The sequence below is a fragment of the Mixophyes fleayi genome, chromosome 3 (assembly GCF_038048845.1).
Source record: "Mixophyes fleayi isolate aMixFle1 chromosome 3, aMixFle1.hap1, whole genome shotgun sequence".
NCBI classification, from domain to species: Eukaryota; Metazoa; Chordata; class Amphibia; order Anura; family Limnodynastidae; genus Mixophyes; species Mixophyes fleayi.
The window spans coordinates 118368522-118440610 of record NC_134404.1 but is presented as its reverse complement, the minus strand read 5'-3'; the positions used below and the strand labels follow the sequence as shown (position 1 = coordinate 118440610).

At 39.2% G+C, this 72089-nt stretch overlaps 3 protein-coding genes and 1 long non-coding RNA gene across 5 annotated transcripts; 2 read left to right on the top strand and 2 right to left on the bottom strand.

Annotated features, from left to right (window-relative positions):
* Positions 1-8999: 8999 nt before the first annotated feature.
* PPP1R2 (protein phosphatase 1 regulatory inhibitor subunit 2) lies at positions 9000-20621 on the bottom strand. Its single transcript, XM_075202246.1, has 6 exons — positions 20403-20621; positions 19077-19184; positions 17405-17491; positions 15877-15968; positions 14713-14862; positions 9000-10046 (listed from the first exon to the last, which is right to left on the bottom strand). The coding sequence occupies exons 1-6, from the start codon at positions 20513-20515 to the stop codon at positions 9994-9996; spliced, it is 603 nt and encodes a 200-aa protein (XP_075058347.1). The 5' UTR covers positions 20516-20621; the 3' UTR covers positions 9000-9993.
* A 7716-nt stretch (positions 20622-28337) lies between these two features.
* LOC142143953 (uncharacterized) lies at positions 28338-35760 on the top strand. The gene is made up of 2 exons (XR_012689616.1): positions 28338-29074; positions 34249-35760. It is a non-coding gene; the product is annotated as an uncharacterized LOC142143953 (long non-coding RNA).
* Positions 35729-53635, bottom strand: LOC142143951 (D-beta-hydroxybutyrate dehydrogenase, mitochondrial-like). The gene is made up of 5 exons (XM_075202243.1): positions 53372-53635; positions 50141-50251; positions 47205-47346; positions 46119-46271; positions 35729-36684 (listed from the first exon to the last, which is right to left on the bottom strand). Exons 1-5 carry the CDS (start codon positions 53576-53578, stop codon positions 36215-36217), a joined length of 1083 nt encoding a protein of 360 aa, XP_075058344.1. The 5' UTR covers positions 53579-53635; the 3' UTR covers positions 35729-36214.
* A 15-nt stretch (positions 53636-53650) lies between these two features.
* On the top strand, positions 53651-62002 carry BDH1 (3-hydroxybutyrate dehydrogenase 1). Of its 2 annotated transcripts, none has more exons than XM_075202244.1 (7): positions 53651-53756; positions 54290-54396; positions 56291-56360; positions 58438-58545; positions 59041-59182; positions 59386-59538; positions 60761-62002. In XM_075202244.1, the coding sequence occupies exons 2-7, from the start codon at positions 54326-54328 to the stop codon at positions 61228-61230; spliced, it is 1014 nt and encodes a 337-aa protein (XP_075058345.1). In that variant the 5' UTR covers positions 53651-53756; positions 54290-54325; the 3' UTR covers positions 61231-62002. The 2 variants fall into 2 exon arrangements, with proteins under 2 accessions (XP_075058345.1, XP_075058346.1); XM_075202245.1 differs by having other exon boundaries at positions 53670-53767.
* The last annotated feature ends 10087 nt before the right edge of the window (positions 62003-72089 follow it).

Sequence of the window (72089 nt, the reverse complement as noted above, 5' to 3'; positions counted from 1 at the left end):
AGTTTGTACATGACTGTTCCAGTTCCACCTCCCTAGAGCGATTGAACTTTTTAGTATCTGCCACTTTCTTTATAAGTGTTCCGCTCAAAAAGGCCTTGAATGCATCCCATAGCAAAGCTGGATTAGCATAAGAATTAGAATTATCCCCAAAATAACCTTCCCAAAGTGCTATAAGATCAGCTCCGCCTGCCATCGGCTGCAGCCAGGCTGGATGCAATTTCCAGAAACAAGTTCCCTTATCTACCATAGTGTCCACCTGAACCAGAACAGGAGAATGGTGTGATATACCTCTCGGCAGATATTTAATCTTAGACACCAGAGGCAGCAGGATAGGAGATAGAAGGATAAGATCTATCCGGGAAAGTGTATTATATGTGGTGGAATGACAAGAAAATTGTCGCCCATCTGGATAATGGGTTCGCCAAACATCCACAAGCCCCATCCCCTGGAGGAGTTTAGAGAATGCCGGTGGACGTGAGGAGTTTAAGGGAGTTGTATTAGGAGTTTCTCTCCATCTGTCAAGCCTGGGATCAGGCATGTTATTAAAGTCCCCCATGCAGATAACAGGAGTATCTGGAAATTGGGATATAAAGAACGCTGCCTTTCCAAGCACCTCTGTACCATATGGAGGAGGAATATATATTGCAAGAATTATTACTGGAGAGGAATCAATTATTGCTCTTATAAAAACGTACCTACCATAAGGGTCTAATTGCAGACATTCCAGAGTAAAGTGCAGGTTTTTCTTTATTAAGAGAGAAACCCCCCTGGAACTTGCAGAGTGTATGCCCACCCCACCCATGGTTTTTTAAGTGCCAATACTTTACCACCATACAAATACGTTTCCACCAAGCAATGTCAGGTATATATCTTTTGAGCTGGAAAAGCACTAAATTACGCTTAACCCTGTCACTTAAGCCCCCTACATTCCAGGTGAGCAGGTGGAGCCCCCACACCGCATGGCTAACCCCTACCATAGCATATCAAGTTACATATATCTGAGGATAGCGGGACCACACTGGCGCAATCACCATACAGTTGAGGCATATCATGTACACGGCAAGTATACATCATCACGTTATGCACTTTGAACCTGCCCCACATTAATCCCACAGAGCACCTTTGTCAAAGCATAACAGAGATTTTCACGGCTGACATTCAAGAAAGAAAAAAACAAAATACATATATATTTAAAATGAGCAGAACAAACCATCCCTTCCCACCCCGCATACTCAGCAAAACATTAACAGCTAGAGTACACTTAGATCCCTAAACTATTAAAGATTACCCCTAAATAACCTGTCTATCTAAATGCAAACGTTGGGAGATTAGCTATTACTAGCAGGAGGTCTCCCGTATTTTAAATCCTCCAACCAATTCTGCCTTAATAAACCCTCTACCAAGAAACCAATTTGTGATTATAGTGAGAGAAACCAAGCAGTATTAGAAAACATCAAGTATTAAACAGAAAAAAGAGACTTGAAATTTAAGCCATCAGGTGTCCAAGTCCTCAGCCGGCAATCTGCGATTCAACCGGTCAACAACATCTTTAGCTGACGTGAAGAAGTGTTTTCTCCCATCTGTTGATACACGAAGCCTGGCTGGATATAACATGGCATATGGCAATTGTAGATCTCTCAATTTTCTTTTAACTTGAGCGAACTGGGATCTGGACTTTTGTACATCCAAGGCGAAATCAGGGAATACTGAAACAATATGGTTATTATGTTTAAGGGGGCCTTGTTGACGCACCAAACGGAGAACAGCATCCCTGTCCTTGAATTGTAAGATCTTTGCAATAAAGGTACGAGGCGAAGCTCCAGGCGGTGGAGCCTAGGGAGGGAGGCGGTGTGCCCTTTCGACAGAGAAGTGAGGGGATAAGGCTTCTTTCCCGAATTCATGAATCAGCCAACTCTCTAGAAATGCTTCAGGATTAGAACCCTCCGATTTTTCTGGGACACCCACAAATCTCAAGTTACTGTGATGCAGTCGCCCTTCCATATCTGAGAATTTTTGTTTACATAGATTAATCTGAGTCACTAAATCCGCCAGCTGACCCTTTACAGGAGCACCTGCATCTTCCAGTGAAGAGATTCTATGTTCTGCTTCTCCCACTCGTTCTCACATTTTTTGGAGGTCGTGTCGGATAAGGGAGAGTGACCTTTTTTTCACTAGTGGAGATTGCCTGAAGTATCTGCTTTAATGTTGGAGAGGTCTCAGCTGGCTGTAAACTTGGAGTGATTGGGTTATCTGGAGCTGTAGCTAGGTGCCCATCATCCCTAGGAGCTGTTGAAGCTGTTGAAGTGGATTGGGGGCGTAGCGCTCCAATTTAGACGCTGCAGCTGTTGCAGGATTATGTTTACCCATATCGCTGCAGCTGTAGTATAATAGAGAGTACAACAATAGACACCTAAGACTGAAATTCCTTTTTCTTTCCCCTTCACCCGAGACAATAATACAGAGTAAAGTTTAGATGTCACTGGCCCACATAGAGTATCCCACAGTGTCAGGCCGCAGGCCTTCTGAGGAGTATAATAGAGCAAACACTAACCGGTAATAGCACTACTGAACTAGCAGGTGCGGAGTCTAACGTACCCCTGGTGTTCGCCAGGGACCCACGCAAGGAGGTTTGGACTTCGCTGCACAGGGTACGCAGGTCGCGGTCCTACTAGCCAGTTTCCGGTGTAGTGTAGAAGAGTCAGACGGTCCGGGTCGAGCCAATTTCGCTTGTGTCCATACCAGGTGTGTCCCCAACGTAATGTGGCATCCTTACTGATGGTAATGGCGTGGATGTCATACAAGGTTGAAACATGCCGCCTTGTCCACCCATGGTCTGAAATGTGTATGCTTGTTGGTGTCTATGGTTAGTTGAGGAAAGACATGTGTCCGGCCACAAATCTTCAGTGGAAGCCCTACATATGACGTCGCACAGCAGCCGTTCCATTTCAGTTTGTATGCGCTTGCTACTACTTCTCATTTTGCTAATGTTGATGCGAGTAACTCAAATGTGTCCTGTTCCTTTCTTGGTGTTAGCAGACTGTTAGCGCAATCAAGCATCCTTTCTGCTAGTGCATCACTTTCTGCTACTTCATGTATTCTGCGTCTCTTCCGCTTCTGATTTATTTTTGCTGGTGTATCACCTTGGGTCGCATCTTGCCTGTCTGCAGTTAGCTGGCTTTCACGTGGAGTGGGATAAATTGTTGTAGCATCCGGGTCTTCAACTTCCAGCAGGAGCCCATCAGACAGTAGTGCAGGCTGAAAAAGAGCAAACGAATGAGGGGATGTAATTGCATGCATGTTCAAATGTAAACTATGTACACATCTTTATGTTTCAGTTTCCATCGAGCGAAGCAGACTGGAAAGTGATAGCGGAAGACTTTGAGAGACTATGGAATTTCCTAAATTGCGATGGTGCTATTGATGGCAAACATGTCCGAATCATGCCACCATCAAACAGTGCATCTTTCTACTACAACTACAAAGGGTTTTTCCAGCATTATTTTAATGGCCATCGTGGATGCGGACTATGAATTCCTATTTGTGGACATTGGGAAAAATGGAAGAGTCTCAGATGGTGGTGCATTGGAGCATACTGCCTTCCATAACAAACTAAAAAACAATGCCCTAAACCTTCCATTGCGGAGCAGCACTAAATATGGATTAAACTTTGTGTTTGTGGCAGATGACGCCTTTGCATTGCATGGGAATGTATTAAAACCATACCCGCAAAGAAATATGACCCATGAGAGGTGTATATTTAATTACAGACTGTCACGTGCTCGGAGTGTCATTGAAAATGCCTTTGGGATTCTAAGCAACAGGTTCAGAGTTTTTCAGTCGACAACCAACTTGCGTTTGTGTTCTGCATAACTTTCTGCGGCGTAAAAGCAATAGTGGCCGTACCATTCAGGTCAATGTGGAAAGTAATGGCGAGGACATGGAGGTAGGGGGCTTAACACCATTAGAGTGTGGCCACTCTAAAAACAGTTGTTCAGTGGCAAAATTAAATCGTGAGGCCTACCTTTCGTATTTCAACGGTGATGGTGCCGTGCCATGGCAAAATGATTGTATATGAATATTTATAAACATGTTATGCATTGTTATTGTGTTGTTGATTGTTTGAACATTAATAAATCTGTTACATTACAATATCATAATGTATTGTACTTACTGTGCTGCTTGCAGGTATATCATATGCTTGCTCTACCTCTGGGGATGAACTGCTGTCTGTGGGCATGCTGCTAATGGACGTACGTGGTGTTTCTTGGTCCTTCACGAAGTGTAACATATCAAAGTACCATAGCTTTGGCACATACACGTCTTCAGCTGCAGCTCCTGATTTTTTGGATGCTTCAACTTTAATTCTTTTTTATACACAGTCCTAAGGTTCTGGATCTTGCTTTTTGCCCATTCAACAGTTGCTCCAGGGAGATTTGGCAGACATGCTTTTACAAGCTCTTGCATCTCCATGTTTTGCATCATTCTGTTAGAATACTCCTTGGATTAGGCTTTCCGCAAACATGGGTGAGCCCTGTAGGTCTCAATAAAATCCTTCATTAGGTCAGCATTTCTTTCATATGTCATTATGATTATCTGTTTGGGTATAATAAAAAGGAACATAAGTCCCATCCGTGCTGTAAATTTCAACAATGCAAGTACACCTGTATGTATCAATCAGAAAGAACTTACCGTATATGTGAACGAATGTACAGCTCCGAAGAATCGTAAAATCCCTTTGTGTGTAATGGTCATGAACGGGTTACAGTTATAGAAAAAAAACACTGATACATGAGGTTATTATACACGAATAGTCTTCACCCACAATGCTCCATTCTCTAAACAAACGCCCATGTCAGAGTGTATAAAATTATAGAGGAGCCTGTCTGGCGCCGAGGAACGTGAGAAGATAGAGAATAAAGAGAAGGTGTTAGTGGGGGTGGAAGCAATGGAGACGGAGACGCAGGCACAAATTGTGCCGGAAGGGCCAACAAATGTAGGAAAAGTTACAGAGGGGGATGGAGATGCTCAAGAAGATTTTACTGCAGGTAAAAGAGCAAAGTCAATGAGCCCTAGAGAGATGGAGATGATGTTAAAAGTACTGGACCAGTCCGACTACGACTGTCAAAAGCGAAAGTACAGAAAAGTGAATAATAGAAAGGAATTGATAATGCAAAAACTACTGCGATTACTGAAGGAAAAACTTGGGAAAAAAAAGAAATAAATTCCAAGTCCAGAAGAGGTGGTCGGACCTTAAAAATAAAGAAGCTAGGAGACTGGAGCGAATCCGTAAAGACATAAAAAAAAGTGAGTAGCCCGTGTAGTCGTGTAATGTACCTGTATGAAGGACTTTATGTATTTCATTCTACTGTCACATGAACAATGCAAACGTATGATTATTGTTTTGTCAGAAGCAAGAATTAACGGTGACAAGGCCACTGTAGATACCACTGATGTAATTACACCTGTGATAAAACGCGAAAAAATAAATGTGCCCGAGGGACCACAACACAAAGTGATCTCGAGCAGTGTGCAAGGTGAGCACATGTCAGGTGTTGGAATAAAACTTGTAGTAACTTTAGTACAGAGATAGAAGCGAAATGGTAAAACATTTGTATTTTCTTGCTTCATAGATACCATCGTCATATCAGACGAAAGTTCGGAAGAGGGAAAAAATGTCGCCGAGCTCTACGATCATTTGAAAAAAATGAAAGACAATATTGTGAACATTAAGAGAAAAATCAAAATCCTTGATAATACTTTCCATGATATGTATATGCTGTTTGCAACTGTTGTGCCACAAACCAGTACCACCATTTCACTATAATACTACTTTTTGTTCACTTTTCATATTGTACTAGAGAAGTTGAACATTGCTATTGTTTTTACCAGCAATAAAAGTTTTGCGTTAACACTGTGTGGTTTATTTAGAGTATTTCAGACATATTGGGGCATATTCATTATGTAATAAAGGTTAATATGGCGGTATAACTTTAATAGTTTTGAAACTTTATAAAGGTTAAATGAGAAATGAATGCCAACATACATCCAAAGGGTAATAACCCACGTGCTTTCTATACGTGTAACGGTCTACAGTCAGACAGGTGCAATACACATCGATACAAAACACAGTGATGTGCGGATAAGACACCACGTGGAACTGTGATTGACATAAAAATTTATATACACACGCCCCCCAGGTCGAGGAAGTATCGGAGGATTGTTGTGGATCTGTCAGGAGTCTATACACACTACACAGCAGAAACGAGATTGGAACGAAAATATTAAACAGTACGACCAACCAAATGAGGAGACCATCGTGTAACTGTACACACTGACCCGACTTTTGAACGAGCGGTCGTATGTCGGCTGTTTCAGCCGATTATTGGAAGAAAACAGTGTAGTGTGTACCCAGCTTTACTAGGCGGTGCACGGTTCTTGTAGTGAAACACCATGTTTGCTTTTTGTCAAATATGGCATTGTGCATTTACACCAAACAACTCCACTTTGGCCTCATCTTTTCAGAGGATATTGTACCAAGAGTCTTGTTTCGTTGAGATGAACTTCATGACTAAATAATAAAGTGCACTACATGAGCATCACCTGGCACAAACTATCTTCTTTATCCACATGGAAGCAGAAAGGGTAGACTTACGTTTTCTTACATGACTTCATGTTGGCTTTATTTGTTAAATAATTAATGACAAACTAAAATCTGTTATGGGTTATTTGTCACATGAGATTAGACTTCTAAAATGTTAAGACTGGGCAAGGAATACATTGTTAAGTATGTGCAGATATGTATTAATAGAGTGATAAGATGGTGCACTTTCTCACATGACTATACATTTCACAGAACATTATGTGTGGCTGAGCCAAACCTATGAAGCCTATTCTCATGACTAACTTGCAACAACGCAGGTGCCTCACCATATGTCAGTAGTTTAAGAAAACTTAACCCCTTTTGATCTCATATATACAAGTGTTAATCATAAGCATTGACCACACATTCTTAGGAGCAGATTGGAGGTGCCAACTGCGCACATTGCTGGCCAATACAGTAAGGAATCCCTGCTCATTTTCTCTCTCTCTATGGGACGCAAGTATAGGTTTGAGTAAAAACATCCAGACGATGTGTCTCCACGGACTGTTATGGAGACACATCATGTCTATAAACTCGTGCATTGACGCGGATAGTCCAAAACATAATATACGTTTCTGACATGTTCTCTCTTCAGTGTGCATCAGTTTCACCGTTTCCTGCTGGGTTCTGCAGTGTTAATATAGCTCCGTAACATATAATAGAGTTGTAGGAGGAGCACAATCAGTAGTAGTTAGTAAGTAGATATTACACTATGATGCAGGCAGAGGAGGGCTGGCAAATTTTAGTTTGGGGGGGCAAGATTTGACACAGCACCCTATTAGGAATATTTTAAAGGAAATAAAATGCAGATGGGCCAGTGACCCAGCCCAAGGTAGCCCACTATGGGACCAGCCGCACCGACTTACCTGCCCCTGCGTGCAGGGAAGACTTCAGATGCATTATTGAACACACTTGTATTGGAAAAACTATCAAGTAGATATTACACTATGCTGCAGTTAAGGTTTCCGATGAATTAAGATGCTTCAAAGGCTCCATTATGGTGAGAACTAAATACAAGATTTTGTCTATGCTTTTTACTAAAATAGTTTTTCGACAATGTGCACATTCAATTATTTTGTTGCATTTTTCCATTAAGCTTTCTTAGTAAGCTACTAAACGTAAACAGATTACCAATGTGAAGATGTCAAGTTTCTCTTTTTCCATGTACCCAGAAAAGCAGACCAGTTTCATGTGTAAATGTAATGTCTTTGTAGGTAACATTTACCATACAGGCATAGGAACAAGGTAAATAAATACACATGTGATCAAACCTGTTTAGCATTATCACTTCTATTACTCAAAAAGAAGTGGCCTAAATGTTTTCGCAATACAAATGATTTACTATGAATTACCTTTAAAAACAAAACAGCAAATTTAGTTTACTGTACATTCATGATAGAAGATTTAAAAGGGGTTGTCCAAATTTACACCCCCCCCCCTTCATCTGCGGCCCCAGACAGCTGCTCCCTCTCTTTTTTTTTTTTTTTTGCATAAAAAGTGGAGAAGACTGAATGGGAGCAGCGGGCGTCCGTGACAAGGGACCTCCCCTATGTGCTCCAGGTAGCTCATGCACCACAGCTAGTAGGAGGAGGAACTAGTGCAATGCATTCTGCACTTCCTAATTCTATATGGGAAAGTCTGATGAGCACATGGGGAGTCCAAGTAGTATCTGGAGAAGATTGAAAGACATGTGGGGAAGACGACAGTCATGTCAGTGGAGTTTTAAAGTAGATGTGGGACTTGGGGGGCATTTTGTGAAAAGTGAAGATCTAAGGCATGTGGAGCAAGTGCCAGGTCTGAGTAGCATGTGGTGGAATTATGAAACAGGTGGGCATGAGTGCTGTTGTGTTGCTGAAGTTGTTTTGGGGCTGTTAGTTTAATTCTTGAAATGAAGAGACAGGTGCAGCTGTTTTGGAGGTTAGAGAACACCACATTCGGCCCTTGAAATATAAGAAGTTGCCCATCACTCTTATAAACACTTTTCATAAAACAATTTACTTTTTCTGACACTGGAAGCAGTCTCATGTGGCTCAGTAGTTCAAGCAGCATATGTTACACATTCCTTTGTAAGTCAGGTATTTGTAATACATGTCAGTTGTACAATGAGCAAATTGGATACATAAGTTGTGAAATATCTGACCATAGAAATAATGCACAGATCCATGCAGAAAATGTAGACAGTATTCCATATAAAACAAAGATAAAATAGGTTTGTTTCATTTTATGCCTATTGATGAGTAAAACAGTTATTTTGTAAATAAAACTTTACTACAGTGAATCGTACTCAACAAGGAACATTACTGGAGAGCGTTGTTTAACACAGATACCAGCATTACATACTGCACACATCATACCAGAATGCCTGAATTACTTATTTATTTCAGGATAGATTGTATATAGCTTAACACCCAAAACACAATTTGCAAAGTAATCAGTGCATCTTAATTACTTCCGTCTTGCTCATCTTAGATGGTACATTTATACAAAAGCTAACTGGTTAAAAGGCTTTGTAACAACATAGCCTATCTAGGACTGTTATGGATGTATTTTCTACAATCGTTCTGGACTGCATAAGCAGTAAATCATACATAAGTACTCAATGCAATGGAGTCTCTCAAATGTTTGATTATACGGTGCTCATCTCCATGACGTGGTCTTCTGACATCCCACGGCTACAGCAGCTGTTACAGAAAATACTTTTACAAGGATCTATTAGAAGATTTCACTTTCTGGTCCTTCAATACACAAACCAAGATGACTGTGCCAGACGTCCATTATATTATATGAAAGGCAAATCTGCAAGAATACCCCCCGCCCCCCCGACAGTGGCAGTGTAGTAGAATCCACTTACAGATTAAAATAGATATTTGAAGAAATGGCTGCATGGCTGTCAGACTCTGAGCCATTAGAGAAGATCTAGAACAAGCTGAACAAAATATCTGTTGTTTTTGAAGACAATAAAAATGAAGACTTTAATCTGTGCCTCATTACAGTCCTCTTGTTCTTACAGAATAGGTCATAATACATGAAACAGCAACTTTTTAAAACCTTTAACCAAGGTGTTAACATGCAGAAAGCCATATACGTGTCTTACAAGTGACAAACATATGGCATGTCATTAACACGGCGTGTGTAAACCAATATCTGAATTCTGTTCTGCCAGCTTTGGAAACAGAATATGCCAGACAAGCTTGTAAATCATTAAATAGCATTGGCTTATTAGTTAAGGATCTTCATGACAAAAGTGGTAACAGAAAAGCATCCTTCTATGCTTCTCACTTTAGTCCATAGGTCTTCAGATCAGTGCGTGTGCAGTGTTATGGCAATAAATAGACCATTAGCAAGCAGTGCAATCATTGCCTCCTCTGCAGAACTTGTTCATTACTCTGCAGCTGATCAGGATGAGCTGGAGAAAAAAACAAAACAAAAACAAATATGGATTTATTAAGCTATTTTATCTTGTCCTTCAGATTCCCAAAGCAGACAAACAAAAACCAAACATTGTGAAACAGATTTTGTTCTAGGTTCTATCAATGGGGTGAACGACTCTAGTGCAATAAACAGCAATGCAACATGCAGGAAGAACCTTTACATACGAAAGTGGTTCAAAACATTAATGCACATTAAGTACAATTATAAAATAGTGTTTCGAGTAGACATACAAAACAAAAAACATAAAAAATTCACGAGATATCAATTATGGCTTTTTAAAAATAAAAATGAATAATTTATATGAACTTATGTATACTCTACAATCTCAGCCATTGTTGACTGATTTATCTGTCCAAAAGTGAGCAGTAAATGCCAAGAGTAAAGCAAAGTATAGAATAATAGAAAGCCATGATGGAATTGCATCCAAAATAGTAATACTTTGCACATGACTGGCCAAGTTTGTTCCTTACAATGACTTCTTATACAGTATTGCCTAATGGGGTTAAGGTCTGGGCTCAGGATTTATTTTGGTATTGAAGCGACTCCAATGTAGCTTTTGCCATTTGCTTTGGGCCACTGTCACATAAATTACAGATCTGTGTCCCTTGAACAGTATTTCCATCTTTGCTGTAGAAAATTAAGTCCATAGACCACTTGGTGGCATCCGTAGGTGCCCTTTTTGTATGAATACCCAGTTTTGGAGGATTGACAAACTCATAGTTGTGGTATATTCTCCCAAATGCTTTATCATTTTACAGTACTCAAGGGAATTTAAAAAAAGTCTTCAAGACCTCCTTACAATCTTCCCGATTGGGGCTTTTCAGTGAACTTTTCTCTGACTTGCTTTCAATGTTCTTTGATCTTCATGTGAAGCTAGTTTGCAAATGCAGGACCTCTCATAGACAGGTACATTTATTTTTACATAATTTCTGTCACCTCAGTTGACAAGAGTGTTAATGTAGGTGTTCTTTAGCAGAAGGAGTGAATGAAGTTCCATGTTTCTATCAGAAAGAAAAAATCTTACAAGAATATTGATTGACACATTAAGCAAAACAGAGGTGCAAGTGCAATATAACCATTTAGGGTTAACCAAAGCAACAACAAAATGAGTAATCTAAATAGAATAAGTAGATCATATGATGTAGTATAACTGTGATATACTGATATGCAAAGGAACATAACTGAACATAAAGACAAATAGAATTAAAGAGTAAATAAACTAAAAGTTTGGTTCTCACCCACTGTCCCTAATATTGCTATAATGGCTCCAAGTATAACAGTCAGTACTGGTTTCATGTATTGGATAGGCAAAGTAGATTTCTAATCTGCATTTGGATAATGTAAACACTATTGAAGAATTTGGGGTGTGCATCCTAGAGAACAGACTGACAAAACTATCTCAAAATGGGTCAATAGGAGGTATTGATTTCTATGGTGTATGAAAGTATCGCAAAGCTGTATATACGGTGTAAAGATCGATGTTCTAGAACTTTGGCTTATTTCAAGTGCAAAGTGCATCAACAGTCTGTAGATATTAGAAAAAAATAAAATCAATGAAAATGCAATACCACACATCGCCTGTGCATTACTCAAATATACAATTTAGAAAAAGCTATTCTCCCCCCAACCGCCTTCCCCCACTTTGAGCAGCTTGGAACATTTCCATATGTCTAGGTTGGAAATTTTATTAGGTGAAATTTGAATAGCATAGTCAAGTTTGGGGAAAACATTCTATTTAAAGGACCAAATTACTGCCCAATAAGGATAGATTTAAGAATTAACAATTCTTTAGGGTTCTATAAATATTTTGCATTATTGGTGTTTAATAAAGTCTATATTACTTCTTATAATGTGGTCAAATATGTATCCTTAAATATTTTTAATGCCATTTTAGACCTTGAATGTGATGATTTCCTGACATATTCAAAATCAATAAGAGCGAGAAGTATCAATTTTTGTTGATTTTGTATCCAGAGATCTATCTAAAATATTTAAGTGTCTGGGACAGATTTTTCTGGTTGTAAAATGAACAGCAGAATGTTATCTGTAAATAATGCCAATTTATATTCTTGGTTTCCAACCACAATACCCATCACTGGAGGGCATAAAAAGCTCCAGTGACTAATGCAAAATTAAATTGGTATTATGGGATTAGAGCTTTTTGTATGGTCAAAGTATTCAATTACTCCAAAACGTTCCTGATATTTGATACACAGCTTTTCCCCTCAAATGAAAACTGTTTGGTCTCTATTAATGACGGATACAAGATAGTTTTCAGTCTTTCCATTAAGATCGCACATTTAAGAGATCTTGTCCTTTATCATTCTGGTGACTCTAGGGGTTAAATTTATCAAGCGGCGAGTTCCCGTCTGGTTTGAAGAATAGAGATGTTGCCTATAGCAACCAGATTCTAGTTATTTATTTAGCACATTCTAAAAAATGATAGCTAGAATCTGACAGGTTGCTATAGGCAACATCTCCACTTTTCAAACCCGCCGGAAACTCGTAGCTTGATAAATTTAACCCTAAGTCTCGCACAACTACAGGAATAACCATTATGTAAGCAGAACTAAAGTGCTTTAAATTACCTCTAAACTCTTCACTTATTAAAATATGAATGGAAGTTCAGCCATGTGACTGCCTAAGAGCTAACACTCTCCCATAAAACCATGTGTCCCTGACCACATAAACAGTTTAAGTGTATTATGATCTTTTCTTCTGTAATAGGGTCAGACATCAACTTTACTGAATGTTCAGAGATTTGTGCCAATTTTACTTCATTCCAACATTTTTTTTTCTTTTCCTGATCTATTCATTCTTATTCATAAATAGCTTCATAAAGCTTCCTGAACGTTATTTATGATACCCTTGCCCTAATGTCAAAATCTGACCTTATCTCTAAGCTCTATAATATTAAGAGACATCTCAACGCTGCACGCTAGAGAGCATCTTCCCTGTTATATTTCTATGTTTATACAATTGGTGTTTAAATGCACTGCATTTGTGCATCTAGATTCTATTCAGGAAGCTTTTGTGCAAAATGTGTGTTCTCATCCTATTATATCTGCTCACATATTAAATTGTTTCTCCCTTTAACACTGCCCTAGTTATCTCCCAGAAAGGAATGGGAGGGGGAGTTACATGTTGCTGGTTGCCTATTACATCATTTATTGCCAGGATTTCTCTAGTATTTATTTTATTTTCAAAAAAACAATATGAACTAGCTAAATAGGACAGGAAGTTCCACGGTCTGATATCACTGTGACTAATTTGAAAACAGGTTGATGCATGGTCAGATATCAATATGGATTCTACTCTTGTTTCTCTCACTTTATATGTCATATTGATATCAGGAACAAAATGAAAAAAAAAAATCAATGCATGACAATGTTATGTGCAGAAGATAAATAGGCATATTCAAAGTCTGTAGGATGTCAAGACCTCTGTATCTACAAGGTTCATTGTATACAGTGTATTTACAATTATCTGTCCAGTCTAATCTCCCGCTACAATTATATTCATCAGCAAAAAATATAGTTTGGCAATAAGATTAAGAAGCACTTATCATACACATTATGGGATATACATTAGAGTAGATATTTTGCCTCATTAGTTACTACATATCTACTTCCTTGTCAATTACTTTATTTAGACAGTATGACAAAGACAAAACCTTTCCTATTAAATACCTACTCTTTATATACAGTTAAAAGAGGTATATGCTACTGAAACTGGCTTCTGTGTATTCATTTATGTTCTATGGGACTTACATGTGTTTCCTGGAGAAAAGATATCAGAATTATCTTTGTTTATATGAAATGTAACCTGTTTATGTTTAACTAGAGAACCGATAGCCCCTACATTCTAGTAGACAACATGTATAATACAATCTGCATGAAAGACCGTTCTTTCAATCAAAACATTCACATTACTTCTGTTATCTTTTGGAACCCTGCAGGTAGTAGAAACTAGATACTACTTGTTACCCTCTATGACCTGCTTCTAAGATTATGGGAACCTGATGGCATAAGAATGCTTACAGATGTGGGTTTTGAAACTAACAGAATAGAAAAGTACAAAAACAGGAATTGAAGCAGCCAAGCTGCTGGGCAGTTGCTACATGTGGTAAATGAGTATCAATCTAACCTGGCACTAAAAACAAAACAAAACCTAGAATTTTTGACTCCACTTGTGTGGCCATTAATGTTCCCATAGTCTCTTTTATCACCCTTACCATTTCTTCATAGGAGGTAAGAGAAGGTGGTATATCTTTAAAATATGGAGTGGCCTATACCTCCTGCTTTAGCCGGAGTCAGGGATCCCAGGAACATGCCCACTACATATGCTGCTAGCTGGTGGTAAGCTTGGATAGTACTATCTGCCAAGTGGGCAAAATGATTTCCATGCACTTGCAGCAAAGCATATCTGCACGTGGTGAACACTTTTTAAAGCCAGTTTCTAATTAACTTTAAGATGAATTGGCAGCATAGGGATTTTTTATTTATTATCATCATCATCATCATCATCATCTAGACACTGACAGTATACGAAGAACTCAGCTTTACTAAGTCACCCTACCCCGGTATTAGAAGATGTAGGACAGCTTCAGTTGCATGCACTCTACAACATATCCATTTTACCTTCTGTGTCCGTTATATCTTGCATCTCTTCATCCTCTTCATCTTCGTCTTCCCCTGCCAGCTCTTTAGCTATTAACTGTCTGGCCAGCTTGATATTCATGCCCTCATTGTAATGATATTTTCTTCTCATTTCAAACTCTTTCTTTTTTTCTGTTAAAATAAAGCAAAGTGTTTAGTTCACAATTATATATTGCAGATTATATTATTCACAATGATTAGTCTTTCCCCAATAGCAGCTCGCTGTGCTAATCCACTTTTGAAACTAGACAAACATTAGAAGGCTCTTCTACAGTCAATGCAGAGCACAGAATTGCCTTTTCCAATATTATGTATATCCCAGAGGCACAAGCTCTAACCAGGGCAATCTATAATATATTTTTTTCCCACATTTTTTAGAATTGTATACTGGCTCAAAGACCAAGTGTTACAGATTTGTCTGTATATATCTGGTATGGCACCACAAGCATCCCAAGAGGTTTGCACAAGAATAAAACAGAAATAACTGAGCTACATAAATACACACAGTGCTAACAATGCAAGTGTTGGCATACATTTTACAATCTAATTTTAGCAACAAATGACCATATACACAATATTTAATTCTGTGTCTTTTCATATATAAACTGATGCAGTTGTTAAGAACATGACTTGTAAAGTGGCGCCACATGACAGATTTTCAGGTAACAAAAAAATAGCTAAGGACTGAAGTTCTTTAGTAATTCTAAACGGTTTTCCTGCTGGCTGAATTAAAAACGTTTTACATGGCAGCAATCTGTTCAAGTCATAGTGTGATAGCTAGAGAATACCACAGACTTCAATTAAGCCCCGTTTTTGCACTAGCTGTGTTGCTGCTGTCCCTAAACATTGTTTGCAGCCCCCTTTGTCAGAGAAGGAAAGCCCATTTATTTCAATTCATCAGCATCCTCAAAGGGAAAGAAAAACACAGTACAACAAATGCTCATGTGCTGCATGCAACATGTGTCTGTTTGACGCCACACTTATTTCCACAATGACACTTGTGTACTTAAAGTCCTAGAGTGGTTACTCCATAAATATGTAGCATTAAACCAGAATAACAATTATCTGAGACTGTGGTAACAAATGCCACATAAGAATAAAAAAATAAATCTCACTACACTGAATCCCAAAATGACTTGCCAGTACCTCTCTCCTCTGGTGTTAGTTCCTCATCTTCCTCTTCACTGCTCTCTTCTTGAGTTAAGAATTTAGGATCCTGTCCTTCTGCAGCCTCTAACCTAAAGACAAGCCAGCCATTTACAAATCTGAATATACAGCATTGCATACAATATAAATACAAACACATCCAAAAACAAATAGTTTACAAAGGAGGTAAAGTCATCATCATCTATTTAAATAGCGCCACTTCCGCAGCGCTGTACAGATAACTCACATCAGTCCCTGTCCCATAGGAGCCTACAATCTAAAGCCCCTAACATACACACACACAGACCGAGAGACTAAGGGAAATTTAATAGCAGCCAATTAACCTACTAGTATATTTTTGGAGCGTGGGAGGAAACCGGAGCACCTGGAGGAAACCCAGCAAGCACGAGGAGAACATACAAACTCCACACAGATAAGGCCATAGTCGGGAATCAAACTCATAACCTCAGTGTTGTGAGACAGAAGTGCTATCCACTGAGCCACCGTACTACCCTCAAATCTTTTATCCCTTCCCACATGAAGTGTGTTCAGATCAGAAATTGCCCTGATGGCTGTGTTAAACATCTAAATACTAACTGAAGTATAAAATGAAATGTCCACTGGTTACTCCAAGGCACACATTTAGATAGTTTTATTGTCTGGGCAGTATTAGATCCCTTTCTTCAAACTAATTTTATCTGGTACTTCTCAAAACACATAAGGGATATTCACCAAAGTGTCAGCAGCTGAATGCAGCTGTAATAGTGTTAAAATTACTTCACACCACTGGAAGTGTGTTGGTAAACTGGAGTAAGAGCCATGACAGGTTTCTTTTTATAGAACATGAATTTACACCCCCCTCCTTCAGTACAAATAGTACAACATTTAAGTAGGCAACATGATGCATTAAAAGAAACTTTTAATCACAGATGTTACAAATTTTGAGCTCAGTTTACTGTGGGTTTATATTCTCCCAATCTTCATTGTTACAAGTCGCAAATAATTAAATTTAACAGACTGTTACATTTTTATTTTTTTTAGAAATTGTTTACATTGCAATCTTACCACCCTGTATATTAAGCGCTGGTAGTGTTAAACAAAATTAATGATTGGCTTATCACCGAAGGATAGCACAATCCTTTTTCAAGCTGCTGATATCTTGTGTGATAATCAAATTAACTATATAAGTGCCAAAGGAATATTTTTCCTTTCAGTACCCAACATGGAAGCTATCAGTTATATTACTTATCAAATGACAGCAAGCATGTTGGATTGAACCAAATGAGAAAACTTTAAAGGGAGTCAAGGGACAATGGTGAGAATAAATTAGGCAGATATACATGAAACGGAAGATGTTCAAATGTATTTCAAGCTAGAAATGGTGTTTGAAAGAAAAGGAAAGCTATCCAAGACAAGCATAAAAGCACTATGTTTCATTGATCAAGGGTCTGCTTTACAATATTTAAAAATGTTGGAATGAAAATAAAATTCGCACAAATGCAGAAAACCACTAACCAGCAATTCTTACTTTTTAGCCAAAACATCTGCTGTTAGAGCTTCATTAGATTCTGAGTCACTCATGGCTCCCTCATCATCGTCGTCATCCCCAATCATCCTGTTGGATAAAAAAGAGATACACCCGTCACATTGGGACTACACAGTAGAAAGGTAGTGTGAAAAATGGCCTCCCCTATATTAGCATCTACTTGTTTTTCTGGTCCATGACCAACTGTTTCAAAAAGCATAAAAATACAATACTTACCACTTAAAAAAGTAAAGCCACTATTAGACATTATATAATATAGATGAAATAACCAAATGTCCATCATGCTTCTCAGGTTGCCATGTAGGATGAGGTGCTTTGTTAACAAAGACTGCACGCATTTGCCATATACACTGTTTTTAATCGCATGTTAAAATGCAACTAAAACCCTGTACAAAAAGTTTAGCTTTATGTACACTATTAATATGGATTTACAAATGTGATACATTTCTATTGTTAAAATTATGTGACAAAACAGGAAGTTGTCATCTTGTTCAAGTTAAAAGCATATATAAAAACATATGGAAACTCTTGCTAACTGCATGTCTACAATGCAATGCCATAGAGATGAATATCATTTTTTATCTCTTCAGCCACAAAATAGAACAAAAATAAGTTTTCAAAAAATGTAAGTCTCTCATTGGGTGCATTGATTTTTATTTTCACACCCACTTCCGTGTACTCTTGTTACATTAGAGATTAATCCTAAATGTAGAAATTTAAACCCAGTGAGTATGAACCTAAGGTGCAACTTTGCACTAAAACTAAAGAAAATAATTGATGATTAGCCTTTAATAAGCATATATCTGATTGGTTGCTATGTTTTTAGCACAAATGTGCACTTTTGAGAACTGTTAATAACCATCATTCACTTGATGAGATCCCTAACGAGACCAGATATTTGTTTCACACCCAGTGGAATTTAATGCTGAAAGCTGTCCATCCTTGGATACCACTGATGTGATCACACAAGACAAAAACGCCATTAAACATGTTAAGCTTTAGTTCCGTATACGCACTTCAGAGGCAAGTGTGGACAAACTGAATTGTGACTGAATTTAAAAGCACACCTTACACTCAGTCTCTGTGTATGCAAACACCTGAAATAAGCTTTCAAAGTTTGCTTCCGTCCCCATTACATAACATTCCTAAAGAGATTTCCCAGGCCAGGCTTGCTGGCGGGACACAGTATGGGATATGTGACGAACAGGACAGGTAGGAGTTTCTCTTTAAGAGCCTCCATATATAGTATTGCATTGTTTCTTTCTATGTCTATGTGCCTCCAGCAATCAACTAGAGGAAGAATCCAAGCAAGACTGTGTAAGGTTAGCAAAAAGTGCATTGATGAGATCAGGAATGAAGGGGGTAGGACGACTGCTGGGTAGGCAAAAGTGATGGATATATATAATACATTGAGCAATTCTACACTTAAGATGGCCGAGGGGGTCATTAGACACATGGACATTTGCATATAAAGGCAGAAAAACAATACATGTTTTCTATTGTAAAACTCCATAAATGAACTATTTTGAAGCAAGGTCACCAGACTTTAAAGACAAAAGGTTTCATATAAGTTATAAACTATATTTGCACACATAGGCTCTTTTCAAAGACACATTTTGTAACATTACAAGAAAAATATATATATAATTATTACCTGTGGTATGGTGTACTAGGTTCATCTATTTTCATTAATCCATAGTCTTTATCAGAAGGATGATAAGTAGCGAGAATATTCATTTCATCCCACTTCTGGGACTTTTTACTAGAAATGAGAACATGTTTAGCCAAGTCAAACATTTCCTAAATATATTGTAGTTTCAGGTACGGACAATAGTTCTGATAAAGGAAATGTGCAATATTTGTTTTTCCCCCTTATTGACTGAGGAGCACTTCAGTATTACCTTTCTTTTTAAAATTTTATAGCACAATATTGGGCTCCTGGCCATGAGCACACATTAGCAGGTTTGTGTTTTGAATACACAAATCTGAGGAAGGGTAACAGCCCTGAAATTTTGTTTTTTGGCTGTTCTGGAAAAAAATGACTACTGCAGAAATTATTCCTTCATCTGACTAAGAATATTGGAACCAAAGGAGGAGACACAAATATTTGATTATTTTCTTCAGACTAGTTTCCCTTTAACCTGATTCTGAGCAGCAACAGTGTATGTTGGGTTGGAAGCTCTAACCAGCAGCATATTTATGAAGACCAGCAGCAGGAGCCGTGTTATTATTGCTCAAGCAGGTATCTCCCCTGCCTATAAAACTATTAGCTATAGTGTTACCTGCATACCATAGCAGCTTAGTGCATCTAAAAGTGTTGGTGTGCAGGGGAGATCCATTGGAGCCTCCTCCTCACTATTGAATCTCACCAAACTTTTTTTTTTTTGTTTAGTAAAACATTTAAATAAAAATATTAAAAAGTATGTTCCTTCCCTAACCCCATCATACCCAGACCAAATAACACCATGTCTGACACAGTGAAAGTGTGCGCTGTAATACACATACCTGTCTCAAAGGGTTAACCTAAATTAATGTATATAGTTTAAAATGCTCACCACAAGACTCAAAAGTTTTACATTTAATGTTTATTTTGCATGACATCTGTAATTCTCATAGCCATGTACCACCCACCCCTATTTATTTTCTGTATATCTGGATATTTCAAAACCTTAATAAAATTTAAAGAGCAAAAAAAGTAATCCATTAAAAATCAAAAGTACATACACATTTAACTACCATATTTAGAGTTTGGTAAGCTTATTTACAAGTTGGGTTAACTAGGGGTAGTATTTCGATGTCCCTGTCAGAGGACAGGTAAACTTTGCCTGCCCTTCTCCAGCTATGACTACAGGCTCCCCAGATGGGGTCACACTACACACTCCAGCATGCTGGGGCTTCCCCCAACAACAGAACAGCCACAGGCTACTTATCACCATAACAGAGCCCCGTGTCCCGCTATCAGCAGAACGACCCCTCCCACCTCTGGTCATCATCTCTGTCCTCGGCCAGCTCAGCTTTGCTGACCACACAAACTTCCGCAGTGTCCGAGCCCTTGTTCTTCAGGATGCCTTTGATCGGCCTGTGTGCCTCCATTCTCCGGCCGGAGCTCAGTACCGGAGAGAGCCGCACAACCAGCACCTGCTGCGTTTCCACCCGGTCACCGCCTGCTACGTCATCAGGAGCATGTTCACGTCACATCCGGCGTGACACGGGGGGTGTTGTGAGACGGACCGGGAGCTTTCTGCAATGCGCCATCACCATGGAAACCATAAACCTGTCAGACTGTGTCATATGGTCATAACTTCTATTACTAATGATATCTTTATAGTTGTTATTATTATCTACAAGAAACTCACAATGTGCTCACTGTTTACCTCTTACAGTAAAATAGTATTTTTAGTTTTCATTTCCGTCAATTACAGGTTTTTGGGGTGATTAGGTAAAAGCCGAAATGCCGGAATGTTGGAATGAGTCAGCTTACTACAGCGCCCTCTGCAGTGCAATTTGGTATCTTCAGTGAAGTTGGCTGTGTTTTCTCTGACTGTATAGTGCACTCTGTTCTGCTACACAGATATGTTCTCTTAATATATTGAACAACTAATGCACGTATTATATTGAATATATGTTGTATTGTTTATATATATATATATATATATATATATATATATATTATGTATGTACAGGGCTGGACTGGCCCGCTGGGGTATTCCCCGGTGGGCCCCGACGCCTGATAGATCCGTCCCTTTTGTTGGGGGGTGCACATTATTTTTTTTAAAAAAAAACTCATTGCGGCTCCGGCGCCCCTCCTACCTCCTCCCTGTTCCGTTCGCATTGAATGTCGGGCATGTCCGACGTTCAGTGAAGAGCGGCACAGAGAGGAGCCAGCACGCAAGTTGAGAGGAAAAGAGATGAAAGAAGGCACAGAGTCATGAAGAGGGGAGGAAAGCAGCATGGCACAGAGTGATAAAGGGGGGTGGGGGGGCAGAAAGGCACAGAGTGATGAGAGGGGGGGGGGGGGGGTCAGAAAGGCACAGAGTGATGAGAGGGGGGAGGTCAGAAAGGCACAGAGTGATGAGGGGGGGGGGGGGGTCAGAAAGGCACAGAGTGATGAAGGGGGTGCAGAAAGGCACAGAGTGATGAAGGGGGGTGCAGAAAGGCACAGAGTGATGAAGAATGGGGCAGAATGGCACAGTGCGATGAAGGGGGGGGGGCAGCATGCACAGTGTGATGAAGCGGGGGAAGCAGCATGGGTCTGAGTGATGAAGGTGGGGGAGCAGCATGGGACAGAGTAATGAGGGGGGGGGGGAGCATGGCACAAAGTGATGAAGGGTTTTAATTTGTAATCCATAGGAAATAAAAATTATTACAGACAATGCAAACTGTTCTGCTAGGAGACTCATCGCAGAATGAGTGTGAATTAAATTCTCCTTAGCCAGTCACAGGAAGCCGGGTCAAATAACAGTATCAGGAGCCACAAACAGTACAGGAGCTGGAGCAGGGTGAAAACCAATACTCTGGCACCCTAATAAGGCTTCCTTATATACCTCTGGGGTGTCCTTAATTGGTGGGCAGTTTATCGGCGGTCAGCGTACGAACATTCCGTTGCCTAGCAACGGGACGCGGCCGGGACAGCGCATGCGTGCGCGGTGACTTGGAAGTGAAGGGCAGCGTCCTGTTGCTAGGCAATGGGAAGCGGGGACTGGCAGAAACAGGTGGCCGCCTCTCGCACATAGAGACGGGGCGGAGGCAGTGCCTGACAATTGTTGTGGCAAATTTCTCATGTATTCTCTCCTGTGGGACTTTCACACCTTCAGGTTACTTCACGTGCTATTTTGCTGTCATCTTGTGGTCTAAGCACAACACGGAGTATAGAATTCCAGATTACCTCTAAAACTGGTGTTACCGGCGTACCGCATAAATTGTTGTACCTGGACTGCACTCTCTACTAGCTTCTCCAATGCCATGTCACTTGATTAATATATTTTACTACACTTAGGCTATATCTCCTGCTTACCTCTGACTCTAGTGTTATTACTCGAGCACCTCATAATTATTATTATTATTATTATCTTTGACTTATAAGGCGCCACAAAGGGTCCGCAGCGCTGTACATTACATATACAGAAAACAGAACCAAGACACAACATGATACACAAATATAGAAAAACACAGGTGACAGGGTAAAGCAAATCAGATTATATCTGACAGATAGTGAAAGGGATAGTAGAAATCAGCAAGAAGAAGGCCGGAGATTAATAAAACAGGGAAAACAGGGCTAGCGAAGCAGGCCAAGAAGTACAGAGGGTGAAGGAACAGTAGAAGGAGCACACAAGGAAAGAGGGCCCTGCTCATGAGAGCTAACAACCTAAAGGGAAGGGGGAGACACATAAAGGGTGGTACTAACTAGGGGAGAGAGGCAGGACAAGAAAGTTAGGAGGACTGATAGACTTGAATAAAGAAATGAGCCTTAAGGGCACGCTTGAAGCCTTTTGAGAGTAGATGCTAACCTGATGGAACGTGGAAGATCGTTCCACAGCAGGGGAGCAGCCCGGGCAAAGTCCTGAAGACGAGAGTGAGAGGAGGTGATCAGTGAAGTAGTGAGGCGGCGGTCAGAGGCAGAGCGGAGGGGGCGGGTAGGAGTGTAGGTAGAGATGAGATTAGAGATGTAGGGAGGGGAAGATTGACTAAGAGTTTTAAAGGTGAGGGTGAGGAGTTTAAATTTAATTCTGTAGGGTATGGGGAGCCAATGTAGTGACTGTTGGAGGGAGACCGCAGAGATAGAGCGGTGGGAGAGAAAAATGAGGTGGGCAGCAGCATTGAGGATAGACTTATGAGGGTCAAGGCGAGAACCAGGTAGGCCAGAGAGAAGAAGGTTACAGTAGTCAAGGCGAGAGATAAGCGAGTGAACAAGGGTTTTCGTGGCTTCCGTGGTGAGAAAGGGACGTATCTTAGATATATTCCGAAGGTGGAAGTAACAGGATTTTGAGAGGGACAGAATGTGAGGCTTAAATGAGAGGGAGGATACAGAGACTTTGTGGTATTTAGACTGTTCCTTTCATATGTTCTTCCACCACGTTTTCATAAAATACTCTTTTCTCACCCACCCTATTAGCATAAACGAGGAGCAGATTGTGTACTTTTTGCATCACCATGCCAATATCTACTGGTAAAGGGCACAATGCCGCAATCAGGTAAATCCCACAACACCATTCCAGACAAGAGGAAAATGCTTATTCCATGCATGCATCATCACCATCTTTGGCTTCAAAAGAGGGTTAATCAGGACCGACTACTATCCTCTCCATTAAAGCCGACTTTGCAGAATTTCAAAATGTAGGGGAATGGACATACAAAAGGCCATTCATTCAAAACTAAAGATCCAGTGATTGCCGCCACAAGGAACTCCCCTCATGTGCTTTTTGAAGGGGCTCGGATTCACATATTTCAGGATCTCACTTTATCTACAACAGCCAAAAGATGTGACCTCAGAGATGTGACTCAATCACTATGTGAGAATGGCTATAAATATCATTGGGGATTCCCCTTCTGTCTTATTGTCAATGTTGAAGGTAGGCAGGTCATCATACGGAACCCAATGATGGAAAGGACCACTTCATATATTGATCCTCCAACATTCTCGCGACCCTCCTTCAGACCATCAGCACTCTTCAACATCATGTCCTTCCTGATCTTCACTCTCATAAGTTTATAAGACCCTGATTTTAATGTCAGGGATTTTTCTTTGATTCAGTCCTTATTTCTCTTGAACCACTGTTGTTTCCTTTCTACCTCTTTCTCTTGTTATACAATTATTATGCATATTTTAATATACTCGTTTCTAAAGGTTTTTTTTTGCTGGGCGGGCGAGCCTACTGTACTCCAGCCCCACACCCACACACTCCAGGACTGGGAACTATTTCTAAATTCACACAGTTTTACCCTAATCATTTTTTAGTTAATTTTCAATTTCACTCCCAAACCTGGTGTCAGGCGCCGTCTCCAGATTGACACTTGGTGCAGGAGACGGACGCCAGCGCCTTCTCGACAGCCATGTCCCATTGCCTAGCAGCGGGACGCTCCTTATTTCTTGCACGCAATGCGTATGCATGCTCTGTTCAGTCGCGTCCTGTTGCTAGGCAGCGGGACGCTATCTCCCCTCAACTGTCAGCGTGTCTGACCACCAAATCTCCATCACCCAATCAGGATGCACCTTATGGTTTATAGAGCACACTCTTACACACGTTGGGTGCCAGAGTATTGGTTCACTCCTGCTCCAGCGCTTCCTGAACTTCTGATCCAGTGTTCATCGGGTCTGACTCCTATTCCTGTTACTCTTCTCCTGTGTTTCGTTTTGGTACCTCGCTGCTTGGCTGGTTTGACTATTTGGCTTGACCTGACTTATCTCTGGAACCTCCCTGTGTACCGCACTGCTCATATGGCTTTGACCTGGACTGTCTGACTATGACTGTCTACTACTGTCGCTACACTGGTGATCTTGGACAACTGCAACCTGCGTACCCTCTGCAGCTAAGCCCAAACTCCCTTGCGGGGGTCTCTCATGAATACCGGGGGTAGATTAGACTCCGCGCCTCCCTGTTCAGTTGCGCCAATATCGGTTAGCTGCCATCTCTGAAATGACACCTGGTGCTTGGATTATGATTGTAACTTCATTGTTATAGTTCCGATTTACTTTTAAAAAATAGTTGGGTGCCAACCTCGTAGGCAACCCCTCTGCTTTTGAGGCTTTTGTCTACATCCCCCTCCCTCTCCGCATCTTTCCCTTAATTCTCCTGTTTTGTCAACACCATGTATTCTTTTGTCACTTCCATTTTTTGGGACACCCTTGCACTACTTATGGACACGTTTCTTGAGGCAGCCTACACATTTACTCTCTGCAACGCCGTATAATTTTCTCTCAATGTCAATGGACTGAATATTCCTCAAAAAACATGGGTGGCCATCCTTCTCTGTCAATTCCAAAGTTCTCAGCTGTCTACTACACCACCCACCACACAAAACAAAAAGGGGTAGCTATTTTAATAAGCAATACTTTTTGCTTGTAGATTTTAAACTTGACCCTGAAGGCCGCTTTCTTATCCTCATTGGTAGAATCAGCACCTGGATGTTAGCCATGCCAATATTTATGCACCCAATTTAGGTCAATCAGTTTTCTTGAAACATTTCTTCACATCCTTGTATCACATGTGGAAAGGTTTACTTCGGCTAGGCGGCGATTTCAACATCATTCTTTCCCCTACCCGGATAAATCAGCTGCCAGGACTCCCCCACTGGCGTTACAAAATAACGTTACTGAGGCTCGTTTATCTGATATCTGGGGACTAATACATGCAACCTCCCGAGATTATACATTCTATTATTTTCCTCTTGTGTATCAATATGTTTTTGGGCTGCACTTATATCATTCAACATTTTATTAAAACTGACATACTTGCTAATACTTGGTCTGATCATTCCACTCCTGAAGAACCCTTGGGGGCGCCCCACTTGGTGGCTCAAGAGACTCTTCTTAAAATCCTACACTTCAAAGATACTATATCAGCCTCCTTAAGAGAATATTTTGAATGAAATTTACACCCCAACGTGCAACTCCTCACGGTGTGGGAAGCACATAAAGCTGTCATCAATGGCGCGATATTTACATATTTCTCTCACAGGAAAACAACAAACTAGTCCTCTAAATATGCTCACTACCCAACTGCACAATTTGGAATAGCTGCACAAAGAATCGCATCCGAATTGTAAAAAAACTTCATGAAATTAAAAGGGGAAATTCAATCAATACACATGGAACAAACCAAGCGTAGGTTTTGTTGGTTAAAACAGAAAGTTTATGATAAAGGAGATAAAGCAAACTCTTTCCTGGCAAATAGATTGAAGGCCAAAAAGGCATTGCAGGCCATCACGGACAAGAACGACAAAGTTACTTAAGACCAGACACTTCTCAATGAGACATTTCGGAATTCTTATGACTCCTTGTGTAACATACATAGCTCATTCTCCCCTCAAAGTGCTGACCTCTCAAGATCCAAGGATATATTTACTAAACTGTGGGTTTAAAAAAGTGGAGATGTTGCCTATAGCAACCAATCAGATTCTAATTATCATTTATTTAGTACATTCTACAAAATGACAGCTAGAATCTGATTGGTTGCTATAGGCAACATTGCCACTTTTTTAAACCCGCAGTTTTGTAAATATATCGCCCAGTCTATTTTGGACAGGTGTGCTTTGTCTACACTGAACCACTCGCACACACTGTCTCTTAATTAAGATATAAGCAAAGGCTTACTTCATCAGTATATCAGTATTTACACTAAGTAATGTACTAGGCAGGGATGTCCTCTCTCTCCACAACTTTATGCCTTATGCAATGAACCCCTTACTACCACAATCCGACTCAACTCGGATATAAAAGGAATACAAATTGGTCTGTCTCAATATAAATTGTATTTGCCGACGACATTTTGTTGACTATCTCCCTTCCTAACCTTTTTAAAGATCTTGCAGTCTATGGTACATTATCCAGCTAAATAATTAACAATTCCAAGTGCCCCTGCTGCTCAGACCCTCGAGTTGAATTTTGATTTTCAATGGAGACGACCATCACTTCGATATCTTGGCATGCAGATCACAACAGACTATAAGCAATTACTCCAAGCTAACTATTCCGCACTTGTAACTCAATCAAATAGAATATCGCCGCTTGGGGCCCTCTTTAAATATCTTGGTTTGGCAGGATTAGTCTTATCAAGATGAACGTCCTTCCCCAGATACTGTACTTACTTCAAACCCTACTGGTGTTGGTCCCAGGAGTCTCTCACCACCTTGTAGTAAATTGATTTGAAATGGTAAGAGATCTAGAGTTAAACGCTCTTGCCAAGCTAGGTCCACAAAGTGTGGTGGTTTTGGTATACCCATCTTTACGCAATATTACCACAGTTCAACTTAGCCCCTGATATTAAAAAAAATGATTTCCAAATCTGTGGGAGAAGTATAGGATCTCCCATTCTCAATATGTACAAATCAAAGGTTTTATTCAGGCTTTCAGGCTCATCTGAAATCTACTAAACCCTGAAAACCTATGCTTTACAAAAAAACAATGTGTGTATCAAGTTGGCAAATGGGGACTGGTCTCTCTATTATATCATGCTGCTATCTTATCTCCCACTGATCAACCATTGGAAGCCTTTGAAGAGGCGTGGGAGACTGATACTCAGTGAGCTTTGTATTGGAAGGGATGGTTTATTATTAAACAGCACATTGCTAAGACCTCTATAAATACATTGATAAACCCCCCCCAATAAAACAATAAACTCTACACTAGGCAGTACATGGTCCCATCCAAACTTCACAGAAAATTCCCTACAACCTCTAACTTGTACTGAAACAATGCGGGAACGTAGGATCCTTTAATCATATATGGTGTTAATGCCCCCTTATTTCCACTTTTTGGAACCAATTTTCCTCAGTGCAAGGATCATAGGATATAGAGTGGCTCCAGATCCCCTTATTATATTGCTTTGTTATCCCTAAGCCAATTGATAAACTGATTCAACATAATATGCAATGCTGCGCGGCTCAAGATAGCTAAAGACTGGAAGATCCCCATTCACCATGTTCACAGCCGTTACATCACGCATCTAGTACAAAGCCTCCATGGAGTTTATTACCTGCCTACTCCATGATTGTGTTACCAGCTTCCAAAAAGTGGCAACGCTCCCCTTCCACTATGCTTTATCTAACGCCTCGCCCCGGGAAGCCGTTCCAAGGGCTGGTCCTCCCCTCTCACCTTCCCCTCTTTTATTTCACTATTCAAATAAATAAAAAAATACCAGCAGCAGTTAATTTATGTATTTCTTCTATTTTCGAGAATGCCATTTGTATTGCTGATGTTAAATATGATTTTTTGTTAAGGCCTCATAAGGCCTTTGTTCAGCTATTTTATTGTAACTTGTATAGAAATATTATTTGCTAGAAGAGATTATTCATTTTTCTGTTAACTTGCAGTTTTGCAATATGTGAGCCTATGGCCTTGAAGTTGAACTAATAGGGAACACCTGAAGAATGTAACCAGTTATGAAAACAATAATGAGCTTCATATCCAGCTGGTAGTATGGGAACTGTATCCATGGTGTTGCACATAGCATATCTCCAACTCCCCTTGAGATAAGAAATAATAGGCTCATCTGTCCTTAGAAGGGGGAGAAAAGTAAACACCTCAAGAATACGTGAGAAAGTTAATCAGTAGCGCTTCTCATAAACTAGTGGTATAAACTATTGTATGCATATGACGTAGGATTCATTTATTCAGTAGCCTATAAAAACCTGTATCTTTGTATCAATAAACTAGAGAATATTCCTTGTATACAGAACTTGGTCTGTGTCAATTCTCTCCAGCTGATTGAAGCGCTTCCAGATATACTTGACACCACAGGCAGACTTGGGTCAGAATTTTAGATCTAACAACTTGGAGGTCGCCACAGAGATTCGCTGTCCAGCAGGCTACAAGACAGACAACGGAGGTTTCCCAGCACATTGAACCCCAACATCCGCGGTCAGTAGATTTCTACTCGTTGGTCTTCCTAGTCTGGGTCACCTCATGTCTGTCTGAGGCACCTGACACGCGAATTTGTGAGTCTCAAGTATCATCTGATTAATATAATACAGTATTGACCCAATTTGTTTACTGTAATTGTATTGTTGATTAGATTTTTGAAAGATGATTGAATTTTGAGTGCATGTGTTTGTACCTATGTATGATGTATAAAGCATAAAAGTCACATAAGACATTGATCAAAGAAGCATGTAATGGAATAGAGGGATTTAGAGAGTTATTGTTTTGAACATTGAGTGAACATTTTAGACACCATCCCCAGAGGTATATCAAAGAAGGGAGATTCTGTAATCTGCCCAAATTGTGTAAGAGAGATTTCCAAAAGACCTTCGTCCCAGATACTGTCAAAGAAGCTATTTAGCACGGACATCCAGTACAAGGAGTCCACAGAACGGGACGTCCAGTGCAAGGACAACCCACAGAAACTAGATAAGAGTCCCGATTTGGACTCAACAGAATACTGTCAATACGAGTAATATAGATAGTAAACAAATGACAGCAGCTCCCTCATAGATATGATGCACAAAGACTTAAGGAAATGGGGGAGTAGAAGGTCTGCAGGGAATTTTTCAAGAAAGCGGGGATAGCCAAAGATATGTGTGGATGGAGAAACAAAGGTGTTGCAAGTGGTAATGTGACAAGAACAAAGGGGTATTGAGATCAAACCCCAAGAGATTGTTTGAGGTGGCACAGGAAAGTTAAGAGATCTGAAAAGTCGAAATATATGTGGATATGCTAAATGCATCGGAAGCTGAATAATGAATCAAGTAGGTTGTATATTATAAATGTATGTTTGATCCTGTGCAGCTGAATAAGTGAAATGTGCCCCTCCCTTATTCTGTGTAAATGATTTCAGTGTGTTGAGATAAGAAGCACACTGTTTTTTGTTTTTTGACAATGTATGTAAAATTAAAAAAATGTGTCCGGAGTGCTGATTGATGATAACATGTTGAAGCTAACTTGTATTTAGTGTAATGCTGGGACTTGTAGTTCCACAGCAGTAGGCTGGAAGATGTCAGTTAAGTTTTCTTTCTCTGTATGTGAGTTTTGTCTCCGTCTTACTGCGTGTGAGAGAGATCCGTGATAATTCACATTGTTTGTTCTCTGTCTTAGTGCTCTATAAGGGAGATGTTTGATTTACTTTAAATCACAATGTTTGTCTGTCTTGTCCGTTTTTTACAAGAGACATGTTTCAAGGTTGAAAAAGTTGTACATTCATTGCTTAATGATAAGCTTTTAAAAAGATACAAAAGAAGTTTTAAAATGTTTGGTCCGATTGCACGGACAAGATTGTAAATAATGTACATTATCACTATAAGTACTAGTGTCAGAATAAAGCTGGCTGGGATCCAACAAGCCGTTTCTGTATTTGAACAAAATAATTTTGTTTCTGAAGTTCAGAAATATAGCTTTCTCTTTAATGAAGTTGAGAATTGTGGGAGTGAGCTTACATGCTGTTTTTATCTGTGTTAAAATGGCGCTGATGAATGTTCTCAGAAATCAGGAGGGTTTGTTATGCCTTTAAAGAAATGTTACGAGATAAAATGTCGTCTGTGAGCGAGACTTAAGTGAATATATTTTTACTTTGAACACGAAAATCACAGAATCTAGAAATATGTGTGAATATTTGGTCACGGGAGAGAGATTTTGTTGAGAAAATGTTGAATGATTTACAGACACAATGTATTGTGTCTAACGAGAGTACTCTGATTTATGAGACAGTGCTGCTTTTAAAATGGTTGAATACTTGGAACCAAGATTCCAGATTGAATGTTTCTAAACCCGGAAATTTAATTAGTGTCATTTAAAAGGGCTGTACTAAGAGATGATAAGAAAGGAGTGGCTTTGAACACTCGCCCAGGTCTCGTCACTTTGACATTCTCTATTTGTGAAATTAGGGACTGCCCCTTTGAGGAAATCAAGGCATGGAACGCATAGCGTCACAGTTAAGCTTTTAGCAGCTGTTCACTGGTTACCTGATAACAGTATACACGCATGTTACAGTTACAGTAATTCCTAGTAAATAAATGTTAATCTCTATGCAAAAGTTTTTTTATTCACAGGTCTCCAGCTGCAAAGACCCATTAGGCAATCCAGATTGCATTGATTTAACTTCCAATGCACCATCTTTGCACCACAACAAACATAAGTATAAACTAATGAAGGATTTAAATAACGTAAACTCTTCTGAGTAATGATTACCTTGTTTTGGAAGAGATATTAGAGTTTATGTGCTATTCGCATAGCAAATGCATGAACTAGGTGGTTTTTCTGTATGTGCAGAAAGCAAAAGGTTTTTATTTGTATCCTCATTACAGTTTTGAGTAAATCAGTGTTTGTAAAGACATTTACTGCCCTTATTTACTGTGCTATAATTGTCATATACTGTAAATAATTCTTTTTATTGTGGGTATGGTAATGCATTGATGGGAATTCTATATTTTTACAGAAATGAAAAAGATTTAAGACTTTAAGAGCAATTGTATGTGCTCCTGCATTAGCACTTCTGGATCATAGCAAGCCATTTATACTCTCCTCTGAGCAGAACCAAATGTTTAACCAATTTTAAGCTGAAATAACTTCAGCGCCAGCACTGGCTTTGCCAGATTATGACAAGCCTTTCACATTATTTTGTTATGAAGTCAGTGCACACGTACAAGGAGTACTGACACAAATACATGGTCGCAAGCTAAGGTCACTTGCATACTACTCTGCTTTAGTGCTTGAAAAGAGTATAGATATTGTGCTAGGACACCCAGTTACCTTAACGGTATCGTACGTTGTGACAGAAACCAAGCACAAGCAAAACATTTGTTACCGGCCAGATTTACTAAGTATGAAGATATACAGCACAAAGGACATTCCCTCCTATTGTGAAATGAGTGACATATAACACTTGCCGAGCGCACTGTGTATTTTCTTCCTCCCTTTCCTTTTTTATTAGAAGACAAAAAAAAAAAAAAAAGGAAGCACAAGAGGCCCCAGAGCCTCTCATGTTCACAGATATATGTTAAGACCTTCAGACAAGGGGAATCTGAGTAAACTGTATTTTAAGTTTTTTAAAGGTCCAAGGGAGACCAGAGAGGGGAGTTCATTGATATTAGCAGGAGGAATATAGATTGCACGTTATTTTCCTTTGCTGTGCGCTGTAGATGTGTACTAGACTAGAAAGGAAAGCCAAGTTTGGAAGAACCAGACTCAGGCCCATAGTAATGTATAGATCATTATACATAATTAGAAAATTCTAATATGAAAGTTTAACCCAACCAAATAAAGAAAAGAGCAACCCATGACTACAGGGGTTTACACCCAATGCAGGAATGTGTTTGTGAGTATTGTGGCCCAACACATTATTATATACACTAATAGAACTGATGATGTGGCTTATTAACAGGTTATTTAAGCTAAGTGTTTCTCTTCCAGAAGAATTAAAGTTACCACATCTGTCTTAACCGTTGTACTGTACACTCCATCTAATGAGTGTAAACTTTGTGGAACTCAGAAACCAAGAACCTTTTCCTTGGATTCCACATGCTCCTTACTGAAGCCTATCCTAATGAAGTAGCACTGCTTACTCCCAGTAACGTTACACTTAAGCAGTGCACAATGTTGAATCCTGCTGCCTTATTGCAGCAAGTTTCAAAAGATGGGAGAAGTACCTGTATATATTGGGGTTACCCTAGGGATTTGGGGGAATTCCATTCCAGCTTGAACAGAAAGAAAGGAAAAAAAAAATGCAAACAAAATTTTTCTGAACATGATTGCATAGAACTAATGAAACAAGAATCTCTGGTTTTATCTCACATTAAAGATAAACCATTACCAGATGCAGACATCACTCTTTTTGTAGATGGTTCACACTATTACATAAATCCTGTCCCTTATACAGGGTGTGCTGTAACCACACACACAGAAATAGTGATTCAACAGACTCTACCGAGTCACATCAGCAAAAGAAGCTGAACTAAAGGCCCTGACACTTGCATGCATATATGCAAAAGGACAAAGAGTAAATATTTACACTGATTCAAGTTATGCATTTGTAATTGCGCATGATTATGGCCCTGTATGGAAAAGTAGGGACCTTATGGGTTCAGCAAGCAAACCAGTCAATATGATGAACATACCAGGGCACTGTTCACTGCATTCCAGCTGTCCTCCAAACAGTGATGAAGGTGAAGACACACACAGAGATACTACCCCCGAAGCTAAGTGAAATAGACCAGGCCGCACGAGAAGCCGCCATAGCCCCAGTACCCCAAGGGGAGTCTATTTACATGGTGACCCCCTGACCCCTGTTTGACCAGAGCACACTCCAACTTATGGAAAGACAAGCAACAGAAAATAAGAAAAAGACTTGGGCAATACATGGAGCACTAGAAGTGCAAGGAGTGGTGTAAAGGTCAGCGTTTGTGTCTGCCAAAAGTAGTTTATCCCATTATGGCCAATATAGCACACGAGAAAGTGCATCTGGGAAAAGATGCTATGGTTGTACTCACTAGCAGCTTATGGATAGTACCAGGGTTCGCCCAAGCAGCACAGTCGTTAGTGGCAGAATGCCTAGTCTGTGCACAAAGTAACCCGAGTAAGTCTGTCCTATGGAAAAGCACACCCCAGACATAATATCCCTATAAGAGGATACAGATAGACTTTATAACTTCCCAAATGCTCGGGCTTTGAGAATGTGCTTGTCTGTGTCAACTTCTTTAGTCACTGGCTGGAGACATGGCTGTATAGAAAAGCAAATGCTAAAGCATTAGCCAAGAAAATTGCGAATGAGGTAATCTGATGATATGGTGTACCAGAGGTCATTGTAAGTGACAGAGGGATACACTTTACGGGGCAAGGATTCCAGAAACTATCACACCCCCTACAGATCCCAAAGTTCAGGATGTATGGAGCGCCTTAATGGTACACTGAAATTGAAAATGCAGAAAATAATGGCTGAAACAGGTCTGCCATGGATCTCATGTTTACCTGCACTCAGTAAAAAATACTGCTAGGAAAGACACAGGTTTAACACCATATGAGATATTGTTTGGCACAGCAAACAGAACAGGCTGTTATTTTCCATAGCAACTACACCATGTATATAGTGATTTGTTGAATTATGTTGCCTTATTATAGAAACAACTAACTGAAATACATGGTCAAATATTCTCCTCCATTGCAAACCCTAATTTTGATACAGGTACCCATAAACTGCACCCTGGGGGGCTGGGTGGTCGTGAGAAAGCACATCAGGAGAAGTCTTGAACCCAGATACAAGGGTCCTTATCAAGTCCTGTTGACGACTCCCATGGCAGTGAAAGTACAGGAAAGAGACACCTGGATTCACGCATAACACTGCAAAGTCTTCAAATCAGGGGAGTCTTGTTCTGATAAATAGAAATGACTGTCTCATTGTATTGATATGTCTTGCCAGAATAATTGTGACTGAAGTAGGGATTAAGGCCTCCCTAACCCAGTATGAAACAGACAGTTAAGTGACATATTGCCTATGCCACTGTGAGAAACATATGGGAAGGAGTGCTCAACAATTTGCACTCATAGTAGAGTAAACTCTGAAAATGTCTTTGTGCAGATGCATAACCTCATTGGTAAAGTTGTCAGTAATGATTCATGTTGGATATTGGAAATATTGGCATTAGTAGCAAATGGTTTTGCAATCCTGTTGATCGTATAGGTGATAATGAAACTAAATATATGGCTGATTAAGAAGTTACTGACACTTGATTGTTGTCTCTCCAAAAAGGGAACCACTGAAAATCCCGAACCTCTGATGATCACAGAAATTACTTCTGAAACCTGACCAGACTATGAGTGTCATGAATTATTTGGACTAGCAAAGCCAAAGAACTGCAGAGTTTGCAACAAGAAACTACTAAAGATTGAACAAAGGACATGCAAGGCCTGCAGAACTACTATAGACTCATTAACTACCTACTAAGAAACCATCTTTTAAGAAACCATCTTCTAAGAAACCATCTTTTCTAGACATGGACATTTGCCAAAATGCATCTCCTCATAAATCAAGTTAGGACAGGGAGGATCACAGGCTTATTAGTGGGGGATGAGTTGACAGATTCCTAAGGGGACCAACTCTATGCATGTGGCCTCCTACATGTGTATAAGTACCTGCTTATTAAGAATGTGGTTCTATAGATAGGATTAGGTAGGTAGGAGGAGAAAGGGTCGAAAATTGAATAAAAGATGGGAAATGTTAAATATGATTTTTTGTTAAGGCCTCATAAGGCCTTTGTTCAGCTATTTTATTGTAACTTGTATAGAAATATTATTTGCTAGAAGAGATTATTCATTTTTCTGTTAACTTGCAGTTTTGCAATATGTGAGCCTATGGCCTTGAAGTTGAACTAATAGGGAACACCTGAAGAATGTAACCAGTTATGAAAACAATAATGAGCTTCATATCCAGCTGGTAGTATGGGAACTGTATCCATGGTGTTGCACATAGCATATCTCCAACTCCCCTTGAGATAAGAAATAATAGGCTCATCTGTCCTTAGAAGGGGGAGAAAAGTAAACACCTCAAGAATACGTGAGAAAGTTAATCAGTAGCGCTTCTCATAAACTAGTGGTATAAACTATTGTATGCATATGACGTAGGATTCATTTATTCAGTAGCCTATAAAAACCTGTATCTTTGTATCAATAAACTAGAGAATATTCCTTGTATACAGAACTTGGTCTGTGTCAATTCTCTCCAGCTGATTGAAGCGCTTCCAGATATACTTGACACCACAGGCAGACTTGGGTCAGAATTTTAGATCTAACACTGACAATTTACTTTTCTATTTTGTGTTTGTCAAACATGTTTATCCCATTTATCTCTTGTGCTCACTGTTATTTTCATTCAGAAAAAGATTTTATTTTTTTTAAAAAAAAAAACACAAAAAAACTGAATATGGAATGTCACTTGTATCAACACACATATACAATTATATTTTTTATACAAAGTACATTTTTCCTGCTTAAAAAACAACCAACAAGTCAGCCAGTTGTGGAACAATACCTAACTAAACGTTCTTCACTTTTGAATGCACTGCAAAGACTGCGGTGGTTCCTGCTTGTGACAACAGCTTACTCTGTACAACACACACTTGTTTTTTGAACAATTGTTTGACAACTCAATCTCTTCAGTGAATATAAATCAGATCTGCAATGGCAGCAGGAAGGTGCGTCATAATCTGGAGCTTTACCCAGTAGTATGTGTCTGTGGGATTGTACCGTGTGTATGGGTATTTAGAGCTCAGAGCATCTGTAATTACATTAAGAACATCAGTCATTTCCTTTATGCCAGAGCTGACAAAGGCCTTCATTTTGGCAACCTGATGAGAGAAGTGAGCTTTCCCATAATCCGCACGTACAACTTCTGAAGCTCTCGCCCACATCTCTTCTCCACGTTTTTCCACTCCCTCTTTGGTGAATATGCCGGTGGCAGCAACAAAGTTTCCAGGCTCTATGGTAATGACCTTCACTCCCCACTTGTACATTTCCTGTCTCAGGCAGTCTGAGAAGGCTTCCACTCCATATTTGGAAACACAGTAGCTAGATCGAGATGGACTGCCCATTCTTCCAAGAATACTAGCCATGAAAACCACTCGACCTTGATTTAAAAAAAAAAAAAAAGGAAAATATATGATGCATCCACCAAAAGAGCAATCCCGCAAAAAAATCACAACCACACAGAACTGTATTACAGAGACTTACACTGTATGTACTTTAACTTTCATGTTGAAATAAATAACATATGTTGTAAAGAGCAGTGCTGAATTATGGGACTAAGTAGCCTGGAGCTGCAGCTGGACATATATGGGAGTGGCTTATCACTGACAAAGTGTGGTTTTGCACACCCAATTTCTGAAAATGTATTATTTCAAATAGCTATAATCAAATACAATGTAGACTGATACAGAACTGTATAAAAAGCAATGCCATACTTTTGTTAATAGTATACTTCATCTGTTCACCATTATACAATGAAGTGCTCCATTATGTTTGTGGCCAGTTTACTTGCACAACCACAGACAATAGGAGCACCATATTCTCAATAACCTGTACAGTACTCAATACAGAGCTTATTTTGGTGGCGAATGTTCAATAGGGAGCCCCATCCTCTAGTGTCTATTATATAACGCAGATCCCATCCTGATGATTGGCATATTATTCAGAGCTCCATATGGTTACTGGTATACAGCACAAATATCATTATTTGTTGGGTAGTTGATAGTGTAGGAATACAATGTTTTTTTTGTAGACAGCACAGATCCCCCATTCCACGGTGAATAATACAGAAGACACCCATTCTATGATTGTTAGTAGTCCAAGCAGACTTTCATTGTCTGTTCACTAATATATTGTACAGATGCTCATTATCAGACAGAAATATTTGATGATGGAAAAGTATGTTGGGTGGGGTGGGGGTTGTAGTGTGGTTCATAATATGTTCTATACAAATCTTATTAATTGCAATATGTTTTTTCCCATGCATTCTTGAATTTTTCTGCTGTGTAAGTCTCCACCACAACTGCTGGGGGACTATTCTGTGGATGTATCACCCCATCTGTATGGTCAGTTCTTCCTTCACTTACCTTTCAGTCTTCCTACCTCCACTTTCAAAGTGTCTCTTAATTTTTTAAAAATACTGAACGATCATCTATCAATAATTTACATGTTTACTCAAAGTATTTTGTGATTATTTTTTGTTATGCAGTCCATGCACCATTGTAGTGACCCTCTTCCTGCTACTAATATCTCTTCCACAAATTCTACTGGAATCCTCTCCCAGGAGAGGGTGGCAATCTAGGTTGTTCATGGGTTGGCCTTTTATTTCCTTCGGTTTAGTGGCATGTTCTCTCTATTGTGGGAGAGCAGAGTCTATTATGTCTGAATGATATATAGCAAAAAAAAAAAATCAGTCAAGGGAAAATTGATTATCCAAAAGTAAACATTTCTTGGCTCTGACAAGTATAAAATAATTCAACACCAAGTTTGATGCTGCCCTCCAGTGGCTTTAAAAAATACCAATCTGTTTCATACAAGCATATTCTGCTTTGCTAGAGTTTTCTATAAATCCAATACATGTTGACACAGTAAGACAACTTAAACAGGTTTTCCACCATAAGCCAACCACTCCCCTCTTAATCCTGTAAATAGCGTTATGATTCTACTTGTAGCAAGGTGTATAGGGATGAGCACATGGGTGGTCTGTAGCTAGGTGCGGTGCTACAAAAGATCTCTGTGAGGTTATCCAAGTCTAGGGAGATACATGCAACACAGAACTGTGCCCTGAGTAATCTGTATTTAGTTACAGTACTCCCCACCAACCTGTGTTGTTCTCAGTGGGATAGCTGAACTGAGAAGCTTGGCGGAGTTTTCTCTGTGTCACACCTTGCAATGGGTGCATCAGTCTCCTGGTGTTCAGGCAATATCACAGAGTTCACTCATCAGTCAGACAGAGGAGGCATTCAGGTAATAAAAGGAATCAGGCTGTGGCTGTCAATTCCCTTTCAGTCTGGGGTCACTGCGATGATGTTTTAGTGAAACGCCCACCGCCAACTTGCTTGTAGTCTGGGCACCAAACATTATGTCGCTAATGATAGGGTTATCTTTTACAGCTAACACAGCCGATTTGGTGGCTTGATGGCTGTATATTAGTGGTGGGTGCTGGAGAGCTCTGTAAAAAGCGGCTGAGCGTTGGCTCCGTCTTCCAGAAGTCATCACCTGCAATTTTAACTACCAGCAGCGACTGGTTAAAAAGAACTATCTGGACCCACTCACTTACTTTTACTGTGAGAGCTCAAGTAACTGTTCTTGTGCAAACAAATTTGTGTTTCCAGTACAGTAAATTTACCCTATAGTGTAGTGATCCCTTTTAATTTTTAACAGTAAATACAGATGAAAAATATTTATTGAGGCTGCAATTTCTTTATCTCCTTCAACATATCAACCCCTTCAAATTTAGTATTACTTTACCTCTCTTTTTCTTGTCTCTAAAGCATCCATTGGTCAAAGTGGAAATTTAGACGTGGCAGTATGGAAAATGTAATGGGAATGTAAGTGAATGGAATTTGATAGTTTTACAATGAAAGCAGTAGGTGGTATGGCGTACCACTCTATACACTTCCACCACTGAATGTATCTAAAAAATATTTCATAAGGAACGCAAACATTCTTTTCTGTAGTTTATAAAAAAAACTTTTATTTAATTAAATTTTTCTAGACACCAGTTACATTATTCACACATAGGTTCAATAGAGACATCTAAGCATATTTTTTCCCCCTTTTTCCTTGCCCCCATGCGCTCTCCCTCCCCATCTGCGCCAACATACCCGTCTTGATACTATATTCCTCATTCTGTGCATGAAGGTCACAGACTAACTTCAATAGGGTATATAGGGCTGCATTCCAATACCCATCCCCAACACCATATTTAGGAGTGTGGTTTGCCCAATATACTTTTACTCTATCTCTACCCATTGTTAAGTTTACTATTCTCATATGTACGATTATGCCGACTGCATGGAATCTAAATAAACGATGATGCTGATGAACATGTCTCTATAATGTGCCACAAAAGAGATATGTCAGGTATAAGAATATCTAGTTATTTCTGAATAGACTGATTCACACCCAGTTGAGAATTTCCTCCCCATATTAGAATACACACAGCCCTCTCCTAGTTACCTCACAGGTAGGAAGGCTGTGCTGAAATCAGGTTTATAAGGCTATACAATACTGTTTATTAGCTGGAGACCAATATCATTTAGGTTATGATTCCATTCCCTTTTTTTTGTAACTTTGCATAATATTACTGCATGCCATCTTATCATATTTTGTACATTAAGCATTATGAGTATTTTCTCATGTGAAACCTTATTTAAGAAGTTTCTGTCCTTCTGTTCATACCGGACTCACAATCAGACAGCTTGACTATAGAAATAGCTACATAACTATAATACAGGGTGTTATTTGTCATTAATATTCTGTGTAATTTAAAGTTTAATTGTAATGGCATATATACTGGGAGTGAGGGCAGTAATCTACCACTTCGACACGGTTAGGGCTCACGACCACCAAGATGAGCTTTTAGAACAGTTAGAGTAGAGGTCTTCACCCTTAGCAGCCGCCTTTCCCGCAGAGCGTTATATGCTCACAGGTACTCAGATGCCCCCAGGTCTTATGCTCAGAGTAGTAAAAGCTCATCAATGATGGCCGTAGCGCAGATGGAACCGGAGGCGCCAGCCCAGATTGGAGCAGGTGATCAATAGCAGGTCGAGGTCAGATGTCCGTAGCAAAACAGTGCAGTTCAGAATACAAGCCAAAAAGTCAGGGTCACAGGCAAAGTCCAGAATACAGGCAAAGGTCAGAACGGAAGATCAGGCAGACAGGAATCCAATAGCAGGTCATCAACAGCACAGGACTAGAAAACGCTATAACCGGCAGGGAGACGAAGCCCTCCCTGCCTTAAATACAGAAAAGAGCCAATTAGTACCCTGCAATTATCCCAAGTGGCTGCTTACTAAATTAACTGCCCGATAAATTAGCCCGCAGGCTGTTTACAAACATGCGCATGCGCCCGGCTGCTCAGCGTTGACGGGACACGGCGCTGCTCAGAAGGCGTCCCGACCTTTGCCATGGAGACGATCGGAAGGATGGGAACCGTACGCGACGTCCCGGCTGTTGCCATGACAGCTGGAACGCCGAAGGAGGAAGCGAGTTGCAGATCACCGCGGCTCGTGACAGACACAGTGTTGTCTGTGAAACCAAATCCTGGTGATGGCAGTTTTGTAATTATTAAGAAATGTGTGACCCATAAACCATGCTTTGGCCAATTTTACAATTCAGCAGCTCCTTGTTAATCTGGCCCTGGGAAGCAGTCCTTTATATCCTATGAATACATTTAAATATAAATATAGACTGTCAAGGGCACACACAGAGATAATCGGAACATGTTCCAATATTTCTTACCATAGGTTTTCATCGCTCAAAGAGCCAAATATTATTATTTAATAATAAGCAAACTTGGTAGAAGGCATTTTTGAATGGATGAACCATTTATAGAGCCCTAGCGAAGAGGCTTCGGTAAGAAAAACCCAACTGATCATTAAAGACAGAATAAAGTTGGATACATCAGAAATACGTGGAATTGGGAAAATAAACTTTTCTATTAATAAAATAAAACAAAGTACTCTATCCTACCAAACAATATCTACTGATATTCAAATACCATGCGTGCTCCATTTTCCGACAAAGAATAGTAACTGATGATTAATCTACAGCAGGGAAGCAACAAGTGACCAATTAGTAATCCGAGTCTATCCCAGGACATGAATATAGATTTCATAGATGTTGTATAAAATCTCATGTCTTAGCCCTGAGACTTATACAGCTAATCTCGATTGCTGGCAACGGTGATGCGTAAATCTCTAATCTCTAACTGGGGAGTTGTTCAATGCTGTTCTGGACTACAAGTAAAAAAAAAAACCACACACACAAAAAGACATACATGTACATAGTACATTGTTACTTCTGAACCAGCATTTGGTTACTTATAATTAGTATTAATAGATGAAATTAATCAGTTTTCTTTGTTTCCCTTCTTTGTATTTCTCTTATCAATGGGGTCAATCCTATGATATTACTACCTTGCATCTGCTTCTTAGAGTATAACTTTTACAACAGTCATAAATTGATAAAGCCTCTGATTTCTTTCATCAGTAGTAATAGGTAATTAGCAGGAGATATAAGCTTTGACTGCTACCTGAAACTCAGTTTATAGCATATTACAAACTTCCCTCATACCTTATCTAATCACTATAAAAGGCTCCATCTTTCCCTTTCCATCACTCTGCTTTATTACTCCATCCCTATGTTCAGCTCATCACAAAAAACCTTCTGTCACAGTGATCACATAAGAATCACTGTTCTGATCGTAACCTTGTCAGATGTCGGGCACAACTCAATGTACATATTTGTTTTTGTAAAGAATTTATTAATTGTCAACGACAGAAACAAAAAGTAACATTACAGAAACTGTAGAAATAATTACAATTATATTTTTTGTATAATGGTATACTAAAATAGAGATAATATAAAACAATAAATATTATTAAATCTAACAATATAGAGGGTGAAGAGGGACAGAGATCCCTTCATAAGACATGAAGTTATAATTATTAATATGAAACATAAAATAGCTGATGAAACAAAATACATAATCAAATTCTGAATTCATTTTCAATATCAGCATTGTTCCACAAAGTAAAATGATGTTTTCTTTGTTGTGTTACACATTTGTTTTAGCCCACACCCACCGCCCAGGGGTGTGGGAGAGCCCCAGTGCTTTCAGGACAGGGCTGGGTCTCCCTAGAGGGGGCCGCACATTTTATTTATTTTTTTGCCGACCGCACTCCTTAGGGAGTTCAGCCCTGTGCAGAACAGCCTGGAGCTGGTTTACCATTATGGTAGGGGGACCCCTGCCGCCTCTCCCCCTGCTAAAGTGCCACCAGCCCCGGCTGGCTTGTCTAGTTAGTGCTGGTTTTTGTGAAATCAGGGGGACCCCACACTTTTATCCCCCCTGATATCGTGACAACCAGCACACAGGTTAATATTCGTAGGGGGAAGGGGGCATCCAGTTTTTTTTTTGTTTTTTTTTTAACCACTGTATAGAGCCGGTGGGTCAGGCAGCTCTAATGCAGCCTGATCCGCCGGCTCTGTAGGCGCTGACGGGTACATACGTACCTGCAGTGTCCTGTGTAGTAGAGAACAGCAGCTCTGCACCTGAATTCAACAGGGCAGGGATCTTGAGATCCGTGGCTTAATGAATTCGTAAGCACGCAGCCTAGATTAGGTGTGCATAATACTGAGCGCGGGTTCTGCTCAGAATACCTGCCTTAAGGACATTACTTATAACACTTCTTCAGTGATTGTTTCTTTGGATCCACCTTCAAACGTGTTGAAATGCAACAAACACATAGAAATAAAAAAAACAGTAGCATTAACAAAAAAAAACGCTGCCGCAGTGCAAGTAAAACTATAAGTAGCTACAGACTCACTTGGAACAATGATATTAGTGCTACATGTGGTAAACATGCATGTTAAACTCAGGGCCGGTGCTAGGGTCCATGGCGCCCTAGGCATTTTAAAAAAATCAGCGCCCCCCCCCCCCCGCAAATATCCGCCCCCCCCCCCCCCCCCCCCTCATCCCATTTTTCCTTACCTCACCACCGCCGCCTCTCTGCTCCGTCTCCTCCCCTCCACTCACTGTGAGTGGAGGGGAGGAGACGGAGCAGAGAGGCGGCAGTGGTGAGCAATAGCCTCTTCCCCCCTCCCCCGTGCATCTGAATGCTGTGCGGCTGCCGTGACAGGTATGGTCAGCGGTCGCCGCACAGTTTTAAAGTACTTTACATTCTTGTGGCGCCCTCCAGAGGCCGGCGCCCTAGGCAAGTGCCTGACCTTGCCTAATGGGAGCGCCGGGCCTGGTTAAATTACATACCCTAAAAGATCCTGCTGGCTTCTGAATTCCATTTTATATACCCTTCAAGAGCTAACCGATTGGCTTGTGAATGACATATTCTATGTAAAGTGAATAACTGGTTTGGAAATTATGTTGTACACACAAACACAAATCACTGAGCATTTTCTCCTACAGTAACTGGAGGAAGTATCATGCAAGAGAGGAAGTATCGTGCATGACGGAGGTAATTTTTAAATGTAATGCAGTATATTTAGCCATGCTGCCAATTATGGAAAAGCCTCTTATCCAGAAAATGTTATGAATCATCCTATGCTGATGTTTGCTGTAAACATAAAATTATACAATGACAAAATGCTCCTAAAACATTAGTCTGAATTATCATCATAAGAATAAAAGGATATATTTAGAACAATACATTTAAGAAAGTTACCCATGAAAACACACAAAGCTGTTAAATGTCATCTTTATATGTTGTTCCACTAAAAACAGTCTTTTACGTTCAAGGTACCTATGATTACACACTGCACACGTTTATATTTGTTTGGAGAATTTCACTAATTGGCCTCCCGCTGGCATCTAATTTCCCCTTCTAACAAAACACATTACGCAGACATTTGTATTTGGTCTTTGATGGATGCAAAACATAACTTTACAATAATTATAAACATATATATGAATAAATTAATCCTTTAAAATAATTCAAGGGCTGGGATTTAGTATCTTAAAATCCTTTACTTCAGTAGAAATTCTCTTTTGGCAGGCTGTTAGGTTTGTGATGGAAGGGCACTTTACAATGAAATATATTACACATACCACCTTTTTTTAACAAACAAGATTATTAAAATACAACCCTTTGATTCGACCCACAGTGGAACCAGCTACTGATTTAAGGCTTTGTATTGTACCACGCTTTTGATTGATTCTTAAATACACATTAAACAGATATCTGTACAGACAACATATAGTTATACATGTTATTGTATGTAACATTTACTGCATGCTACAGGTCTGTAGTTTATTCTAAATCATACTTGCCAACTCTCCCGGAATACTCGGGAGACTCCCGGATTCCCGGGAGAGCTGGCAATTCTCCCGCATTTGAAGCCTCCATGATGCGATTCTCCGTGAATTGCGGCATTTTGGCCCCCTGTGTTAAAATGACGCGTTTGCGGCATTACGTCACAGGGGGCGGGGCCAAAATGTTGCGATTCGCCCTCACGCCCACCTCTACTCAGAAACTCCCAGAGGCCAGCCTTTGAAGGTTGGCAACTATGTTCTAAATTCACATTTTTACATGCATTTGAGAAGCCAGCCAGCCTTTTTCTGGGCAGGTATAAAATATACATGCATATTATTTAGAGTGCAAATCTCCCAAATACTTGCAGAAGCTGGCTCCTGAAAAGCATCCAATGACATCAAACTACATGAAAGGGTTCAGCTTTCAAGATAGGTTCTTCATTTGCTAGGACATAGAGTATATAATTTAAATAATATTAAGCGCTATTTGAGGAAGCGCCAAACAAAGATGGAGGGCTCAAGGTTAAGAGTTGATTTTTATCAAGAACTAGCTGAAGTACCTAATAATCCACTGCAGTTATGTTTTTATTTAATCTATAATATAGAGGTTAGATTTGGCAAAACTACACAAGAGAGCCACTTTATGGTGTCAACACCCCCCCCCCCCGTGCCATGTTCTCCCACTTTCTTTGTCAAGCGCAACACCCCCACCCCTCCCAATAATTTTCCAGGCAAACAGAAGTCAAAATAATGCCCGCACAAACCTTGCCCCTAACTCCTACAAATCTAACCTCAAACCGCCCAAACATTTTATGACCAACCACACATATAGTTTGGTGAAGCCCCGCCTATGTCCCTGTAAGTCCTGCCCCTTTTAGAGTCTGGTGGGGTGAATGGATTCCTCTGGCAAACTTTTTTTAAATCAGTTTGAAAGGTTGTGTACAAACAAACATATAGCTAGAGAAGGTGAAATACTATATGGGAGTGATTCAATGAGCTGCTAAGGTCTGTAGTAGCCTCTTGTGTTACGTTTAGGTAAAGATAATTTCTGCTCACACTTCATATGGATGTGAGCAAAAACTGCGATCTTATCATTACCATAATTTGAACAAATCATAACGTACGTGCCAGGCTACTACGGAACCTCGTGGCTTATTGAATTCCCCCCTATGTGTCTCATTAATGTGTAATGAGGCATTTTATCTAATGGCCAATATAGGGCTTTTATGTTGCTATTCTGTCAAGAACAAAGGTTCTACCAGGGTTATATGCAAACTATACTTACAACAAAGTAGAACTATTTTTATGCCCTATTTTCCTATTTGAAAGGAAATTGTTACTACAATAAAAATTTGTAATATTACTACCTCTAGGAGAGTCTATTAATGCTGCATCAATGTGAAAAAGGACTACCTGTTTATATATGTCCTTGTATATTCATGTATGTATCCTGCAATAAATGTACTCTGAGAAAACAGCTATAGATTAAGAGGAAACACTATGAAGCTATTAAAAAGCCAATAATCACACCTAATTGTACTTACCTTTACTGCGTCGTACTAGCGGCAAAAATGCTTTTGTCACTCTTATAGTTCCCCACAAGTTCACATCTGCTATTTCTTTGTGTGTCTCCAAACTAGTAAATTCCACTTCTCCAAATGTAGAGATTCCAGCATTATTTACCAGACCCCACAAACCTGCAAACACAAAGAAGAGGAACATGAACTGTAAGCACATTGCACATTATCACAGCCATGTCATTTCCTATAGAGGAGAACAGTAAGTTCCCTCATTTTTCATAGAATCCAGGCTGTCAGGACTTGTCCAATCAGCTGCCTCCGCTGCTTTAGCTCAATGCCATTCATATTTATAATTCTAGTGAAGGGACTAGAGGGCGGTGAGAGATTTGGGTTTTCTGGTAAATTAAAGAGCTAACTGGCATGACATAATAAAGTGTGTAATGCAAATCTGGTGCAAAATTAGGTTTGCATGTTTCCAAATAGCATCAGCTACTAAATAAATGAATACAGAGTATGTGATTTTAACAAGCATTTCATAAGTTAATAAAAGCACTAAATATAGGAGGACATATCACATTATTGTTCTCTAAAATGTAAATGTTGCTCTTTAGATTTTAAAGTCAAGTAGGCTCTATTTTTCACATGTTAATGCACGCTACCAGTACAGTGGATACTACTGGTTAAAAGACAATGCATGTAAAACACATCACAATGGTTGTAAAACGAGAGTTAGTTTTCATGCTGTATCCAGTGCATGTGTGTGAACAATTTCTTAACGGTAAGTACCATATGCCATCAAGAATTCCACTGCAACTCTGAAACCTGTGATAGCTGCAGAAAGTCAAAGAGAACCACAAGTGATTCAGATAAAATAGAGATGCAATAAAAAAACAAAACAAAAAAAGATTTACAAAGATGAAATTTGTCGCAAGGGAAATTCAATTTTTGTTCCATGCTTAAATTGTTAACAGTTTAATATTGAGAAATGAGATTGGATGACTGGGCCTTTATTTCAGCCTGCATCAGGCTTAAATAATGTCCCATATACAGCAAAAGCAGAGTTTTACAGTTTACACTGTGGGCAACCACACTGTAGAATGTACTTTATACCTTTATCAGGGTCCTCAAGGTGCTTCCTTACAAACTCCACAGCATGGTTTACCTCCTCCTCACTGCAGACATTCATTTGGAGCACTCTCATGCGGTTACAATGTAAACTTTCCAGCTCCTGAGCACCATCTCCTTTCTTATCCTGGGAATACAAGTGTGAGGGAATAAGTTTGTTCCCTGTGCATGGTGCAAAATAATATTTCAGTGTGTGTGGCCTAAGCAGCCACAGATATGGTCGTTTGATGGTCGGGCCAGATTGCTGAGAACAGATATGTCATAGATATACTGTCATAGATATGCTGAGGACAGATAGTTTAATGCATATTGGACTTCTAAATATTCTATTATCTTTCACTCACTGTACTCTATACATCCATTTACTTCCAGTTGTACAGACTAAAGACATATTTGCTGTAATATACATTAAAATTAGAGCAGTAAACAAGCATATTAACCAACTCCACAGCTTCAAGTGCTTAAATATCAGTAAAAGACATGATAGTTAAATCATAGTTGCCAACATTGGCAGGTTAAGTCCCGGGAGGTCCGGGGGTCAGGTGGGTGTGTGGGGGAGTGGCTCGAAGGATCGTGCTGTTAGCCCCGTCCCCAAATATGTCACCTCCTTTTTCATCCAATAAAATTAGGGGGCGGAGCCACAATGATGCATCCGTGATGCTGATAAGCCCCACCTCCTCCATTTACTTTCTGCAGCAGCCCGGGAATCTGGAGAATTGCCCTCTCTCCCGGGAGCCCGGGAGACTGACCCAGATTTCGGGAGTCTCCCAGATATTCCAGGAGAGTTGGCAAGTATGAGTTAAATGTTACACAGCTGCTGAATTAAAAATACTTTTCGATGTGAATAGGCATCTTCTAAAAGACAAATAGAATAGTTATAATACTATGACATTGCAGGCGTATATGTATGTACACTCTACATCCCATATATATATTCACAGTCACAACCCATAGTTCCAGCAACCTCCAGGTTATATCAGGTCTGTTAGTACACTGGAGGTTGCTAGAGTATTTGGTGGCCAATCCTTGTGCCCGGCCCTACTCTATATCTTAATGTGCTGCTTCATTATCTTAGTCTCAATCTTTGTCTTTGACTGTGGCCTTGTGACTTCCATTTTTGTATTACTCTGTCTCTGGAGTAGTCTGTTGTCCCTGTCCCATTGATTATTATGTGACTGCCGTGCTCTGTAAGTGCTGCTACCTACCCTTGTCTCTCTGTTCTTGTTCTGTCACCCTCAGCTTGTATTGAAGTCCACTGTACTAAAAGGCACCTGCATTTGAACAAACAATGGGGGCAGCTGTTGGCGAGTAAGATAATGTTACTATAAACTACCTATAAGCAGTACATAGTTATTTCTTAATTTTAGTGCAGAGAAACCCTTTAAATAAGCTTTATTTACCTGACTGCAATACATAGTGCCTATTTAGTAAGGAAAGAGCTAAACACCAACCATATCACCAAAGCAGAGTCAGCAATTTCTGCTTTCAAAAATGTAAAAGCAAAACAAGTTAATCTGGAAGAGTTAATAAATTTACAAGGCTTCTAATCATTACCAGACCAGCAGCTTTACAAAGCCTCATTTTCTCGGTCACTGCTCCGGCAGTTTTCTGCTCGCACTGACCAATTAATTGGATGAATTCTAAAATTCATTTACTAATCCTTCCAAGAATTCAGCTCAGTCCTATTTGCTAGTATATAAATATTTTACAGATCATTGTGTGAAGGGACATGGTAAGTGGCAACACAAGGAGGTTCATATATCACAACGAAGCACAAAGCAGCTTTGTTTCCTAAATTAACGTTTTCCACTGCTGCTCATTTAAATAATCCTGTCCTGCAAAACAAAATCATGTTTTTTAAATTTAATTTGCAAACCTATGTGAACTCATGCGCCTACACTTAGGTTCTCATACAGGGGCGGACTGGCCCCCCGGCTGCAAAATACAATGCTTTCCCCCCGCGGCCGCATCTGATGACATCAGATGCGGGCGCGTCAGCGCACAGGCGGCCGCATCACATGACAGGGGATGCGGCCGCGTCATCAATGACGCGGCCGCATCCCTTTTCATGTGATGCGGCCGCCTGTGTGCCCCCCGGCCACGCCTCTCCCAGCCCGTGCCTGTTCTCATATACAGTTGGAAGCAAGTCCAACTGACAAGCGCAAAAAACACCTTTGGCCAAGAATCCACCTCAGTTTGCACGCCGACTGAGACGGATCTCCCTCTTGCACCTCTCTGCGCTTAGAGAGGTGGAACGGGGAAGGTAGTGGGTGCACCTAGCAATGTAAAGGCGTGTTCACGCACTTTACATGCTTTGCTGAGTTGAAAAAAGCCGAAGATAGGTCTCTAGCAGACATATCTTTTGTAGCTGCTTTCTCCTGGTGCAACATACCTTGTTGTATTAAAAAAAGAAGTAAAGAAATAATTAAGTGTAAAAAAATAAAAAAAAATAAAAAAAATATAGCTTACCCAATCCTAGTGCAGTTTTTACATTAAATTGTTCATTTACAGTGTCGCCGTGACTGATACATTTAATTGCATCATGCACATCAGCGCATAACGCAAATAAAGAGGTGTGTTTGTGAAATCTGCAAGATCTGTGCGACTTGGAATCCTGGTTAAATTATGGGATGAAATTTACACTTATGATTTCAGTGTAAATTGCATCCAATTCTACATCAGGTCCTATGTAGAGAACACCCCGATCCACCCAACGCCTATCGGATGATACACACATTCACATACTTACAGAAGCTGATATCTTATCCCACAAATCCACACACTTGTCTGTAAAGACAGGTGTATTTGTGCAAATTTAGGTACGTGACATCACAAAGACGCTTTTACACTGCGCTTTTCTATTTTCACAAATGAGTATTCTAGTGTCAGAATTAATCTTCCACCATATCGATAGAACTTACCTTTAATAAACAACCCGCAAATACCATAAATCCTAATTTATGCAAGTGCTTTGCCAAGGCAAATCCAAAACCAGTGTCACAGCCTGTGATTAGCACAGCTTTGCCCTGCATCTGAATGACAGAAAAAAAAAAAGGAAAAAGTATACAGGGTTATCAATCATACAACACTGGACTCAATTACTCAGCTATCAGTACACATTAGCTGTAATAAAAGTACTTAGAAATGCACTAAGTGCCTGCTTTTCTTTCTAATTCTTTGCTTCTCTTTTTAAGTAGTAGAATTGACTGCAGAGCTGACACCTTAACACTCTGTGCCTTAATGCATACAGCATTGATTTCAAATTCACCCAAAAAAATGGAGAAAAAGAAAGTCATCCTCTTCAGAATTATCCGGAGTATTCATATATCATGGGTGCGTAGCACAGACCTGGATATGATATTCATTTTATTTCATTGACTTGTTAAGCTTTAGAAATTGCTTCCAAACACCAGCAGACATGTTTTAAGTCTGTTTTTCTATAAGCAAAGGCTATTTGTTATACCTTCTGGAATGCTCACTTGTCTGAAACATGACATTTTCTTTTTTCAGTAATTATGTACAATAATTGATAATTTATCATTATCTGTAGAACATAAAACTTATATGTTAAATATCTAATTATATTCAGTCTCTTATCTTTAGTCATTTTAAATTGTTTAATTAGCAATACTTTTTTGTTTTGCTAGGTTGAATATCGCATTGTATCATGATGCTGTTTTTTCAACAATCTCGTTAAAAAGTATATAGCAGCTCCAACAGCTGCATGGTACTCATTCATCTGACAAACAAGACCCCAGCCAGGGTTTGCAAGCGACGGGTGACCCTATACACTTTTGGGGCTGCATGGGAGGCCCATAAGTCTTCAAAAGAGCCGCACGCTACCTTTAACCTTAGTAATAAGTTGAAACAATACATTTAATCAAAGAGACATATCTGTAATAACATAAGCATTGTAAACAAGTGTTACAAACTATAACAAACAAATCTGACAATAAAGCAAGAAGCAGCTAGGGGCCACATGTAAAGGCTCGGAGGGCCACTTGTTGGCCATCACTGGGTTGGTTCTTTAGTCTACTTTTGTTGTGCTACCCTCCATAGCCACAGTACTTCAGTGAACCAACCTCCACCCTGTCCTTTACACCTAGGGTATAAATCAAATAAGTGAATCAATCAATAACAAACATAATAATTGAATTTACGCTGATGTACTGTAGATTAGAAGAAAACAAATGTGACACCATGATAAGACAACAGCCTGCCAGCTTCAATTCTGCCAGCTTAGGCCAGAAGCTTTGCGGCCTTCCCATGAATCTGAGCCTACGTCCTGCAGCATAGTGTATGTAAAACTAAGGCTGGGTACACACTACAGGTTTTTCACCCGATTATCGGGCCAATCAGACGATAAACAACCATTCAGCCTGATATCACATTAGTGTGTACGCTCCAACGATGAACGATTATTGTTTCAAAGCACGACATATCATTTGATTTGGTTTTATAAATGGACTAAAAAATCTTGTTCAACGATGGAACAATGTTATTCCAATGCTGCAGTGTGTACTCACTCACGACCAGCAGTGTAGGCAGATCTCCATAGAGTTTACAGAGTCATGATCTTTTCAGTAGATGGTTATGACAGATGAAGAGCACAGATCTGAAGGTAAATCTTGTGAAACGTGTATAGTGTGTACACTGAATCAGCAATCTGATCAGGACTTTCAGTCGTTGGTAAAATCGTTAACGATATCGCATCAGAAGTTTTCTGTACCCAGCCTAACTACCTTCTCCTCATAAATACCTTTTCTTTGCTCTCCGCAAAGGTATCAAGAAAAAGATCTCTTTTTAAACCACTATAATGTCTGCTAATTCAGACTATTTCTCTCATTAAATTGAAATATCACAGACATAGGAACTGACTGCCAGGACAGAAGGGAAAAAATACATTTCAGAAATTATTCAAACAGCAAATGTCAATTCCTTGTAACATATCAATATGAACTATTGAGAGCATACTGCATGACAAACTTACACAGCTGTATAGTAAACCAAAAGGGTGTTTTTCCTATCTACTAAGAGTCCATTCACATCAACATGTTACATCTGGTTAACATATGTTTTGAATATCTGACAAATAAATTATTGTTGATCATGAAACTTTAACTTTTAGCTCTGATTCATGGTCCTTTTTGGTCCATAAGCACAAAACTAAGTATGATCACAATTGCAGTTTTAGTACACTTTGCTGAATGCATGAAAGATCTCAGATTCACCATTCCTGCAAAGTAATTGGAGCAGGTCCAAATTGGGGAGTACAGCGTCCAAATTGGGGAGTACAGCACAATAAGGGCAGATTCATTCTCTGTAGAGCACTGCTTAATTTGTAGGCACTATATAACAAACCGTTAATAAATAAATTTTTCATGTATATGTGTTTATTATGCATGAGCACTAGATAAATAATGCACTGGTGTAAATAGAGCCTAATACAGGAGTGGGAAGGAAGAGCAATGTGGGATAATTAATTTTGATTGCAACATTGAGTTGGACAGCAGTAAAAGCACATCATATAGTAACAAGTCCACATGTAGTGTGTTTCATAAGCATAGTACACACAGTAATAAAAACCAATAACAAAAAGCTTAGGGTAGTGTCACACATACATTTTTTTATGTTGTAGCAAATATTTTACATATAACAGTTTATAATGAGCTCTTATAAGTTCTGCTTAAATATAATTTACTCCAATTATAGAGCATATTATTGACTGCTTTCAACACTTGTTCAAAACACTGCTGTCAGCATTTAAAGAAAAAAATTTCAGGAAATAAAGCACTGGTGTGACAGACTATTCATATCATTAACAAAAAGTAATAGTTTCAACATGAAGCTATTAGACACCGTGCTGTAATTTTAATGTAGTGGAAAGCATCCCTGTGACAACATTCTTAAATATAACCCACAAGCTTAGTGATCCTGTTTCTGGAAGAAGAATGACCCTTTAGTAATATCGTTCTATACAAGCTGAGGAGTTTTAAGAGAAATCTCTGTAAATAGCAATTTCTACAAAAGCACACTGATAAATTGCCATTTATGTATAATACTCACAGAACAGCTATTGTAGTTGTCTCTAACAATCCATTGTGAAAGATAACAGCATATAATAAAACAATACGAGTGATAACATTACTCACTGGTAGAGTGCCCCTGGGTAGGCATGGCATGGCCACAAACAGCACAAATAGAAAATACAGCAGGACAATGGCATGTGACGCATTATCACAAGGGAACCCCAAAAACCTAAACAGCAGCTTCAGAGCCTCTGGGAGCAGGAAACCCAGCGCTAAAGTGAGCCCAACAGAGAGCAGCACCAGCAGGACCCTGGCTGTGGGGAGACCCATTGCTGCACTCTTCCCATACACAGACCGCTGCTGCTGTAATTATACATTGGGGAGGAGACTGCCTGTCACTTCCGAGGGAGCAGACTGCCTCCCTCCTCTAACCTGACACCCACCCCTGTACCCGACACTACCCACCAATGTCAAGAGCAAGCTCAAGCTGCAGACTGGTGTAGTCAAGGTTTGTCAGAGGTTTGTTAGTTTGTTAAATGTTACTTGTACGCGGGACAAACCGGCATCCCTATGTATATGCTGCACATATAAGGCATGTACTGTACAGCGCTGGTGTGTCCCATAGCTCAGGGAAGGACGTGTGCCGAGTTAGCTTAGTACATGTGGGTGAGTCACTACGTGGCGGTATTCAAGTGATCCATTAATTAATAAAAAAAATATGATGTACGAGAGAGGGAGGACGTGTGTGTTTATGTTTGTGTGACATTCCCTCCACTATATATATATATATATATATATATATATATATATATATATATATATATATATATATATACTCTATTTGTGCTACTTTTGCTAAGGTGCAGTAACATACCTGGTCCCTAACAAATTAAACTGAGCAATTTCATAGTACTTTGTGTTTCTGGAGGCCCTCATTGCTATAATTGAATTAGATTACTGACATGGTAATATAATGTATGCCAAGGAGCAAATGCTGTTTATAGGTCAAATAAAGGAGAGGCTGGTTTATTTCTGTTACAGTAGTTGAAGGTGAATTGGAGCTGTCACAGAAGAACAATGTTGGCTGCCTGGAGCTGCTTCAATATTCGGGGGACACTGTACCTCAGGGATCATGCTAATAATTTGAGGTATGCAGTAGATGTAGGATATTTTTCTGATGGGAATGTGCTATATTCATGAATGTTGCAATTTATTAAAAAAGAAAAACTGAATAAATGCTGCTTTTTAAGCTCATATTTTAAAATTTGTTTTTAAAATGAGAAACCGCTTTTAAAAAGTCATTTTAATGGAGGTTTTAAAAACTCAAGAAAGCTAACGTCAGTATTTCTTGGGGTAAATTAATACATATGTCACTACAGGGTATATTTACTAAACTGCGGGTTTGAAAAAGGGGAGATGTTGCCTATAGCAACCAATTGGATTCTAGTTCTCATTTATTTAGTGCATTCTACAAAATGACAGCTAGAATCTGATTGGTTGCTATAGGCAACATCTCCACTTTTTCAAAACAGCAGTTTAGTAAATATACCCCTACATCTTTTACAAACAGACTAACATCAGATCATTTTTAAGAATTCAGTGCACTATTATCTGGTCATTCTGACGCACATTATAGACAAATCGTACTGATCCAGTCATTCAGTGGCCGGGCTGAATTACTTTATGTTTAGACAGAGCCCATATTTGCCTGTGATTTGCTGACTCAAAGGCTTATGTGCGTATCAACAGACAGAAATTTTCACCTTCATAATTTTCAATAATATGTATATAGTTAAGATTATTTTGTTAATTAAAAAATGATCAATATGTGATATGCGTGTACAGTGTCTAAACTAGTATAAAGTAATAACACTATCATTAACGATTTTGTGGGTTCAATACATATAAAGTCTACAATAAATGGGCTGGGCTCATTCTTTACAAGGGATGTTTACAAGATGTGTTACATCCATTTCACTCTGATTGCTGCTTGATCTGTAAACCAAATCAAAGTTCAATTTACCTGGCAACCAGCTGTAGGTGAATTGCCAGGAATAAGATAATGTCTAATCTAGTCAGGTTTGTTCCATTCTTTTGACTTCACAAATATGAACCTATGTATACACCTTTTATAAAAAAAAAAGGGGGTCATATTTGGTAAAACAGCAATTACTATCCACTGTGGCTTTGCTGCCGCTAAAGATCCACATCCACAGAAGACTGCATAAGGGAGGCAGTGAGGCTAATGTAGAAAACAGAGTAGTCAGGCAGGCAAAAGTTCAGCAACAGTGTAACAACAGACAATGGCATTTTCACATCAAATGCTCAGAACGAATACCTTCCTCAGGGAATGAGTGCTGAGAACAGGTGCCATAAATAGGAGGAATGCATGTGCAGATACTAATTAGGTAAATAACAATCCTACGGCATGTACAAAAAGCGAAACAGTTGCAGCAACAAACACATGACGTTATCACAAACTGACATCATGAGCACCCAAAACACGCTGCCAGGGCTTAAATACGATGCTGTGGGGTGCCCTGGCTTCCCAGGTGAGGTCAGTTAGATTTAGTTACAACCACCATGCCCCCCACCTCCAGGGTAAACGTCTTGATGGTTTGGTAGGATTTTTGCAATGAGGCACTCTTGTCAACCTGGAAGTGTGAAGGTCTCGGGCATCCTGTATTCTAGGTCGTAACCTGTCAGGATACCAAATATTTAAGTTTGGATTGAGTTCCAAGAGTGCAGTAAGAAATGATAGCCTCACCAAGACTTTGTAGGGATCAACATAGCTGGGTCGCAGCTGGACAGATGGAACATTTAATTTGAGGTTCCCTGTGGAGACCCTCACCTGGTGGGGGGGGACAGCTTTGATCTCATTAGTATATTTTTGTAGGAGCCTTTTAGAAATGTTGCCCCAGATTCCGTATTAGCTGGATTCTTAGGTCAGCTTTGTAGTGATACTAGAGCACTAGAATACATAAAAGTGTCCATAATATATCCTGGCCTTTAGTTACTATATTGTAATGTTTCTCCCTTTAGACTTCTTCAGAGACTGTCTCCCATTGTGACCTCAGCTACGAGCCGCTCCTATGCAAGTCACACAGAAGGGGTATGTAATGTAATGTAGCATTTGAAATACAGTCAAATCCCCATGTTGCATCCCCTGCTGTTAAACTTTCCTGAATTCCATATTTATTGACAGCCCCTTCCTTCTCCAGTACTTTTCAATGCACCCACTATCCAATATTTTACAACAAGATATTTTCTCAGACATAGTATTTTGTAATGTTATAGTGATGTACAGTAATTATATTTTACATTATGGCACATGTTGTGTACAGTACTGTAAAAAACTAGGGGATGGTGCCTTAATTGTGCACCCAGGGTCTGTATCCTGTTCCTAGATAATGTTGTTACCTGTTTGCACTTTTCACACTTTTTCCTTCTTAAGTCCTTTCACCAGGTTAAATAATACCAACTCCTCACAGAATTACACATACAATAATTACTGTATCAAAGCAATATATTACAGTACATATGTTATAAATATCCAACACTCACCAAATATGTAAGTATTCAAATCCAAGTATTTTACTGTTAAAACATATGTATCTTCAAATCCACATATAATCACAGAAAGCCTTACATTTACAGTTTATACATATATCTATTATAATATTTTTCACTATAAGTAATGCACAAAAGCAATATCGTAGTCTGAACAGGTGGTCATGACTGGTGTTACCTTAGTTAATTAACAATGAACACACCTTTTCTGCCACCACAAAGAATTTATTATGATATCCTTACGTTCACCAGAACCACGTATTAATGTTTCACACTTAAATCACATACATATGTACTATGAGCCTCCCTGGGCTTCGTTAGTTCACAAAGAATCACGGAGAACACACTAGATTAAAGTTATTCAATCTGAAATATGTTTCCAAGGCTTATTTATAAAAATTAATAACAAAGACATACAATATGTTGCATAAATGAGTTTCAGAAAATAAAATAGGAAATAAAAACCAGAGTCCCTACTTACAAGTTCAGGAATTGGCATGTGAGGAGTACACAATGAGAAGAATAACACATTTCAGTCATGATAGACCCCCTCAAAGAAATGAACACAGTACTACTGATACAAGGGATTTCTAAACCATTTATTGTTGGCTCTTCATCCCCCACCTTAGGAATGTTTTTTTTTATCTAAGTTAGATGGATGCCCAAAATGACACAGAGCTTTCGTTGTAAAATATGGATGTCCTGAGACCTGGCATTTCACAAAACCTGAGTTATCACCTCTGCTCGTTCGGCCTGGCTAAGTCTAACTCCTCTGCATACACAAAACTCCTTAGAGATTTTATCGGCCTTTAGGCCTGGCCACTTTCAAAAGACCATTGACACTTGTCTAGGTCAGACTCAGGTCAGTTAACCAAACACACTTTGAAAGGTTACATAAAATATTTACAGTGCTATACATAAATTCACCAGAAATTAACAATCGGTCATTGGATAAACTACATCCTGCAACTGGTTTTGGGACATTTCTTCATATTTGGTGGGAGTGCCTCCTTATTGCCTAATTTTGCGTCATGGTCATTAACCTAATTTATCATATTTTCTAGTACCTACTGTCCCTGCTGTACTACACTTAAACAAACCAATTACGTCACTTACCAAACACAGGGATAGGTTCATTGTTCACATAAGTAATGCAGCTTAACTTCTAATTGCTAGGAAATGGAAGAAGCAGGCCCCGCCAAATAGAGAGGCTTTGCTAAATTTCATTTGGTTTGTCTTTATGGAATATTTATCCAGCCTACTTAATGATAGGGTGACTGCCATCCACAAAGCTTGGACCTTTGGTTGCAACACCATGATTCCACACTCCTGGGAATCATCTGAGTACTCAATACCTTGTGCTTCCTCAATAAAGAGATTTTGTTGTTTAAAGAGATTTAAACAACAAAACAAGCCCAAGACAAAGAAATGGGGATTTCACTATAGAGATCTGCGCTGTGTGGTGTATATATGCATATACATATATATATATATATATATATATATATATATATATATATATATTTATATATATATATTGTGACACAAGCACACTTTTCTTCTCTATATAACGCCCTTTGTCACAATATATATAATTAATATTTCTCTCTAATTTGCAGGGAGATAAAGCTGTGCTTGTCACAGGATGCGATTCAGGATTTGGATTTTCGTTTGCTAAGCACCTACACAGCAAAGGGTTAACTGTATTTGCTGGATGTCTTTTCAAGGTATGAGAATATCACTTAAGGTCTGTTTATCTTGCTATGACTGTTCAAGTGATGCAGATTTGCTCAACTTTTATTTCTGAGCCAGCCCAATATATAGCAAATCATATTTAGAGGATTATAGATCTCCAACCAAAACTAAAATTAATCTTAATCTTAAAATCTAGTATCTGGTGGAGTGCAGCATGTAAACATAGAACTTGGAGTTTACTAACATGCGGTGCCCTAATCTCGCGATCCGTAGGAGTCCCCCAAGTCTTTAACGGTTCAGCTCTACTGTACGCTAATACTGATTGCTTGTTTCAGACTTATAGCAGTGGTTCATGCCTCTCCGTTGTGCACTTCCCAATACATGAATAAGTTTCATGAGAAGATTTCTGCCCGTGTATACCATAGTCTATAAAAACTATTTTCCACTCCTGTACAAGCTGGCTCTTCTGAATTATGTAGAATGAATGTGCATAGTAATCATTGCAGATAACCACCTTACAACCATAGGACAAGGGCGACACTGGTGTGAAGGAGCTGGACAGTATGAAGAGTGATAGGATGAAAACCATACAGTTGAATGTTGTGAAGCAGGAAGAGGTGGACAAGGCTGTGGAAATTATAAAAGACAATTTGAAAGAGCCTGAAAAGGGTGAGTGTAGTTATATATGCTGCATATTCCTAACGCTGCAATCCAGAAGATATTTACAACTCTTTATTTTGCGCAGCATTGAAGGACATGCCAACATTTTCTGGTTCCAGCTGGCAGCCTGGACATTGCTCTCTGAGCCCTTCTTTTGGCTTCCAGAGAACCTTTATAGATTCAAGAGTAAAGTCATTTTTATTTTTTGTCAGGTTTATGGGGTGTGGTTAACAACGCTGGAATATCTACATTTGGAGAAGTGGAGTTCACCAGCATGGAGACCTACAAGGAAGTTGCTGAAGTGAATCTGTGGGGTACTGTTCGGGTTACCAAGGCCTGTCTCCCTCTTATCCGCAGGGCTAAAGGTAACATTATCTGCTGTGGAAATGTGCTGTCAGCAACGATTACCTATTGAATGCCATAGGTGGTTGGTGAAACCATAGGAACCTTATAAAACATGATAATAAATGGATTATTTTTTTCTCCCTTAAATATTCTGTCTTTGATATATTAGGCAAAAAGAAATAGAATAGCCAAGTCACCAAGTGGGGGTAATTCAGAGTGGGACATACGCCAGTTTGCATAGCACTTCTTGTATATATACTTCTATACACACACACACACACATATATATATATATATATATATATATATATATATATATATATACACATATATACTTCTTGAGTGACATCCCTTTGCTCATGCCCAGAATGTGAACACACCCATATGCTCCTATGCAAACTTGCATGATTGTTGCACTTCTGTCCATCTGCACCTAGAGAGGCGGAACAGATAGGGGTGTGCAAACACAGGCCGAGTACACTGAAGCTATGTTTACACAAATAAGACTCATGCAGACCTGCAGAAAAACGCATGTATTCCTGTTTGGAGGCATATGCGTTGCTCCTGCTATAAGGCAAGTGCAATTACACAATGATGATGATGACTAGGCTCATATGCTGCTGATTCAGATGCGGAAGCATCCCCAGATGCATTTGGCTCTGCATATGGGCGGAAATACGCTTGTTTTCCTTCTTTTTGTTTTTTTTTATATACAAGTCATTTACTGCTGTTTTGTCTCCAAATGTGCATCAGCCCCAATGTGTATGTAGTGCACGTACATCAGGAAGCACAGGCTTGAAAAAGTGTTGGTAATTCCATTATGATAGCGATAACCTCCCTCACTTGGCCCTCCAATATTTACCAAGTCAGGAGTGAGAGAGGCACATGTAAAAATATATCAAAAAGACAAATAAATTTAAGTAAAGGTTTGGAAAGTTTGTGGGACACCAGTCGCGAACAAACTGAAGTGTACTCGTAATATAAATGTGTGTTCAGAATTATTCACATCTCAGTTACAGCTAAAGGGTGCCCTGAACACATCATACAAGGGGAACAAATACAATCTAGCATGCTAGGAAATACTGCTGTACAGTATTGTAGTATATAGACATATAGTTCAGTACAGCAGTATTAGAGCTCAGATATACTGTATATATCTAAATTATCATACAGATATGATGTAAGAGTCCCACGCCTATTTAGTTGACAAATAATGACTGTTATGTATATTTATTGTCACAGGTCGTGTTGTGAATGTTAGCAGTATGCTGGGTCGCATGGCAAACCCCGCTCGTTCCCCTTACTGTATCACTAAGTTTGGGGTGGAAGCCTTCTCTGATTGTTTGCGCTATGAGATGCATCCAATGGGCGTGAAGGTCAGTGTGATTGAACCTGGGAATTTCATCGCAGCCACCAGCTTATACAGCCCAGAAAAAATAAAAGCTATTGGAGATAGGATGTGGGCTGATTTATCTGAAACTGTGAAGAATGATTATGGAAGAAAATACTTTGATGAGAAAATTGCCAGGATGAACACATACTGCAATAGTGGGTCAACGGACACCTCGCCTGTTGTTGATGCTGTCACCCACGCTCTGACGGCTGCATCTCCGTATAGTCGTTATCACCCCATGGATTACTACTGGTGGCTCAGGATGCAAATCATGACACATATGCCTGGTGCTATATCTGATAAGATTTATATTCATTAGGGATTAGTCTCACTATAAGCAAAATAACTACAATTTACTTGCAATCTTTACTACCTTTTATAACATTGTCACAGACCAACCTGAATGCTTTGTTTTATGAAACGTCCAGTGATGGTTATAGGTCTTTCCAGTCTATCTTTATGTAGCTCTAAAATATAGTATGAATAGAAACTTCCTCCAATTCTCCATATTTTATTTTTTACTACACCTTCAAAACTTTACTAAGGTTCTAATAATACCTTAAACATGGCAATGTGCATGAAACAACAGTTTATTTATCTGAGTAAACAGGCATTCTAACATTGAAGTAAAAAGTAAGAATGTATAGTTCACCTTCTTATGTAATATATCAAAATATTCATTTTTGAATGTAGCTTTACTTAAATGTGGCAGAGCTTTTATCAGTCTACTTCGTTAGAAGGAAAAATCTACCTCGTTTATGCTGTTTGTGTGACATTCTAACCAAGACAGTAACATGTTTCTGTTTGTAAAGTATATTGCATAATGCAAGCAGCAGAACATTCCATAGCAGAATACTCAGGGAATAGCAGCAGTTGCCTTTAATTCACTTTTCATTAGACTTATTCCATAATAATCTTGAAGTACTGGTGGAATATTCACAGTTGTATATATAAATAATATCCTTGCTGCATATTCACTCAGTACCACAACCTGTACCACACTAGCTTTTTATTACAATGTTTGTTTTAACACTTAGGGCTAGATTTACTAAGCTGCGGGTTTGAAAAAGTGGGGATGTTGCCTATAGCAACCAATCAGATTCTAGCTTTCATTTATTTAGTACATTCTGCAAAATGACAGCTAGAATCTGATTGGTTGCTATAGGCAACATCCCCAATTTTTCAAACCCGCAGCTTAGTAAATCTAGCCCTTAGGGGTAAATTTATCAAGGTATGCGTTTCCAGCGGGTTTGAAAAGTGGAGATGTTGCCTATAGCAACCGATCAGATTCCAGTTATCATTTGTTTAGTACATTCTACATGATAGCTAGAATCTGATTGGTTGCTATAGGCAACATCTCCACTTTTCAAACCCGCCAGAAACTCGCAACTTGATAAATTTACCCCTTGGTATCTTTCTATAATTAATATATTAGCATTTCTGAAGTATAAACATAAGAACTGTAATCACTCTTTGTTAATTGTAACACATTTATTTTATGTGTAACCTTTAGATGACTTTATTGGTGAATGGTTTATTACTCTTACTGAAAAAACAAAACCGCCCAAATGTGTTTATGCCACGAAATTAAAATATTCTAACGGATAAAATACTGTTTTGATTGATTTACAAAAGGTTATGCAGCTGGGGTTGTGTTCAGTAAATTAAGGCAAAAAAATACTTTGTGCATCCATCCTACATAATAGTCAGCATGGTGTTACAGGTATGCCCCCTCCATGTGTTTGTGTCGGTTTCCTCCAGGTCTCAGGATTCCTCCTGCGAACTACAAAAACACTGGTAGGTTAATTGGCTTTAGCTATATAGTGCTGTGTAATATGATGGTGCTATATAATTAACTAGTAATAACAGTATTCTTTGTTTGTTCTGGCCCATAAGCTTTGGGCAATGGCCATTGAATAACTTGCATGGATTCTTTATCCGAAGATCTGGGGGTAAATGTATGAAGCTGAGAGTTTTCCGGCGGGTTTGAAAAACCAATCAGATTCTAGCTATCATTTATTTAGTACATTCTACAAAATGATAGCTAGAATCTGATTGGTTGCTATAGGCAACATCTCCACTTTTGAAACCCACCAGAAAACTCAGCTTGATACATTTACCCCATGGAATGTTCCAAACAGCAGAATGGCAGAAGTAAATAATTGCTGTTTCTCTGTCATACACAGAGATTTAATCACCAAGTGCCTTCTACAGCCACTGCGAGGAGCACTGCTAAACAAGTTAGTGAAAAGGAATGTCAGGGACAGCATCTGGAAAGTCGGGGGTCATTTATAAATGTGCTTTAGTACATTTTATACATAGTGCTCTAAATGATGAAAAATCCATGTATCCAGATAACCATAGGACCGAAGCATTCTGCATAAAAGATCTCATACCTGTATATTGCTGTTGTGATCACACCCGACCATCTGAAAAAGATGCATAGCACAGGAGGTTGGAGACTACATGGTAGATTTCTTCCAGATAAACTCTTCTGAATACATTTCTTTGGGCATTCTAGGGAAGGCTCATAAGGCCACTATAAGTGGAACACTAATTAGTGAGGGTTCAGCCCTCCGTAAGAAATCTACCCAAGAGAGTTCTAGCCTGTAAAGTCAGAGCCATTCCTTTCTCAACAAAAAGCAGAACCCCTCTGTTACTCTCAAATCAAATGATTCCCCTAAATGGGTTACTCAGCACCTTAATCTCTAAGAAGGGGACCAGTATTCTTTAAAAAATTACAGCAACGCCTATATGAGAGACTGACAAAGCCAATAACCTGAAGCAGAATAATTCTTTAAAACTGATTTCAAAGATTATGGCTAATCGAGGCCATATTGCCTATGACTTGAACATTATATCCACATATGCACATATTATGAGTCCCTACACAATTTGCACTAACCTCCCCTCTGAAGAGCTGAACATTAAAATAGACTCTTTTCTGATGTACCTCAGTGTGGATGCTGTATATTACAGTATGCTGATTTACTAATTGAACATGTTTATTTTCTGCTGAGCTCAAAACATTTCTTCTAGAATTGGAACTGTGTTGTGTTTTATTTATTCTTGTTTTATTTTTTCTTTTCTTATTGCTTTCTGTAATGTTTCTAAAAGTGTAAATAAAAATATTTGATTTTTAGAAATAAACATTTTTTTTTTTTTTAGCACCAATCATATTAAATAGCACTGAACAGAGAATAGTGATTCACTTCCGTCCCTGTCGCATTAGCGTTTACAGTCCAAATTCTCTAGATGTTCGTAAAATGAAAATTGCCAATAGCGGAATTCTGACACTGGTTGATTTACTTCACTTTAATTTCATCCTCCCCTCCTACAATTTTGCCTTCTCTTTAAGTCGCTCATTTCCTCCCAATTCACTAACCCCCTGCACTAATTTCAACTTCCTTCTCTGTCCTCTCACTGGCCTTGACCACACATTTACTTACAAAATAGAATACATCCCCCTGCTGCCCCTCCATCTTCCACATAGCTGCCCTACATTGAGCTTCTGCGCTGCCTCTCTTTGGCGGTTGAAATCCATGCTCTTCTCTCACCCCCCCTCCCCCTTGACTTGCCCCCTTCATCCCATCCCTTCTCACCTTTACCGCTCCCACCCCCTAACATCTGCCTCCACATTGCCCACTCTTCAACCTTTCCCTCTCCACTGGCCTTTTCCCCTCTTCCTTCAAATACACACTTCTCTCCCCCATTCTCAAAAAAATCCCTCTCTTGACCATACCTCACTGTTCAACTACCACCCAATTCTTCTCCTCACCTTCAAAAATACTTGAAAGGCTTTTCTATACTTACCTTGCCAACTTCATCTCTGACTAATCTCTTCAACCCTCTCCAATCCATAGAAACTGCCCTGACCAAGTCATCAATGGTTTTCTTGTTTCAAAATCAATGTCATTATCATATAAGATACCTTTGTGATGTATGTATAGTACATGCTAGTGTACTAGTCAAATTCATGGCCACCAGATAGCCTTTTTATAGGTAGCTAGCAATCAACTATCCTGCATTATTAAACTCTTGGTAGCTAGTATACTATTAGTTAATCTCCTTGGCTAATTGGGCAGCTCATATGCTGCTAATTATTTGGGAAATAGTTAAGTGTTCTTGCACTTAATGACACTGCTAACTATGTAATGCATGCCAAAATAGTGATTATATTCCACTAAAATATTATAGTGACCTACACTATGTGGTCTCGAAATTACTATACATAAAGGTGACTTTATCCTGCATTACCATATGCGGATAACTATATGATATATACTTACAGGGTAGCGTCAGTACAGCAAGATACGAATATCTAGCTTACACTATAAACAATACTAATTGTTGAACTTCAACAATAGTTATTTCTCCTCCTTCCCCTAAAGGAGATTAGCATAAGCCAATATTATTTACAAATTGGATAGCAGGTACATAAACCAGACACAAATTAAAGTGTTTATTAGATAATAAATTAAGGAGAAAGCAAAGCAAATTGCAGTTCTTCTGCAATTTTTAATCAAATACACTTTATAAGTAAATCACCACACGTCACACACTTTGTTTTTAAATAATGTTTGGCGAATTTATTTGAAAACAACAACATCTTTTAATGTATATCATTAAAATTGATGGTTTTAAGTTTATGTGAACATCCCGGAGTGCCTCAATATATATAGTTCCATTCTTTTAGTATAAGGGTGGAGCAGAAGTACTAATTACAAGCCGTAATCCAGCTGGGGGGTGGTGAGGATGCATTAGTAACATATTTTCTTAGGCAATTTTAAGATTTTGAATGGACATTACACCTAAAAATAAGATTTTCAGTATGACCAACTCTTCAACTTGATGTTATTCCCGGAATGGTTTGGGAGATACTTTTCTCCACTGGCGCTGTAACTAATGCATCTCTCAGGCTGACAGATGTGAGAAGTTTGAAAGTAAACCCACAGTATTGACACAGCAGACTGGACGGCAGCGGCATATGAACCAAATAGCTGTTTTGACAATTTTCAATACTTCATGTTTATTGAAACTTAACCCATCCGTTAGTTTGTGCTGAATTTCTGCCATACCACCATGGTTCTAGGCTCATATCTAGCTGGTGTTCCCCTTTAACTACTGTTATGCACATCTATTTGCTATCCAATAACGATTGTCGATGGCCGTTATATGGTTCCAAAGCACAATGTGATTTAATAGCCAAAAGTAGCAGAATAACAATCAGAATGAAATAAGTACAGCCGTTACTTATTGCAGGTGCCCTGGATCCAGTGTACAGTTATTCAGGTCTGAAGGCTGTGGTCAAGTAGACTATCCACTGGGTCCAGAGCCCCTGCTTATATACAGTCAGTGAATACAGTAAAACAATGCAGATAATGTGGCTTCTATAGGTCCATGCTTCAGGAGTTTCCAGTGTAATGCAGGTCATAGGCCAGTTCAAACGAAAATATCCAAAGGTGGGGTCAGCTCTCCAGGAGATGCACTCCAATTTTCCCGCCAAGAATCCAATTTAAACTAGTCTATTTACACTACACAGACAATATAATTTTAAACATTTATTCCCTATCATCGCTTACTAGAGTATGCAATGTGCGATGCTTTTTTCGACTGAACCGGACAACTGCGGATAAATAGGGGATAAAAATGATACTAAATGACATGTTTCCTGTAACCTGAACCTTTGATTTCACTAACATGTATAGAACTTATAATATTAACCGTAAACATTGCTACATTTCGACATAAATAACTGTGTTGCAACTACTATAAGTGTGTACTAATTACAAATGTGTATGTTTGTGTGAATGCGTGTAAATGTGTAAAACCTGTTATTGCCATGTGTTGCATCTGAATACGCTTCTACACGCAGTAGCGTGCTATACGCATAATTTTCAAAGACAATCAAGTTGTTAGATATTAATTGAAATTACTTTATCCAATTAGCTGACTCCGACACTACATTGGTCAGAATTGCATGCTGAGGCAGCATAACATAAAAAATATACTGTATTTCAATGACTAAACATAATTATTTTTGTGCCTCTTGAAAATAAATACTAGTGTTGGCATCCAGTTTCTTTCTGGCTCATATTCTTTTCACATTCAACAGAGGTTAAGCTGTCACTCTAAACTCCCAATTTATGAGTTGATAGTTTGATTGAAACAAGAGACATCTATACACTTGCACAAGTGAGATAAGTTCTATTTATAATTCAATGACATTGCAGTGGTCAAGTATTTACGTCATACAGTCCTTGCACAGCTGTTAACTTTGACAGCATTTCTTTTAATTAAACTTGACTTTAATATATTTTTTCGAAAATTGCTGGAATTTAAAATGGTGAGAATAATATCTTTCACCTGAACACTGTCTTACTCCTTATGCTATTTTAGTAGGGACCTAACCAGTGGTTAAAAAAAATCACTTCCTCCATTTCTATTGTTGTGTAAGCATAAGGAGAATGGGTGTCTACAAATTCTGCTAAAGCAGGTTAGGCCTTCAGAAAAACAGACATCAAAAACAAGCAAAAATGACACAATATACCCTGAGGGCTCATTCATACATGGTTTGGGAAAATGGGCATTACATATGGAACTAAAGCATTCCTTTAAACATGTTTGATGCTTCTACAATGCGGTATACATGCATTGCACTATTATTAATACAAACTATTGTACATGTGTTAGGGTTGCAGCTACTGATAAGCCTTTAGAACCGAGCTAGTAGAGTTCTTTACCTATAGCAGCCGCTTATCCCATAGAACTATACACATTCACCGATAATCAGATGCCCCCAGGACTTATCTCGATGGTAGTAGAGGCTTTCAGGATAACCACAGTGTAGGGTAAGGTAACTGGAAGACTGGAGGTGGAGGCCGGCACCAACCTGGGTAGCAGAACTGTGGCCAGAAGAAGGGTCAGAATACAGGCCGAAGGTTAGGGCTGGCAGTAATCAAGCAGGTCCAAAATTCAAGCAAAGGTCAGGGTCACAGGCAAAGAAGCGATATCCGAAATTCAGGCAAGTGGTCAGGGCAACAGGTAATCAGAAGAGCATCCCGGCCATTTCCATGGTGACAGCTGGGTCGAGAACTGGAAGTGACGCCCCGGTCATCATGAAGGTGGCCGGGACGCAGCCAGGGAGCCAGAGCGGCACCGCCACGCCTCGTGACAACAAGTAGCGCGTGTTTAAATTTTAAAATTGGTGGAAATAAGCCTATAACAAACGATTAATACTACTGTTTTTATAGCTGCATCATCATCAGTGCACAACTGTGAATGAGCCTTTAATATGTAAAATATATAAAATAACCAACAAACTTTTCAATTACAATTTTGGCACATTGCACGCTACTGCCCTGAACAACAATTATTTTGTTACAATTTATTCTCCATTTTCAATAGTAAATGAGTATATTTTTTTTTGTATAAAACTCGTGGGACCTCGGGTAAGACATCAATGACATGAAATTGCTTGTCACTGTTCCTTTTCTAGCTGCAGCATAATCTCTGGTGTTAGAATCAGAATTTTCCAAATACTCATGCATTACACTCTTGTGCTCAAATATCTTATATTGGGTACTGTTTATTGTTACATAAACCACAGCTCATTGACCTCATACAACATAATCCAACAAGTAACTTCAAATTAGAGATGGTCACTGACCCCCGTGTTTTGGTTTTGGATTCGGTTTTGGATCTGGATTACCGTCGTGTTTTGGTTTTGGTTTTGCAAAACCGCCATTGCGTGTTTTGGTTTTGGTTTTGGTTTTGTTTGGTTTTGTTTTGCTATTTTTTTGGAAAATACATGTTTTGGGGCCTAAATTAACCCAATTTAGTGCTCCAACTGTTTTAGAGACAAGTAATCTAATTGTTGAGGTAATAAATCATCCAAAAAAACAGTTTAATTCTTCGTTGGTAGGCCTTCATTTATTCTACACACAAAACAGATTGTCTTCCTCTCCATCTATGCATATTGGCAATGCAGCCATCGTCTTTGGATGTATATTACACCCTACACTTATAGTTAAATATGTAAAGAAATGGAAAAAGACAGTTTGCTTTCTGTCTCTATAGGCCCCCTCCACTTTTTTAAAAAAACTAAAAATTCAGCCATTATAGACTGTACAATATTAATTGACATGGAGAAAGCCAGTTTGGTTTCTGTCTCTCTAGGCCCCCCTCCACTTGTATAAAATACTAATAAATTCAGCCGTTATATACTGTACAATATAAATTGAAATGGACAAAGGCAGTTTGGTATCTGTCTGTATCAGATCCTCTCTCCACTAGGAGTAAAATAGAAAACTATTCAGCCGTTATATAATCTAGAATATAAATAGAAATTGAGAAAGGCAATTTGGTATCTGTCTGCATCATAATCATCAACATCATCATTAGCGCCCTCGTCGCCTACACAAATCTCCCCCTCATCCTCTTCTAATTCCAAAGTGGCATCCTCAATTTGTGTATCACCGGCTACACTCGGGCTATTAAGGCACACATCAGCAGAATGCTCACGATTAGACATCCCACTGTTGGATGGACTCTCCACCGGGATTGTTGTCATTTGTGAATCAGAGCAAATATTCTCCTGTAATGCCTCACTGTTATCTTGCAGCTCGGCTTTGACGCGTAACAGTAGTTGTGCACCAATTGTAGGCTGGGTAACTTTTTGGGATCTGCCACTAATAGCCAAAGGTGAAGGCCTCATTCTCTCTTTGCCACTGCATGTGTAGAATGGCATGCTTGCAATTTTTTTTTTATCGTCACTTAACTTTTGCTCAGTTACACTTCTTTTTCGCTTCAATACAGTAAATTTTTTTGGGGTTTTTGTTTTTTGCACTAATTTGTAAACACTCTGTTGTTTGACATCGCCTTGTCCAGATGACGTACTGGGAACACTAACATCAGGACTGGTGACAGAACCTGGTTGCTCATTCAGATCATATGTGGACTGCTTTGAATCCATTCTGAGCGCAAACCACTCGGGAGTGCTAAAAATTATTTGGTAGATACTGCTGACAGATATGACTTTTGACAGCCAGAAATAGTAATGCACAATTAGGGAGGACACCCCAAAAGCACTGAGGAGTGCTAAAAATTATTTAGTAGATACTGCTGACAGATATGACTTTTGACAGCCAGAAATATTAATGCACAATTAGGGAGGACACCCCAAAAGCACTGAGGAGTGCTAAAAATTATTTAGTAGATACTGCTGACAGATATGACTTTTGACAGCCAGAAATATTAATGCACAATTAGGGAGGACATCCCAAAAGCACTGAGGAGTGCTAAAAATTATTTAGTAGATACTGCTGACAGATATGACTTTTGACAGCCAGAAATATTAATGCACAATTAGGGAGGACACCCCAAAAGCACTGAGGAGTGCTAAAAATTATTTAGTAGATACTGCTGACAGATATGACTTTTGACAGTCAGAAATATTTATGCACAATTATGGGGGACACCCCAAAAGCGCTGGGGAGTGCCAAATATTAAGAAAAAATAATAAACCTTTATCCTCCTCTCTGCACTAGCGATTTTGGTTAGAGCAATTGCAAGAACAATATTGTATTCTCTGTCCCTGCTCTAATCAGCCTATGACTACACCCTGCTCTCTCCCTCTGTCAAATGGCGATGGATTGCTGTGGAGGCGTGTATTTATAAAGTTGAAGTATCGCGAGAACCGAGCCCCGAGATCCGATGACGTCACGATGACGTTCGGCCTCAATTTGGATTCGGAACGGGCGGGAGAGTACCGAGCTGCTCAGCTCGGTACTCAGATACCCAAAGTTCGGGTGGGTTCGGTTCTCGGAGAACCGGACCCGCCCATCCCTACTTTAAATACCAATATGATCACTGGTTTCACTTTTTTTACCGCAATATATAGTCTTCTTTCATCAGACTCAGGCTATGTACATACTGGCATTAAATTGTCTGTTTAAGAAGTGTTTCTAACACAAGCTAAGCGCATACAAATGCATATGATAATAACGCTTCTTATTCCATATCCAATGCATCTGAACCACTCATCTTAATGGGAGCACAAAGTAAAACTAATGAATTGCAGTTAAGAAACATTTACATATGCATTTGGCTTAAACAAGATAACTTCCCGTTTTGTCACAGATGCCCATTTAAAAACCTCAGATTAAATGCATTTACAAATGCATGTAAAGAAATACATAAATGTAGCATTTTAACTGCAGTAAGAAACCCAATGCAAGCACTGTTTTTTACATAGCCTTGCAGACATTGGTAATCTGCAGAAGTTGCAGACTAGGTTCCTGCTCTATGTGATTGGCAGCAGCACATGATTGTACCCCAGTGACTGGAGAATACTCCAAGTATCAGTAAAAGAATGTGTGATTGTGGAAATTTTAATTTGACATGCTGGTTAAAGAGAGATTGATGCAATTTAGCAGACTTAAAAAATGCTGCAGCTCAGTCCCGTTCCTTAATGTGTAACTGCAGCTATTTTTACTGCACAGTGTATAAATCGGTGCACATCCCTGTTAGGGTGAGCTAACTCTACTGGCTCCCTGATTTAATAACTTATCAAATAATCAAATAGTCAAACAATATATCACCTCTATTTTTTTAAGAAACGGCTCCTAACTACCTTTACCAGTCACAAACTGCACTCTGTGCACTCTTGACTTGGAAGCTTACTGTAAGGGAACACAAAAGCTTCAAGCCTAAATCTTGCACTCACCTATCCCTTAGGATACAGATTTAACTGGTCCCTTCCCCAATTCAGGCACACACTTCCACTCCTCTCACCAACTACCACCATCTACATATAAAGCCTGTAGAAAACCGAGGACTTAATTACCCAATGGCGCACACTCTGTGCTCTGATAGCTAAAAGAATTAACACTTCCCACACTGGTATTTAAAGGGTTAACACAGCCAAGCAATCAACCTCTTCTAAACAGGCAGTGAATTAGTTTTTAGCAATAAGGACAGCACTTATTACATTTCAGATTTATAATACAAAAAAGTTCAATGCTTGCAGGTTATTAAACAATCAATTAATAAAAGATGACATAACATAAACAAAACATGTAAAATAAAAGGATAAAGTTTCAATATAAATTTACATATGAGTTGTATAATCTGCGCTAAGGCAAAATTGGCTTGGAAGATGGACAGCTTATCAATGTT

What these genes read in the sequence shown, in the direction of transcription:
- PPP1R2 (XM_075202246.1), bottom strand. Translation starts at nt 20,515, where the DNA reads ATGGAGGCACACAGGCCGATCAAAGGCATCCTGAAGAACAAGGGCTCG. An exon ending in GACAGAGATGATGACCAGAG is followed by an intron (nt 19,185 to 20,402) that starts GTGGGAGGGGTC and finishes TCTCATTTCTAG; the next exon opens with TAAAAAGTCCCAGAAGTGGG. An exon ending in ACTAACACCAGAGGAGAGAG is followed by an intron (nt 14,863 to 15,876) that starts GTACTGGCAAGT and finishes TTATTTTAACAG; the next exon opens with AAAAAAAGAAAGAGTTTGAA.
- LOC142143951 (XM_075202243.1), bottom strand. Translation starts at nt 53,578, where the DNA reads ATGGGTCTCCCCACAGCCAGGGTCCTGCTGGTGCTGCTCTCTGTTGGG. An exon ending in TACCCAGGGGCACTCTACCA is followed by an intron (nt 50,252 to 53,371) that starts GTGAGTAATGTT and finishes TCTGTCATTCAG; the next exon opens with ATGCAGGGCAAAGCTGTGCT. An exon ending in CCTTGAGGACCCTGATAAAG is followed by an intron (nt 46,272 to 47,204) that starts GTATAAAGTACA and finishes TTGTGTTTGCAG; the next exon opens with GTTTGTGGGGTCTGGTAAAT.
- BDH1 (XM_075202244.1), top strand. Translation starts at nt 54,326, where the DNA reads ATGTTGGCTGCCTGGAGCTGCTTCAATATTCGGGGGACACTGTACCTC. An exon ending in GATCATGCTAATAATTTGAG is followed by an intron (nt 54,397 to 56,290) that starts GTATGCAGTAGA and finishes TTCTCCCTTTAG; the next exon opens with ACTTCTTCAGAGACTGTCTC. An exon ending in ATGCAAGTCACACAGAAGGG is followed by an intron (nt 56,361 to 58,437) that starts GTATGTAATGTA and finishes TCTAATTTGCAG; the next exon opens with GGAGATAAAGCTGTGCTTGT.